Source organism: Colius striatus, chromosome 6 (genome assembly GCF_028858725.1).
Source record: "Colius striatus isolate bColStr4 chromosome 6, bColStr4.1.hap1, whole genome shotgun sequence".
Taxonomy (NCBI): domain Eukaryota; kingdom Metazoa; phylum Chordata; class Aves; order Coliiformes; family Coliidae; genus Colius; species Colius striatus.
The window spans coordinates 38,238,386-38,309,762 of record NC_084764.1 but is presented as its reverse complement, the minus strand read 5'-3'; the positions used below and the strand labels follow the sequence as shown (position 1 = coordinate 38,309,762).

The 71,377-nt window shown below is 44.0% G+C and overlaps 2 protein-coding genes across 2 annotated transcripts; one reads left to right on the top strand and one right to left on the bottom strand.

The window, feature by feature from the left end:
* Positions 1-23,725: 23,725 nt before the first annotated feature.
* SIX6 (SIX homeobox 6) lies at positions 23,726-25,544 on the bottom strand. Its single transcript, XM_061998298.1, has 2 exons — positions 24,973-25,544; positions 23,726-23,894 (listed from the first exon to the last, which is right to left on the bottom strand). Exons 1-2 carry the CDS (start codon positions 25,542-25,544, stop codon positions 23,726-23,728), a joined length of 741 nt encoding a protein of 246 aa, XP_061854282.1.
* C6H14orf39 (chromosome 6 C14orf39 homolog) lies at positions 25,543-68,503 on the top strand. The gene is made up of 21 exons (XM_061998836.1): positions 25,543-25,763; positions 32,891-32,946; positions 33,252-33,421; positions 33,509-33,602; positions 37,123-37,179; positions 37,503-37,559; positions 40,622-40,748; positions 46,875-46,964; positions 51,332-51,519; positions 52,080-52,122; positions 52,598-52,718; positions 53,871-53,965; positions 58,622-58,761; positions 59,449-59,522; positions 61,809-61,894; positions 61,978-62,042; positions 63,159-63,229; positions 64,428-64,585; positions 65,089-65,200; positions 67,039-67,096; positions 68,301-68,503. Exons 1-21 carry the CDS (start codon positions 25,543-25,545, stop codon positions 68,501-68,503), a joined length of 2,286 nt encoding a protein of 761 aa, XP_061854820.1.
* Positions 68,504-71,377: the final 2,874 nt, after the last annotated feature.

The following is a 71,377-nucleotide window of genomic DNA, read 5'->3' as shown; positions in this document are numbered from 1 at the left end:
CCATGGTTTTGGAGGTAGGGACTAGAGGGTTCATTTGGGCAGTGGTGGGTGCTAACTGTGCATTCACTCACAGGAATGAGGCTTTGCTCTCACCTGCTACCATCAGGTTTATGGTAATTCCACACATCCCACCCGTCATTTGCTCCATTTTCTGCCTAATTGACTGGAAAAATGAGGCAGCATGGAGAAGGCACAGCAGTATCTCCCATTAGAGAGCCACGGTGGCTCTGAGTATTTTGCTGTAGCCTCACACATCTCACATCCCCCACCACGGCTGCTGAATTTCAGACACATGTACATGCCTGCTTTTGCTCTGAGAATTGTCCTGGCTTTTCATGTTAAATCATTTATTCCAGTGAAAGGGCACAGATATATTTCATTATTATTTTGGCATTTTTCTGTGTTCCTCTTCCCACCCTACAGCCCTTTTGCTGGTGGGTGAGATGCCCAGAGCCACGTGGCTATGGGTGTAACACAGCCCTGTTGCTGCATCAGGGTGGAGGAGATGCTCACACCCCATGGACAGGACGAGGCCCTTCTCTGCTCCATAGGAATTGACCTGAAGAACCACTCGCTCGTGAGAGCAATGCAACAGTCTGGAGCAGCCTTCCACACTTTCAGTGTGGTTATGGTTGCATTTGAGACTTTAAAGGGCTGGCAGGGAGCTCTGTGCCAGGATATAGGGGGCTTTTATTGCTCGACTTCAAAGAGATGCAATAACGGGAGCGAGCGCTCAGGTAGGGAAAAGCTCTTTCTTGTTTCCATGTGCAAAAGCGTGCCAGAGGACACAAAGGCATCCCTGCACACACAGAGTTACAGGGCTCTGGGGAGAGTTGAACCAGAGCAGGCTGAGGATTTTGCATCAAAAATACTATTATTTTTGGATGGAAAAGTCAGCTGACACAACAGCCCAGGTTGTCAGCAGCTTTGTGGGTTTAGGTGGGGTGAAGAATCAAAGTGAAAAGCGCTTCAGTTTGCTGAAAGGAATCAAAACATTGCAACTTTTGGTCAGCCTGAGGCCAAGGTCCAGCTGCCTGCAGAGCTTCATGGGAGCTGGGGTCTGAGTGCTGTGGACATCAGCTCCTTGTAAGAGTTGGACCCAACACCAGGTCACAACTTTAGGCATGTGGCTTCTGCTCTTGGGCCATGCACAGCCCCCATCTCAGGGCTGATAAGGGCAGGGTGCTCCTTGGTGGGTCTGTCCCCAAGGGCAGAGACACCAAGATGATCAGGGGACTGGAGCATCTTCCTTATGAGGAAAGGCTGTGGGAACTGGGGCTGTTTAGTCTGGAGAAGAGGAGACTGAGGGGGGATCTCATTAATATTTATAAGGATGTAAATGGTGGGTGTCAGGAGGTTGGGACATCCCTTTTTTCTATGGTATCTAGCAACAGGACAAGGGGTGATGGGCTGAAGCTGGAACATAAAAAGTTCAATTTAAACATAAGAAAAACTATTTCACTGTTCAGGTGAGAGAGCCCTGGCACAGGCTGCCCAGGGAGGGTGTGGAGGCTCCTTCCTTGGAGGTCTTCAAAACCCATCTGGACATGTTCCTGTGTGACATGATCTAGGTGGACCTGCTTCTGCAGAGGAATTGGACTGGATGATCTTCAAAGGTCCCTTCAACCCCTCCCATTCTGTGATTCTGTGATTCTGTGATTCTGTGATCCTGAGTGCCACATTCCATTTAGAATTGGATTCATTAGAAGAAATGTAAATGTTTCACTTTGCAGCCACCAAGTCACATCCCTTCTGCTTGAACATTTGGCTATAAATCTGAGGTTTCTGTGTGCACGGATTCCCTCCCCCCCCCCCCCCCATTTGTTATTCCACAGGCAGGGCTGATATTTTGTAGCTTGCTCACTGCTTGGGATGAAAGCAAGTGTTGGAAAATCTTGGGAAAATTTCATCCATGTTTTAATGTGGAGAGATTTGGGTCATTTGTGTTCAGAAATAGAGCTCAGCCTCTTCCAGGGAACCACACACAGTGCAGGACATCTCCTGCAACGTGCTTACAGACATCCTTCCCTGTCTTTCCTCATGGCAAAAAAAGGACCATTTGTCTGATTCCCCAGTTCCTCTGTTGCCCCTTTTGACTCCCCTGAATATCTTACAGGTGCACATGCATATGAACACAGGTATACTGGGGGAAGACTTTACCCTTATGTCTGGGTAGGAAAGCATAGATTGCCCTTTGTAGCAGCTGAAGACTGAAAATATCTGTCTGTATGTTCACAGGGGCATCTCTCAGATGTCTTCTTTTGGTTTTGAGCCTAACCTTGTTCTCTGATTTTTAGCCCATAGCTGTGTGTTACAGCCCCCTAAAGAGCATCCCTGCCCCTGAGACACAGCTCACCCTGCTCCAAATGGGCTGAACCTCTCCAAGGCTCAAACACATCTGGCTTTTCTGTAGAAATCTGACGCTATCCTGAGTGGTCCATGAGCAGACATGCAAGCCACGGTGAGTTCCACCCCCAGGTATTTATATGCTCCTGGAGCTGGTGCCCACCTGTGCCCTGGTGCCTCTGTGCACCCACAGACACAGCAGCACCCCTGCTCCTGGACACAGGGAGGATGCTGGGCCCTCTTTGTAGCTTTTTGCTGCTTGTATTTAATTATTTTAAAGTAAAATTTCCAGGAGAGTGTGTCACTGGCTGAGGGAGGCAGCAGCCCTCCCTCTCTCTTCATGGCTTCCTCCTCCACCACAGCCCCTTCCATAGCTGTTTCCCACCCACGAGTGAGACCCACACATGTCTGCAGATGCCTCATGGTCATTTCTCATCCTGCCTGCTCCTTCCTGCACGGTGGGGAGTGAGCCAGGGCAGGGCTGAGGGTGAGATTTCCACTACTCCACAATCAGCCGTTCTCCTCCCGAGTTGTTTTGCTAAATGTAAGTAGCCCCAATCCAGCGGTTTCCAGACCGTGGGGCAACTGTGGCTGCAGAGGGTAGGAGGGCAGTGGAGCAGGAGCCATGTCATCCACAGGCACAGTGGGGATCTGCCCTGGCAGGGAGCATCAGGCAATGCCAGCCTTCAAACCCAAATGATGTCTCTCAGAGGAGCAACACTGCTGGAAGGGGCATCATAGCCCATCCCATTTGGAATAGAGGGCAGATGGAGTTACACCCAGGCTTGCTTCAGCACTTTTCATTCGGTCCCTCAAGCATAAAGAGAAAGGTGGGAGATTTATTACTTCTCATCAGCCCCTCCCTTCTCATAGCTAATGTTTTTCCCTTCACCTTTTGACATTGCCCCACTACTTCTTCCATCGGTAACTGTTTGCAGAGATACCAGAATGGTTTCCATCATCCTGTTTTCACCTGGATAACCCTCCCTGGAAATCCAGGACTGGAACTGGTTGATCTACTGCTGACAGTTTGCTATAGCTCTGCAGTAAATAGGGGCCAAACCTTGGGCTCAGGTTCTGCTCTGGGTCAAATCAGTGTTAACGTTTCTGCCACTCTGACAAGCCAACTGCCAGCACCAGCCTAAGAGTGCAAAGCCAGACAATCCTTACTGGGGAGTGTCCCTGTAGGGATGACACTGATTCTCCCAGAAGTGGATGGATGTTATTCTTTCCCTGGCCAGCTGTTTTTGGAGGGAGAGCAGCTGCCAGCCAGTTTGGGCACTTCTGTGGGTGTCTGGGCCATGTCCCTGCTATGTTTCGTGAGCAGTCCCCCAGCCCCTGGGGCTCAGCCCCATGCACGCACCCACCTCTGAGTCAGCTCCTGCCTGCCAGCCCTGGGAATCACAGGATCCTTTCCTGAGATTGAAGGTGAATGATTTTAATTATTGGGGGTTTTGAGAGCCCTGGGAGACAACAGTGGCCCAGCTGTGCTACCTCTGGGGTGGAGCATGTGCTTCAGGTATTTCCTTAGGCTAGGAGGTGTCTGAAGTGTTGCTGGGACCCATTCCCAGTGCGAGTACAAATGTGCAGGGAGGACCAGAGGCTGGAAGCTGCTTGGGGTGGGCAATGCTTTTGGGCTGAGACATCCCATGCCACAGCCTGAAACACTCCTGTTGCAGCTTTCTGGACAGGACACCCCACACCAGTGCCAAGGGCTGTGCCTTGGAGACAGGAGGAGGTCTCTGCTGACAGCACGAGGAGGGACACAGGCTGGGGGGCTGGATGTGGCCAGGCTGATGCCAGGCAAAGCCCTCAGAGCATTTGCAAACACCCAGAAGCAGTCACAGCAGCGATTGATACACAGACTTTCTACCATGTTCTCTCCTTCCTGTTGGCCTTTCAAGGCTTAGGGCAGCAGGTCTGTGTGCTGGCTTGGACTGGTGCAGACTGGTGTGGCATCACTAACCAGCCTGAGGAGTGTCACCTAAAAAGGAGCTGTGCAGCACACACTGGCAAAGGACCAGTCACCCTTTAATTCCATTGCAGGGGACAGCCACCACCTTCCAACACCTATGGAGGGAACGACTGCTCTTATTTTGCCACTGCACAAATGAGACAGAAAGGAGAATATACAAGTCCCTCTGACAAATCCTTCTTTGACAGATGAGCTCTGACCTACTTTGCAGTGGAGCCAGATGTTTAAATTTATGAATGCAGACGTGTTTCAGTCAGACCCAGGAAGGAACGTTATATTACCACCCATCTATGCCGCCTCTTGGGCAGAGGAGCTGAATTTCATGTGAAAATACCATTTGTGGTTCAATCCTCAAGGTTTTTAAAGGAAAGAAAAACATGAGAGCAAACCATGCCTTTTTGAATGTGATCCCAGTGGTACAAAACCAGAGATGTTCAAGTGATAACATTTATACCAAGCTATACTGACTGCTGCTAAAAGAGAAACCTTAGCCTGGCTTTTCAGTCACACTTCCACAGCTTTTGGCTTGGCATTGTCTTCTTTCATGGGACTTCACACTTGTTGGCATCCAACGTATTGCAGGTTCATGGTACAGGAAAGAATTTAGCAGATATTTCCTCATTCTTTCAATAAATCCCCTTTTAAACCATGCAAACAGCAGAATGGCATTGCTGGGATCATGCTGCTGCGTTTCCTGTGCTGCATCTGGAAAACAAGACTTTTCCCCTCACCACCTATGTGGGCTGTGCTCCTCCAAAGCACCCCAGGTGGCAGGACAGGTTTGCAAGAGTACCTTGAAAGAGCCAATATCCTGAAATAAAACTTGGCTGTAACTCAGACAGGTCCCACTGACTGTATTTGATGTGGGCAACCTGATTTATGGTAATTTAATTCACAGCTTTTGCTGCTCTGGTGGTTTCTAAACTGTAAGCCAGATCATGTCAGCATAAGGGGAAGATGAAGTTAAATACAGGGAAACACACAAAAAAATACATTGTCTTCCAATTTATTTTCAGATTTTTCAGACACTTTTTACTTTCCAAACTAAAAATGACATTAAAATGCTTGTACTTGGTATCAGAAGACACTGATATGAGCTGAAATACAGAGCTGCATGCCATCAGGGTATACAGGCTTCAAGCAAGACTTTCAGAAAGGTTTTTAGGCACAGACTGTGCAAACCATGTAATCTGGGGGATGTCTGATGCTGAGTGATGGCTGGGAAAAGCTTTGCCTGTCTTTCAGAGAAGTGCCACTCAGGCCCTAACTAATCTGGCAGGTTAGACAAAATCTGTGTGTACTGGAGACAGTAAAGCATGAGCCTGGTGAGCCAACAGTAGAGGAAAATTCTTGACTTTGCTTTTGTCCAGGTTCAACGGGAGGGAAGATGTCCTCCTCCTATCCTACAATAAATCTGGAATCCTTCAGCTCGTAGCCTGCTGGCAAAGGTGCTCTCCTGAGAGGAATGCCTTTGAGCTGCAGTGGGTAGGGATATGCACAGCTCCTCCTCTTTTTGGGGATCGTTTTTATGAACAGAAAGCACCTGTGATTGCATTTAATAAGGACTTTGGTCCTGTCCAGACACTAAAATGCCAAGGGCACTCCTTGTGACATGGTCCCAGGGTGAACTACCCAGTTACCCTTCTCTGTGGGAGAGGACCTGGGCAGTGGGCTGCTGCTCACCCCAGGCCAGTGCAGGTGTGCACAGCAAGGCAAGCATGGAGATTTTCTGTTCCAAGCAGAGTGGGCAAGAATTTGGACCTCATTGGCTGTTGCTCAGCTTATAAAGGTTTGCACTGCAGTTTTGGAGGCACATGCTCATTCAAGGCTTGCTCTAAGTCTCTCCACCCCTTTGAGAACAGCTGCTTTTCTTGCCTCAGCACTTGCCACAAGAGGATCGAGGAATATAAGGAGCAGAAGCCAGCACACTAACACGCCCAACAGATGATCTCATTTTTTCCTAAGTGTATAATTTGATCTGACATAAGGCTCACTATCCTCATGTCTCCTCTTGTCACCACCAAGATGACAACACAACGAATACCAATGGCTAGTGGATCATCCTGAGCTCCCCTCACATGGCTGCTCGACTGGAATGATTCTCATCCCTCCACAGCAGTTTTTCTGTGTGTGCCTGAGCCCACATGAGATCAGCTGCACTTAATCTCATCCCAAAACTTTCCCCAACCATCAGCACTCCAACCTGCTGCCCACAACCCTGTCTCCAACATGACACTGGCACTAATGGCAGGACAGTGAGGTTTCCACAAGGTGGCATCAAAAGACTTGGGCTTCCCTTTCCCCACAGGATTTAAGGCTTTTCTGGGATGGTTTCAGCATCAGCTGCAGCCAGACACATTGCTGGAGAGAGGGAAGAGGGAAGGCTGTGTGATGTGATTTTTGTCATGGATGTGGCCCGGAAGGCTCGGTCCTTGCAACGCTGATACCCACCCCTGCCTTCCCAGGGGCTGCAGAGGTGTTTGACCACCAGACCTCAGGAGGGAAGGGCAGCCACAGACAGCAAACTCCTGCAGAGATCACAAAGGAAAGAAATGTGCTACCCTCACTTTGTGGATGTAAAATCAAGTCCTACAATGCTCTGAAGCTTCTCTGGGTGAGCACTGGCCTGGCCATGAACCTGGCCAAACTTGGCACCAGGTTGAGAAGTCCATCAAAAGGATGGCATTGGACACTGAGTAATCGTATTTCAGTGAGAACAAAATATGACTTTGTGGTTTGCTGTGTTTGAACTGTTTTGGCAAGAAGTAAACCCCATCAGGACTGTTGAACGATTGCAGCCCTTGGAGAAATTGCAAGTCAAACAAAAAAAATGACAAATCTGTGACCTTGTCCTTTCAGAAGTAGCAGCAAAGGGTAATCTATGAAAGCCTGTGTCACTTGGCAAGCATTCAAACGTGGAGTAAAAACAAATAGCCAAACCCACACAGAATTACTAACAAGAAGCAATACAGTAGGCTGCAATTCTGCACAGTGTTCAGCAATGTGTTGTCCTGGCCTGCAATAATGAATACGTCCTTCTGTCCAGGTTTCATCTGGAATAGAGTTAATTTTCTTCCTAGTAGCTGGTACAGGGCTGTGTTTTGGATTTGTGCTGAAAAATGGCATGATAACAGGGACATTTTGGTTACTGCTGAGCACAGCATCAAGGCCTTTTCTGCTCCTCATCTTGCTCTGCCAGTGAGTGGACTGGATGCACAGAAGAGGCTGAGGGGGAGCATGGCCAGGACAGCTGGCCTGAACTAGCCAAAGGACTATTCCACACCACAGAACATCATGCCCAGTATATGAACTGGGAGTATTTGGTGGGAAGCAGCAGACTGCTGCTAGTGCACGGGTCAGTGGGTGGTGAGTAATTGCACTGGCCATTAGTTTTGGTTTGTTTGTTTGTTTATTTTTCCCCTGGGCTTATTTTAATTACCATTATTGTTATTATTGTGGTAGTGGTTGCCGTTAACATTCATATTACCCTCATTTGTTATTATTATGGTGGTAGTTGTTGTTAACATTTGTATTATCATTGTTACTGTTGTTGTTGTGGTGGTGTTTTGTTGTTAATAATATTATTGTTGTTGCTGTTATTGTGGTTATGTTTCATTTCGCTTTAGTTATGATAGGAAATGGTTCTTAACCCACGAGTTCTGCTTTTTGTGCCCCCGATTCTGCTCCTCACCCTGCTGTCGGAGGGAGGGACTGAGCAAGCAGCTCCCGGTGCTCAGCTGCTGACCAGGGTTGAACCCCAACACCTTCCTTGAGAGCTGGGTACCAGGATGCCCTTTGACACCGCGAGGGGTTCTTACTTTGCTTCGTAGTGATTTTAAAAAACCCCTCAAAACCCAACAACAAAATGAACTCAAACGAGAGTATTACTGCCACGGTGACCAAAGGTCTGGAGGTGCCGCTCTCCTCACGGTGGAGCTGTTGCTCCGCGCCAGGGCCGGGCCGAGGCCTCCGCGGCCTGCACCGCTGCTGCCGCCCGCTCCGCCCCGCCCGGGCCCGCACCCACACCCACGCGACTTTGCTTTTCTTTCACACACAAGGAATTTTGAGCTGCGCCGCAGCTCAAAACGCGGGTGTCCCCAAACCCCCCGCGCTGATTGAAACTTTTTTTGCTTCTGAATGGGGCCCAGGAGTCACGGGGAGCAGCTTTCATCAGGTTGATGCAGGCTGAAGCGAGAACTGGAACCCAGATTCCAATCCGGAGCTTTGCTTCAGAGATACCTGTCTGGGAGAAAAGAAAACTTGGGAAGCCCTTTGGACGGTTCCTGCCTCTCCTGCCCTGGTTCCAGCCATGGTTCCCTGCAGAGATCATAGAATTGTTGTGACTGGAAAAGACCTTTAATGAAAGATCATCACGTCCAACCACCAACCTCACACTAACCCATGTGCCTCAGCACCTCAGCTCCATGGCTTTGCAATAGCTCCGGGCCTGGGGACTCCCCCATCTCCCTGGGCAGCCTGGCACAGGGGCTGACAACCCTCTCAGGGAAACAGTTCTTCTTCATCTCCAATCTAAACCTTCCCTGGTTCAGCTTAAGCCTGTTTCCTCTTATCATTCATTGCTGGGTAGTAGACAACAACTCTCACGTCGCTGTAACCTCAGTGCCGATCCATGCAGTCAGCACTGTGTTGCTTTTCTCAGTGATGTCCAATGATAGGACAAGGGGCAATGGGTATAAGATGAAACATAAGAGGTACTGAAGGAATACAAGGAAGAATTTCTTCACTGTGAGGGAGAGGGAGCACTGACAGGCTGCCCAGATGAGATATTGAGTCTCCTTCTTTGGGGATATTCAAAACGCACCTCGACAAGTTCCTGTGTGACCTACTCTAGGTGGTCCTGCTCTGGCATGGAGGTTGGACTGGATAATCTTTCGAGGTCCCTTCCCTGGAGATTCTGTGAGTCTGTGTGATGCCTGGTGCCAACTGTGTGAGCTCTGCCGTAACACCCAGGCAGTTCTGGAGTGTCATACTGTACGTGCAGACAGCCAGACACAGATCTGCTTGTCCGCATCTCCTCTTGTGGCCAGCACCGCTATGTGTGTTCTTCAGTATTCGCTCAGATGTTCCTGCTTTCCTGAAGTCGGGGTAGCTTGGACTCTGTTCCTCCCTGTCACCCTTGGCAGGTCCAAGGTCTTAGTCCCTTTTAGCTGAGGAGTCTCAGAGACACAGATAGTAGACTGGAGATCAACAGCACGTTTAAACAGCCTGGCCCAAAGCCTCTCTTGAGCATCTGGATTCGTCAAGCAGTGATAAAACTACCTGGCTGTAAGCTTTTCTATCCAAAACTTTAACACTACCAGAGCAACTCTTCTTCCTTTCCAAGTGAAGGAGGAAGCAGAACCCATCCCATGAGGACAGCATCACTGCTATGCACCAGCACAGCAGCTTTCGTGTGAGAGGGTTGTTGCAGTCCTGACACCATGATCCTACCTGTGTTCTATGATTCTGTGATTCCTGTGCACCCTGGGCCAGCTCTGAGCATTGGTACACACTGAGATCTCCCAGGCATTGATGGAGAGGCTGGCCTGGGAAGCCAATGGAGCATAAGATTGTGCCTAAGTGCTTCCCTGGCTTGGGGCTTGTAATTATTAATAATAGTAGTTAATCTCTGCCTCATACAAGTCAGCCTGTACAGATCTTGTCTAAGCTACTACGATATGCTTAGTTTACTGCAACTGTCTCTGAGCCATAATATTATTATAAGTGGCCTATGAATTACCAGTTGCATGTTTTTAATGTTGCATGGCAGTGTTCAATGACAAGCAATGGAAATCTGCTGGTCTTCAAAGGAAAACCTCAAATAACCCCATGCCAAAGGCAAATGTTTTCAGCCTGCCACCCAGGCTATGAATATTGCAGATATTACATATCTTTGTATGGTATTTGTTAAATATTTAAGATCAGAGGAGATATCTTAGCCTAAATGGATGCTTCAAGTTTCCATGTTAAGGGACTTGCATACTTATTGCTGGAACCCACAGACAAACACAGGTCTGCTTTTGGATCCAGGCTTCTAATAGTTTGTATCAGATTAAATAACCACTTCGTAAAGATCAAGGATAGGTTACAGCTCATCCTACCTGGAGCTGTAAAGAGACAGAGGAGGGCAGAGCTGAAGTGGGCAGCAAAGAGTCCTACTGGGCCAACAAAACCCCAGGACTTTGCAAAGCATTCTTGGGCATCAAATGGATTTTTATATTGTACAGAAGGTGATTATAAGTTGGGTTTTTTTGAGATATCCTCAAGATACCCATAGTTGGTATAGAGGAAACTTCATTTATGGACCAGACTCTTTGCCCTCCTCTCCCACGCCTCTTGCTATCTCTCTGGTCAATATGGACCCTTGCTTTCTCCTGTGAAAGCCAGGCAGAAGCTACCCAGCTCCCAGAGCACCCTGGAGAAAAGCTGCAAAAGGCATGTGTATAAGAGCTTATCATAGAATCACAGAATCATTTGGCTTGGAAGGAACCTTAAAAGGCCATCTAGTCCAACTCTCCCTGCAACTAGCAGTGACATCTTCAACAAGATCAGATTGCTCAGAGCCCCGTCCAACCTGACCTTGAATGCTTCCAGGAGTAGGACATCTACTACTGCTCTGGGAAATCTGTTCCAGTGTTTCACCACCCTCATTATAAAAAATTTTGGCCTATCTAGCCTGAATCTACCTTCCTTTATGTTACAACCATGAGCCCTCATCCTATTGAAATAGACCCTACTGAGCTGTCTGTCCCCATCTGTATTTGATGTGTTACATTTGACAGGGGTTGATGCCTCATCCTCTGATGGGTTGTACAGAGACATGTCACTGAAGGGGCACGTTCACAGCCTGGCGCTGGGGTTTCAGGTGTGAGGGTTTCTGCCAACACCCAGAGGATTTTCACATGTGCTCGTGAGCAGGCAGAAAAAGGAATAAACTCTCTCTGGCAACTCCGTATGCTTTTGTCTTTCCCATCAGCTGCCTCCTGGGAATGGGCTCCATCCCCCTGTGCCTGCAGGCTGCCAGGAAGGCAAAGACGACTTTGAGTCACCCCAACTGCTGGGGCCAGGCTGAAACCCACCTTAGACTAATGCCTGCTGGTGCTGTTGCCCGTCTGAGCAGCAGGGAAGGGGAGAAGCCCCTCGGTCACAGTGACACTCCCCTCACACCATGCTGCTGCCAGCCAGGCAGGGACTGTTTTCTTCCTGCAGTCACCTTTGGGCCCTGGCAGTAATCTTGAAGCATCTGCTCCAAATCATCCAGGATTATAGGAATTAGGGAAAAAAAAAACCAATTAGAGGCCCAGGGTCCTGCAAGCACAAATCCGTTTAACCCTAATCCAGGCTGCTGCCCCTTCCCAAAAGGCAAAGGGGCAGACTCTGCAGGCTGGTTTTTGTGTGCTCCAGTACCACCTTCTCTCCTCAGCCTGAGTTTACCCTTTTTTGCCCCAGAAGTAATGTCATGGGACTCACTTGTGCTTCTGGAGGAATGGCACACTTGGCCTTGGGGATTGAAATCAGCTGCGCAGGAGTTCCTGCTCCCATGGACACTCTGAGGGACTTCCAGAGGGCTATGAATGGAAATAGCGACACAAATAAATCTGAGTGTGCTATAGTGCCCATCAGGGTCTGTACACCAGGCTGTGGCTCTGTTACTTCTTGCTTGCCATCATGTCTACCCCTCTGTCCCACCAAGACCACCTTCAGGATTTTGATAGGCTCTACACCTGGCACTGATCAGAGCACCTGGACTCCGACACTCGCTTGCCCACCACTTTGCTGTCAATTCAGTGCAGAAATACTCCTTTCAGATGCAGCACTGAAATCACATGATTTCTTTAGAGGGAGAGTAGAGACTGAAAATCCATGAGGAGAATCTCTCCTTTCTTTTGAACTCACCCCTGTTTCTTTCAGGCTCTGGCTCCAAGGAGATGAATCTTTCACTTGAAGGCCATAAAATTAAAATGCATTATCCATGGAATGTGGCCAGTGAGAGTTACAAACTCTGTGGATAATGCATTTTAATCAACACTGGATCCTTCTCATGTGTGGTGACCTTTGCCTTTGCTGGTATATTTTGAATCAAGAAAACATGAAAATAATCAGTGCTTTAATTATTAATAATAGAGGAGGGAAAATCCTGTGTGAACATTCAAGCGTTCCTGGGTTTATACGATTCTAAGAGATGGGTGATTGTTACAGCAGGAGATAAACAAAGCTTCATTTGTTTATTTTAATTCTTGCCCTTGATGCTAAAAAAAAGGGGGGATAATCACAGCAGAGCTTCCAGACAGTTGATACTGCAACAATTAACACAGCTGGAGCCATTAGGATATAATTGTTTGTGTGACTGGAGTGTCTATGAGCTAGACAAGAACTTACACATTCAACACCACACTCAGGTAAGCTGAGACAAGAGATGGTAGGATTGGTGAAAGTTTCCATCCTTCAAAGGGAGGTTTGTGGGAGACAAATATTCTCCTGGGTGGGAAAGTCCCTGGCTGAGGGGAGCATTGCAGGCACATGATGATCTACTCTTTCCTGGTATCTCCTGCTGCTGCTATCTGGTCATGATGGGCTTGCTATGGTGAGGGCAGGCAGGGCATGTAGAGAAGGTGTGTAGCGTTATCAGGGGTTGCTGTGTGTCAGCAGTATGTTGATGCCAGGTCTTTTTGTGAGCCCACATGAGAATTAGGTGAGGTCCAGAGATATGGAGAGAGGATCTCTCAGTGGGTGATGGGAGACGGCTGGAGAAGAAGGGTAGAAAGAAAGGGATCACAGGGGTTGAAATGATGCTAAAGCAAAGAGCACACAGACAAGAGAGGGTTTGTCATGAGCAATCAGGCAGTCACTGCAGAGCAGAGAAACTACCAGGAACACACTCAAGCTCTTCCCTTCAGTGCCTCAGACTTGCCCCAGTTCCTGTTGGCTTTGGGGTCTGGCACCTCTGATATCTCAGTGCCACGGGGATCCCCGTGCCATGGAATGGATGGCAGAGGCTAGTGGGATGCTGCCAGAGCCTGGGAGGCTGTGAAATGGGGCTGTGGCAGGGACACAGCCATTCCAGGAATGTGTATAATGCTGTGCCTTCTGTGTGCTTCTGTCTTGTTGGATGTGAAAGCCATGTTTACCCTGTAGTGTCTATAGAGCCCTGAATTTACAGGCTTCTGCATTTTCTGACTTTTACTAAGAGCTTTGTTAATCTGTTGTATCCCTGACTTAAGGGTCCATCAGGTTCCTTGGAACATGGAGTTTTCATCCTGGGGCATTAGGAGATAACAGTTGGATGTCTGTGGTTCCGTGATTCTCTGGTGGAACTGGTCCTGACTCGTACGAGCAGCACTCATTGAAGGACTCTCCTGATGAGCAAACATTTGCAAGATAAGGAATTAAACTCATTTCTCTAAGACCAGCTCCTGAAACTTCTCTGAGGCAGAAATGAGAGACAGAAATATGATCACACAACACCCACAGGTGCGTACTTCTGCCATCATTCAAGTCTTCCCAAACTTCTGCTTGACAACTAACTTGTACTGAGAAATCCACTTGGATTGAGAAATCTGGGTCAACGTCTTTTCTTTTTGACATGACTAAAGTCCTATCCATTTTGATATCCATCATGAGATGGTTTCCTTCTGATTCAGATGGGAAAGCTGTAGCCCATTTCATTAAGCACAGTGAGGTACTCTTTGGGTTTTCTTAATGCTTGGCAGTACAGCCTCTTCTGCAGTTTTGCTGCAGAATTGTAAGGGTGGAAAGAGACTTCTCTTAGGCTCTGTTGTGCAGCATGTTACAAAGATTTTCATGTCCAGTTAATTAAATGCCTCAAAATTGGCATTCCGTGTTCCTATAGTGAGACCTCATCTCATGGCCACTGAAGTCACCTGGAACCTGTCTGCTAATCTTAACATGTGTTTGGATTTGGCATGAATTGACAGTGAGATGCAATGTAGGGCTCAGCAGCTAATGCTGAAGGAAGAATGTTTATTTATTCAATGAATAATTCATACCATTCTATTAAAGAAATTAAAAGCATTTCATTAATTACACCTACTCTGCAGTGTAATGAAGGAGTCAGCCTGCTCCATTGCTCTTTGTGTCTTTTGATACTTTGCTGATGTTCCAAGGTGTTTCATGTCTTCTCTGAGCCTTGCCCCCATTGTTTGAAACAGTATGTGCAATAGCTGCAAAGAGGACCAGCAGTGCCAGGGCGAGTGGCTGGGCCGAGGTGCTGGGCTGAGGCACTGGGCTCTCACTTGTGTGCACTTGGAAGGTGAAACTTAAAAACCTCACAATGGCTGAGTCAGTCTACAACACAAACAAACCTGAACAGCCAGAACATATACCTGCATCCATGTATATGTACAGTGACATATAGAGGTGACATGTGAACAGCAAGTTCTAATGCCTGGAAGGCCATGAGAGCCTCAGCAAGGTGACTTACACCTAACAAAGCCCAGGAAATTGTTAAAAGCACTAAAGATGACAAATGGAAATCGTGCTGCAGCACCGCTAAGAGCAGCCTTTCTTCTGTCACCCTATCTCACACGATGTGACTGTGACCCTGCAGCCCCTCGATGCTTCTTGGCACAAACAGCCCCATCGACGTCAGCGGGACTGGGGGAGAGGCTGAGCACTGCTGCTCCTGAAGGTGATGGTGTGCAGGAGCAGGGTAGCACACAGTGACAGCTCAGTCCTGCTTCCACCAGGCAGGAGAGCAGAAAAAAAAAGGACTTTTTTGATGAAATAGTTGAAGCAATGGGGATTTACTGAACCAATGTGATGCTGTCCATGCCACTTGCTCAGTTTGCTCTTGCTAGCAGTTCAGATATTGTCCAAGCTGTCCTGCTCACCAGTGCATGAACTCTGAAAACACTTAGCCACTACCAGCTCTGTGCATTATTTCAGCTGGAAGAACCGTGGTAGGTAAAGTAACGATGATGGATCTAAATGATGATAAAGTCTCCCTGTTGAAAATTTAAAGTGCTATACAACTATTTTTAGTGACCTCTCCAGCTGAGATAAAGCAGAAAGCTAACTAGATGTGAACATCCATCTTAGGTGAATTGATTCTTACAGTTTTCAAACCAAGGTGAATTGTAGGAGGTTAATGTTCATGCTCCAATAGATATCAGCTATATAAAAAGATGTATACTGCACCTGTAAAGAAATAACCTGTTAAATGTCTAATGTGGATGCAATGGTAGTGGGGTTTTTTTCCATAATAGACATTTAGTTTAGACAGAGCACTAACAACTCCCTCTTATCCTCCTACCTCTTCTCCTTCTCTGTGTGTATATGTATGTGGCAATGAGAGATAGAGAAGAAGTCTTTGATTCAGGAAAGCAATGTTTTTCTGACTGGGCTGCTCTCATCCTGCATTGAGACAGAGTATTTAGATTTGATTTTCCAAAAGCAAGGACATTCAAAAAATGGTTAAAACCAGGTTTATTTTTTTAATTCTCCCTTCACATGTACCCCAAACCTGAGGTCTGGGAACAGCATTTTCGAAGTCAAGACTTTAAAATGAAGCAACTGTTTTTTGTGGCCTCCTAAATAAAAGATCTGAGCACTGGCAGCTCTCTCTCTGCAAGCAGATACAGAACACTGGGTGCCTTTGCAAAATGCGACACATATTCCAGGAAATGCTCTACTTCTCACAGCTCATTTATCTCAGAAGGGCTCCACATCCAGCAATGCAGCCTGCTCCCCCTCCCATACGAACCCTTAGATGGCAATTAGTGACATCAATAAGTAATAGAACAAATATTTGTCTCTGAAACGACAAGCCACAGACAGAGCAGCCCATTCACTTCACTCTGAAGCTGCATTCCAAACCTTAATTTTTAATATTTCATCTGTTTAAAGCCTCAGTCCTATAACCACTTAGTTTTGAGATGAGATGCTTGAACAGGGGATAAAGGATGGGAGAAAGGCAAGTCCTAATGCTGCAGGAGCCCAGGGTGAAGAATCCTGTCCATCAAGTCCTGCACACACCAAGGATGCCACCAGAGGGAAGATTTTTAGCTGAGTTCCTGCAGCTCAGACCTTTGGCAAAGAGCTTTTGGAACAGAGAAATGAGCCTGTTGACCTCTAAGCTCCTGGAGACGGTGAGTATGCAGCCAATGCGAACCCAAAAGGAAATGGCAGAGACCAGCCAAAATACTGTAACAGGGATGTTTATTAGCAGTGTATGATAGTAAAATGAAGTAGTACTGGGAAAAACAGCCTTTAAAAGTTGGAAATGGGTGAGTATGGTACCAAGGGGCCATGAACTGCATGTTCACAACTACCAATGTGACTCTAGTATTCCCTCCAGGAGACAACCCACTGCTGAAACCCTGAAGTACTTCCAACCCACAGGTGACCCACGAAACAAGTCTGCTGGGAAATACTCCAGTAGTTTAAGCTTAACAACCAAATTGGTTAGCGTCACTGCTTCAAGACTTGGGGATGTTGAGGGATAAAAAGGTTAACTGGGTAGGAACAGTACAGAAACTCAGCTTTGGCCTCAGGAATCTCATCTACCTCTGCAGTCCATAAGCAGAGACAAGCTTTCACAGACGGTGAACTCAATTAGAGCTGATCTTGGTTAAAACTGCCCAGATCTTCTTGCTGCTAAGGATGGAGGGGCAGGAGGGTGGGACTGTCTCTCAGGGCAACAGAGCCAGATTGACAGTGCAGGATTATTGCAGTAGCATAACCAGGAGGGGATTAGGTGCTCTGAGTCACCTACCTGAGGACTTCTGTCTCCCACTGACCCTGCTGGAAACCTGTGAAGATCAACATCCTTCATGTCAGCTTTGGGGACATCTGTCCCCATGGCAGCTCCACGGACTGGCTGCCAATTGCATGGGAGCAGGCACACACAAAAGTGATTGCAAACCAAGGTCATTTTGAAGAACAACTCACAAAGCCTTTAAATTGACCTCTGAAACAACTTGGTCTGAAGAGTGATTTCCAATAGAAGTGTCCTGAGAGAGATGTTTACGAGGAAGGGTTTTTTTTCCTGGATTACAGACACAGCAATTTGCTTCCTGAAGAATGGTTGCATGTCCTTGTGTTTCTGTGAAGTGCCTGCAAAACACTAGGCCTATGTGTCTGTGTGTGTGCCTGGCTTCACTGTACATTTAATGGGGAATTATCCTATGAGATGTTGTTGCAGAAGAAGAGCTGTCATTCTGTCCTCGGCTACCTTGGTGTTACAGCCATGTGGTATGAAAGCATTTCAAGGATTGCTTCTGAAGAAGCATTATGTGTTGCAGTAGGTGAAACTGGGAGGAATGGGGTGTCTTTGTCCTGAATGGAGCCACTAATGGCCATTGAAAGATTCAACACAGCAAAAGTCTTCCAGCTGAAAAAAAACCCCCACGTCCTGCTCTCCCATTGTAGAGCTCTCCATTGAAATCAACTGGTCTTGAAAAAGAGAAGGTAGTGATAAAATAAAGCTCCCCATTTGCCCTAGTGAAGCCCCAAATAGTGTGTAATTGTGGGTTACTATGGAGTTATTGAACAAAGGCTGAGAAGCATGTTCTGCTGATCAATAGCTCTGTGTGTGGATGCAGATGCAGATCTCAGCAGTGGCTGTGTATGTCCTGGAGGCTCCTGTCCTGAACCTTCCTTTAGCTCCTGTGAAGTTTTATAAGGGATTGAACTTCTAAGACTAGTGCACATCAGGTGTGAGTGCTCAGGATGATGCTCCTGTTCTGCTCCTGCCAATAGATTATGATAACTTCTCTTTTCATAACTTTGCCTTATATCAGACTACTAACAAATAACAACAACAAAAAAACACCAACAGAAAAATCAAGAGGAACAGCTTTAAATGGAAATAAAGAGATGTGTCTAAATCCTTTAGGCTGAGTTGTCTCAAGTGATTTAGCCTAGCTGTATCTGTACATTAAAGCATATGAAAGCACTAAGGTTGGTCACTTATCCTATTAAAACGTTAGAAGAGTCACCAGCATGGGATTGCCTCAGACAAGGCAGAGCTGTCCCACATGGTCCCTGGGGAACAGCTCAATAGATAGCACAGGGTGTGGAGCCTTTCCCTTCAGCATGGGACATGGCCACCCTATCTGGAGGATGAGAGGGCTGAAGAGCATGGAGCAGTGTCCCCATCAGCGGGCAGCAGTGCCAGGACATGCCATTTAACGGGGCAGACATGACAAGATAGCTGTCTGCTCCGTGACAGGTCTTTACTGTGACAATAAAAAACTGAAACTCTGCCAGATGTTTTCCAGTCAGGAGTCAGTGCTGGATGAAGGTCCGTTGGGAGAGAGAGGCCACCTCAATGAACCTGGTCTCCATGTGGACACTCTCCCAGCAAGGCTGAGGGTGAGCTGCAAATCCATGTTTGGAGGATAGTAAACTCCCAGCCCTGTCTGACACCTTCTTTATTCAGCTCAGGAGAGGTATGATGAGGAGGGAGTCCTGGAGATCCCACCAAGTCCCTCCTCAGGCATCTCTGGAGAGGAGACACTTCCCTTAGCCATAAGTGGCGAGGACACAGATCCCATCCCATCCATGCCATGTGCGTAGGCAGTGGTGAGGAAAACCACAGGCGTGGGTTTAGGTACGTGCTATGGGGCAATCCCGAGGTGGATTTGATTTTATACAGTGTGAGAAGAGGCTGTGAGGGGAGAGCTCTGGGTCACTGGCAACGTTTTTAGGGACAGAAACGGCTGTAGCGAGGGCTGACCTCCAGGGCTGACTCCAGCAAGATGGAGTGGCCCAGCAGGATGGAGTGGTACCAGGTACTGGCTCTGCTGGGTGTAAGGAGACAACTGAAAAAGTATGTAGGGTTGTGGGACCATAGTACCTCTCTCTCAGTTCTGGAAAAAAAAAGAACCCAGAGAGGACAAATATGTGAACCCACTCTGCTTTTATACAGTTCAAAGTTGGAAACTGTCCTCCAAACTGTATTTCTCCTGGGGAATGAGCCAGGGAGGTCTACGTCACAGATCAGTAAGCAGCAGGGACTTTTTAAGGGATGTCTGCGTTTTGGGGAGGCTTAGGCTGAATGTACCAAGTGATGAAGTAAGGGAAGCCATTTCCTAGCCTTTGGTCAGGGACCTTGCAGCCTGTCCTGAAACAGAAGGGAGCAGAAACCCAAGGGCTTTATCCATCACCCCAGTGCTGAGAATAAACACCGACAGAGTGCAAAGTGCTGTGTCCCTCGAGGGATCTACAATGACATGCTCCTTCCCTTGATTCCCTACTAGGTCTCACCCTCTGGGCCCTCCTTGGGGAGGACATGCCGAGGTCAGGTTCAGGTGCTGGAGCTGCAGGGAGACAGGGGAAAGGACAGGTCAAAGTTTGGCGGCTTCTGCACCACAAAGTACCTTTTCCCTTTGGCACCCCACACCTTCCCTCCAGCAAGGAGAGGGGAAAAAAAGGAACACAAATATCAAAAGTCATTGCCTGGTGTTGCTGAGAGGCAGGTACAGACATCACTTGGGAGTATTATGCTCTCTCTCAGGGTATTACCCCTGCATTGGCCAGGGGTAACAATCTGTGATAGCATCTGATCCTCCCAAGCCTTTAATTGGATGCGTGAAAGGTCCAAAATGAAGCTCACTGTCATGCTTCCCCCAGCTACGAGATAACACGGTCGTCTCGTGTCATTCATCGAGGCACTTCCCGATGAAATCGTCAGTCCCCTTTCTAGTCTCTGATGCCAGCCAGCTCCCAGGCCAGCAAGCCAAAGCAGACCTTTTGTAAGGGAGCCCTCAAAGCCAAGCTGGGTGCTGGTAGCAGCGGAATATTCAATGTCTTTCCATTCACTCACCTTTTTCCTGTTCTGCAAAGCAAATACTGTGGTCAGATGAGGAGAAAAAGGAGGTGTCAGAACAATTAGGGGACAGTTATGTGGGACGAGGCTATGGGATGGGGCCGGGACAGACGCTCCGCAAGGCTCCTGCAAACTGGAGCGTGAAGACGGGCGTGCAGGGAGCACCCGCGTGTGCCAGGCAGCAGCTGGGGCAGCGCTCCCAGCCTGCAAAGGCCAGTGGGGCTTTTCCAAGGCTCCTGCGTCTCCCAGCCCTCCCTTCACACTGGTTTCCACTGCAAACAGCAGAAGCTCTCCTCTGCAGCGACGGGGCTGGGACAATACACCCCAGCTAAGTGGGCCTTCTGTCCCCAGCTGCACCGAGGCCAGGCTCTCCCCAACCTGCAAGCCTTTTGCTTTCTTTTTTCCTTTCGGTTTTTTTTTTCCCCTTTTTTTTCCTTGCTCTTGCAAAATCAGTTTGTGGACAGCTCACTCATTTTTCCCCCCTTTGCAAACTTATTAGCCATTCAGCCCCTGCGAGCACTCGTAAGCATCCTTTGTCCCAGGGAGGGCTGGAGACCCCTTCATTAGCAGTGATTACTCTGAGCAGTTTGACAGCCTCCCAGCCCGCTTACAAGACTTTCCCATTCAGCCCTGCCCGGGGCTGCCTCGCTTCTCAAAAGAAACGGAAATATTCAAACATTTCTTTCCCCCCCCCTCCCCGCCCTCCAGCTGAATAGAGGAAAAGCCGTTTCTTTTCTCCGCCCTCCCCATTCACTTCACTTTTGATACAATATTTTCGTTCTTTGTTAAACCGGAGAGAGAGGGGTCAAGGCAGACTTTTTAGCGACCCTTTTCTGAGTGTTTTGTTTAATGTAAATACAAGCTCTCCCCCTTTCCCGGCTTTTTCCCAATTATTATTTTTAAAACAGCCGAAGGCTCGGGAGGGCGAAAAAAAAAAAAGAAAGCAAGAAAAAAAAAAAAAGCTGTAAATGCCAGGAGGACATTCCCTTTCAATGAGGGAAGGGAAAGGGCAGAAGGGAAAGAAAAGGGGGTGAAAAAGCGGTTTTATCACTAGAGACGAAGGCGGCTGGCGCAGTCTCCCGGCCCCCGCGAAGCCCCGGCGGTGGATAAACGGTGCCGGGAGATGCTCAGCTCTCCTGGTGCTCCCACACCGAGCGAGCTCGGGAGCTGGGGCTGTTCTCGGGGTGGCTTCTCGCCGGTTGGGAAGGGGTTAGTTTGTGCCCTCGCTGTGACTGAGGGCACGGAGCACCCACGGGAGGGTCCCTCCACAGTCCACTCGGGAGATGCAACATCCTTTTTACCCCTTAAAGCCTTTGTCGAGATATATATATAACATTCATGCGGCTGTCTGGTGTCCAGATGCCAGCTTTTTGTTTGTTTGTTTGTTAGAAAGAAATCCCACGTTACCAGAGGCTGATGGTACGTGTTGACAGAATTCTCCACCTCTCTCTGTGCCTTTTCGGAAGGTTTAATTCCCCGCGGTAAGCGTTGGCTATTGGCCCCGCAAAAGCCGACGGAGAACCTGCGATCTGCTTCACCGATTCCCGGGGAAAGAAAGAAAACGGTGTGTTTCAGACGACTCTCTTTCGAGGCCGAAAGCCGGTTTTGCTCTCCTCTCCCGAAAAAAAACCTCGCGAGTAGGAAACGCTTTCCGCCAGAGACCCCACAAATCCCCAAATCGAGTCACCTCCACCCCACTTCGTTTGGACAGCAAAGCTGAACTCTTACTGCTCGGCTTTGTCGGGTACAAACTCGGTGGAATTGAAGAGAGTTTGGGTGCAAGGTGCCCTCCGCGGGTGGGTACCCCCAGAAACGGACCTGGAGGTCCCAGCGCTGATTCCCCTTCCCGTTCCTGCCATCCGCCGCTCCTGCACCCACAAAACCCGGCTCATGTTCCTCTCCCGCCATCCTAAATTGCACACCGCTAGGGAACTAGTTGTTTGTGAATAGACTTAAAACCCGCTTAATAAATACCCGCTACTTGCCTCCGTAAAGAAAACCAAGGTACGCGCGTTGGTGGGGGAAAATGCAGATTTAGCCAAGGTGCTAAGGCTAAACTTCGAGTGGGGGAAAAAGCCACTGCCGAGACGGGAATATACCTGCTGATAAATGGCAGCACGACTGAATTAGGGAGCTAAAATGGGCCCCGTGCCCCCTCTGTGCCTTTGCAGGGAGCCAGAGCATCGCTGGCAGCGGCGGCGGGTGAGCTCTGCCCGGCTCCCCCCCTGCTCAATAAACCGAGGCGAGCAATCAGCTTACCGAGGAGGCATCTCTGAGGACAGGGAAGTAAAAGGCGAAGAGACCGAGCAGACAAAAAAAGCACAGCTCAGGCGATTTAGAGATCAATGTCAAATTGTATAATATAAAATCCTTCTGCTGGGGGAAAAAGCTTAGCGCGCTCCTTACACCCGGCATTTGGTCTCCTCCGGCAAAACCGCCGCAAAACAAAGCGAGGGAGGCGGCTGGGGGGACACAGCCCCTGGCACCTTTGGGGATTTGGGGTTATTTCACCTTCCCGGGCAGGGAGGGCTGTTCATTCCCCATCTTCTCTTTGCATTTGCCCTGTGAAGGAGGAAGCTTGGCTTCCTCGGCTGGGCTGTCCTTCCCCAACCATTTCTCTCTATTTTTTGTTTGGGTTTTTTGTGTTATCTTTTTCTTCCCCCCATTTTTTTCCCCCCTCATCCCCATCCGAAAATTCTCCGCCGATAAACCCTAAAAATCTCATCCCTTGAGAGAGGAGAAACTGTGCCGATGCTTTCTCTCTCCTTTCCCTGTCCCACGCATCCTCCGCCGGCCCCGGTCCCTCTCCACCCCCAGTTCCTCCCGGCTCTGCCAGGCTCCCTGCCTTGCAAAAAACATCATTCCCGGGCCCGGGGAGCCGCTTAGCTCGGTTCCTGCCGAGCTGATGCTGAAATCCCCGTGGCCTCGGAGATCTGCTCTGCATAAACTGGCGGGCTTGAGACCGACACTGGCATTTCAAAGCAGATGCGAGGGTCGCTCACCAAATATTTTATTATGGTTTTAGGCTGCTTCATACAGTTTCGTCCTGCACATGCTCTACAAGTCACCTGTGCACATAGAGAACAAGCCAAAAATAATAATTAATAATAATAATAATAGAAAAAATCTACCATAGCAATCCCTTAAATAAGTAAATAAACATTATATATATATAAAAAAACCCTTTTAAAGTAAAGCAAAACCCAACCAAAAGAACAGCGTCTTTTCGACATGAAACACCCCACGGGGTAAGGGCAGGCGCTCAGATATTTTGCAGCTTGGCATTCGGGTTTTCTGTTGGTTGGCTGTTTTCCTTTTTTTCTTGACGTTTCGTGGGCTTGCTTGCTTTCTTTCTTTTAGGCATCAATTCTGAAAATCCTTAGAAATAAAGGCGACAACGATTTGTATCAGGTTTTTTAATGCAGTCTGCTGGGGAGCTGGGAGGGAGGCGCGGCGGGCGGTGTGCGGCCGGGGAGCGGCCCGTAGCCCGGGTTTGGCGAGGGCTGCCGGGCGATCGCAAGCCCCGCTGCTCCGGCCGTGTCGGCAGGCAGTCGGGCAGGCAGGCACCGGTTAGCTGGACCTCCCGCTCCCTCCGGTTTGTCATGGCAGTGATGTCAGATGTCACATTCACTGTCGCTGGATGTGATGGAGATGGCGGAGGTGGCCGCTTTGCTGGAAAGGCTGGCTGCGGGGCTGGAGGCGGCCCCCCCGGCCTCCCCGCCGCTCTCCTCCTCTGCTTGCAGCGAGCGCACCGAGCCCTGCGTTAGGACCTGCTGCTGTAGCCTGCAAGGAACCGGCACACATAGCATCACCGCCCGGCTCTCCGCGCCTCGGAGACCCGCTGCAGCCTCCTTCTTCCCCCCCGCAGCAACTCTCCCGACCCGCATTCCCACGCCGCCGTCCCCACCTCCAGCTCACACCAGTTATCCCAGTGTGGCTGCTTTGATTGAGAAACTGGGTTTCCCACTCCAAGGTTAGCTCCGTTTCTAGGCCGACCACACCGCAGCCTGTCCCCAAACCGGGACTCAGCTCAGAGGGCTGTAATTCTCTGCAGCACCTCCTGGGCGGCAGTTGCTCCCCCGCAGCAGGCCTTACATCTTCCCTCCCAGCCGACGGAAAGGGGCAGCGGGTGACAGCACCCGTAGCCACGACGTGCGGCTGCCGGGCTGCGTGGGGAGATGAGTGGACAACAACCTCCCGGACCCCTGGAGAGGAGACACCGGAGGAAGACTCTATTCCCTTCCCCGCTCCCCGGGGAAATGGCTGGTCCTGCTAGTGTCCGGGTGACACCTCGCATTTAGAGCTGCAATTTTGTTCTTTAAGATTAAAAACAAACAAACAGACAGGAGTAGAGAAATAAGAAAATTACCCCAAGAAACGCCCCGGATGGGGTGGTTAGGGCCAGGCATCTCTCTATGCAAGGGCATTGCCAGCCGTGCTTCAGGTGGACGTACATGAAATAGGGATCTATAGGTCCGGGCAAAAGTTTGGAGGGGGACTTAACAGCTGAATACAGCCCTTCCGCCGCCAGCTCCTGCCAGGGTTACAGCAGCTTCGCCAGCCGGGATCCGGGCAGTCTCACTCTCCCCTCTCCCCGAAGAGTGGGCAAGGGGTAGTCCGGCGGGCGACATCCCCCCCTCCCCCCCACTGTCCCCGCTTAAAAGTAAGTAAATAAATAAAAAGCTATGGGGTTTCGCTCTGTTTCTACATTATCGCGATACATTTATCGGGGAGAAACTTCCCGGGCTCATTTCCCCGTCCCCGGGTCCGCGCTGCCTCTTGCCGCCAGCCTCGCACCGGCCCTCGCAGCCCCTCGGCCCCCTAAGTGAGGGGGTTGTACACAGGACGGGCAGCACCTTACCTGTTCTTAGCGGCTGCTGCCCTGTCTCTTTGCCTGCGGTTTTTGAACCAGTTGCCCACTTGCGTGGGTGTTAGTCCCGTGGCCTGAGCCAGTTCCCGCTTTTTGCTGGGGTTGGGGTAAGGGTCCTGCAGGTACCACTCCCGCAGCAAATGCCTCGTCCGCTCCTTGAAGCAATGTGTCTTCTGCTCGCCGTCCCAGATGGTGCGGGGCAGCGGGAACTTCTTCCTCACCCGGTACTTGTCCACCGGCCCCAGGGGTCGGCCCCGCAGCTTCTCCGCCTCCTGGTAGTGTGCTTCCAGCCAGAGGGCTTGCAGTTTGGCGTGGGACTCCTTGGTGAACTTGTGATTCTCCAGGATGTGGTAGAGCTCTCGGTAGTTCCCCGTATGGAAGGCCACGATGGCCCTGGCTCTCAGCACCGACTCGTTCTTGTTGAGCGCCTCGCAGGCCGCAGGGGCCACGGGCAGGGACCAGAGGAAGCGCCCCAGGCGCTCGATGTCCCCGCTTTCCTCCAGGGTCTCGCATACCCCGGCCACCTGCTGCGGGCTGAAATTGAGGATGGGCAGCTGGAACATGGAGGCGGCGCCGGGCTCCGCTCCGCGCTCCGCGCACCCGCGGCGATGCCCGCCGCCGCCGCGCACCCCTCCCGCGGCGGGGAAGCGGGCACAGCGGCCCCGGCGGCCGCCCCTCACCCCGCTGCTGCCCGCTCCGCTGCCGGCGGAGCTGCGGCGGGAGGGACGCTGGAGGGCGGAGAGGCGATGGGCAGCGGTCGGTGGCTCCGGCGACTGGGGGAGGTGGGCAAGGGCGAGGCGGAGAAGGATGGAGCGGGGGCGGGGGGGGGAGGTGGGCGTGGGGGGAGGGAGGAAAGAGGAGAAAAAAAAAGAAGAAAAAGGAAAAAAAAATAAAGGAAAAAAAAGAAAAGACACAAGCTTAGCTCCGCGCCGACGCCGCGCTGCTGCGGGAGCGGCTGATTTGCTGCCGGGTGCGGCAGATTGGCTCCCGGGTTTCCATGGCGGAGCTGCCACTCACTGTCAGCTGCTGCCAATCACGGCGGAAGGCCCCGCGCCGCCGGACAGCCCCCGCCCCCCGCCCGCTCCCGCGCCCGCCCCGGCCCGCTCCCGGCGCCCGCCCCGTCGCCCCCGCCGCTCCGCTGCGGGCATGGGCAAAGCGGCTCGTCTGCCCCTGGAACGGAGGGTTGCCAGGCGGGGAAGGGGGGCACCTGCTGCGAGTTTGCTGCATGAAAGTTGAAGGGAGAGGCCCCCGCCGTGGGATGGTCGGGACACCCCCCTGCACCCGCCCCGTAAAGCCGTGGAGTCCGGACCGGTGCGACACGCACCGAGCCGGGCGCACCTGGGGTCGGAACGGGGGATAAGGTAGGGCTGAGAAATCAGATGAAAAACCTGCTGCGTAAGGGTGACAGTGGTGCGGGAAGTGTCGGTGACAATGGATGCGGCGGGAAGACCGCAAGAGTCTAGATTTAGGAAAAAACTCTCCCTCTTCCCACTATAGGTCACTTCCCGTCTCTGTTAAGACGAGGATTTATCTTGATTTTTATTTGAGTTGTTTTCTGTACAACTAAAGCTTTATACATTTTTTCCCCCCTTTACATTTAAACCCTTTTTGTTTTCGGCTGAATGGCCCCGAATAGACGCCGAGAATAGTCGTGGGGAGTGAGAAGTCATTTGTAGGTCAGGACAGCGACTTGAAGCAGATTTCAGCAATCTTTTGAAATATTGATCATCCAGTGGTAATCATTCACCGCGCGTTTCTCCCTCCGCCCCATCCCGAGCCCCAAGCGAGCGATGATGTGGCCGGGGGCGAGGTGAACGCCGACCGTCCCCTCGGAGGAGCGAGACGACCCCCGGCCCCGTCAGGGCAGGGATGACACCGCTTTCTGAGCTGTCACGATACGAATTGGTTTTTACAGGGGGCAGGGAGCAGGAGAAATAAATCAAGAAGTAACTCTTTATTCTACACATGGCTGCTCAGTGGCAATTTCTGCCTGGGAACATTAAGGATCATGCTCAGAAAGGCAGCATATATTTTGAATTAAGCTCTATATGTTCTCTCTGCAATCCCTTCCCCCACTCGTTTTTTCTTCTAGAACGCTTGTCAAATAAATCCTTTCCTAATTTGATATCTTGTTATTGTCTCTTTCCCCCTTCCCTTTTATTCCTTTTCTTTTCTTGTTGTTTTTTGTTTTCATTTCTTCTTTAAGAAAGCTCCTTCTCTAGTTGCCCGTAGACTGAAATTAAACAGATTTACATTTTCTCCAATCATTTTCCGGCAGAAATGGAGCTGGACTGGGGCTCGCTGTCTTTTCTTTAGTATCAAGTACAATTTGTCTTTTGCTTGTGAAGATTTGGTAAATCAGAAGGCAGATAGATAGCGCAGATGGTCGGAGGTGTCGGGTCAGATTATTGTACGCCTCAGTACAGTGCTAAGCTCATTCTGACGGAAAACCCTGATATTATTTTCACAGATCTACACAGTTCACTTGAAAAAAACCCTTCGAGCCATTTACATCATTTATGTGAAGCTCACAGCTAGCGGGATGGAAAAGCTTTCAATACTGCTCATTTTCATAAAACCCGACAGAGCTGGGAAGACATAAAAGCACAGACAAAACTCACGAGTTCAGAGACACTCCACAGAAACTTCAAAAATGAAAGGTTTACAGACCCAGGTTTGATTTGCCGATCAGCTGGGGATGAAAAAAAGGCTAGCGTAAAGAAGTCAGAGAGGAGGAAAACCTAATCTGTAAATACTGCGGAAGGAGAGTCACCTTCCACCCATCCCTGTCCTCTCCGCCAAGATAAAACAGCAATTTGAGCTGCTCAGCGAAAGATTCCGAACCACCAGGGAATAAAAGACCCCCAAACCCCCTCGGTACTAGCTAGCGGGTGAGAAAGCGGTGACCCCGGCGGCGGCGGGTGCGTCCCCGGGCAGGGGCTGCCGTCCCCGGCCCTACCCCCCGGCAGAGACCCGCAGCCCCCCGAGCATCCCGGGCCAGTGAAGAAAAACCTTTGCTCGGAGAGAGGTGGAAGGGTAGTAAGCCTGTGTAAATGGGTAGCTAATTTACATCGGCCATGTGAAGATGATGATGACTGCTAATATTAGTGAGGGTCTTTCTTTTTCTCTCTGTCTTTCTTTTCAAGGCACGCACTTGATCTGGTGCTGGAGTTACGGGGCTGCAACCTAATGACCATGAAGAGAGCGAGACAGGCTCCATAATGAAAGCCGGGACCGTAGGCTAAAGAAATGAATCCTCATTAAGGGCAGCGAGAACAGCTCGCAGGGGCGAGGGGCTGTCCCCCAGCTCCCCAGTCTTTGTTCCCCGGAAACCAGCCTGGCCGGGGGGATACTGACAGTTGTGCTGGGAGACAGAGGGAGGAGAAAGACGCCAAAATGTACCCACGAACCCTGAGTAAACCATTTAAAGAGTGACCGGAGGGGAGAAATCATCCCAGTCCCAGAAGCGCTGCGCCTTCTCCATCTGTGAACGCTGGGCTCTGTATTCGGGACAATCCGGGGGGACCCCCTCTTGTCCCTGGCTGAGGAAGAACCTGGGGGCTCCTTCCTCTGTGCTACCAGCGCCGAGAGAGAGAGGTCAGCTCCACGGGGATTCCTGCGTCCCTTCCTCATCCCCTCGGGAGTTTTATTCGTGGCCGGCACCCTGACAGGTTTTCCCCCCGCTCCGAAGGAGCTTCACGTCGGGTCGGGCCGTGCTTTATCTCTGCAGGGCACCTGGAGCCCACAGGATCGACCCCCAGCCCGGGGGGACCCAGTACCGCGTCCAGGAGACGCTCCTCGGGAAAGCACGGGGTCTTGGGGTGCCTCGGCTTCTGCTCAGCCCTCATGCCTCGTTAGGGCTGCCTGGCTGTGCGCTCGGGCATGTCCGCTTCGATGCTGCTTTTTTACCCCCTTTTCTTCTTTTTTTCTCCTCTCCCCGTGTAACGGGACGCTACCCGTGACACCAATAGTGACAACTACCTTAATTTAGGTCAGTGCTTGCTACAGATAGGGTGCGAAATTATCCCTGCTGAGACGAAACCACTGAAGAACGAGGAATGAGGCAGCAGAGTTTAAAAAAAAAGCGTTATCAAAAATACTACCAGTGATCGGTAGCGGCCCGACGGCCGGCACGGACACGACGTGTCCTCTGGCCCGCGGACAGGGCATGAAAGCAAAAACATGCTGACTCACATGCCTATACACCTTCGGATCGGCAGTTATCAGCCCTCCTGGGTCCCAGAACCACAGTCCCTGGAGATTATTTCTCCAGGCGGAGTTCCCAAGCGCAGCAGAGGTGTGAATGCATTTTAAAGATCTTTGATTGGCATTAAGTATTGCATTAAGAAAACATACCCTGGGGAACGAGAAGCCCCACTGTAAAGAGACTGAGGAGATGTGAGAGTTGATTCCGTGATGCTAACCGAGTCTGCAGCGCTGGCTGAGAGCCGAAGGACAGGCAGTCCCTCGGGCGGATACCTGCAACATCATCCAGGAGTTCTTGGCATTGGATCCGTCTCGGTAGGACCCATCCCGGTGCCGACGAGCGCTCCGTGTAGGGCAAGGCTGGAGCGGGCCCCGGGGAGCGGCGCGGCTGCCCGCCCTCACCTCCGATGGCTTTGGCCTCTATCCCCCGGAGGCGGAGGAGGGATGCTCGGGCGGAGGAAAGTGCCCGCTATAGCTGATAGAAAAGGTTACAGAAAATGTCAGCCCCTCTGGGGACCGGGGCCGGGGTTTTCGGGAGCGTTTCCCACAGAGCAGCTTGTGAGCTTTGGTGGAGGGAGGACCTCAAGCTCAGGATGATGCTGTGGGGGATGCTCGAGTAGGAAAATGACCCGTGTTTCGATGTGCTTGCCTTTTTCTTTCCATAACTGTGGGAATATCAGCTATCAATCTCTACATTTCTTCCTAAAGAGATAGCCGTTTGGAGCTGCAATCTGCCTAATATTAAGGAGAGCGAGCAGGTTGGATCCTCATTTTTATTGTTATTTAGGTTACCTGTAATATGAAGTGTCAGACACATTGATGTTAAGATAAGGAAGCAGAGACTCCCCCCTAAAACATGAATTATTTGGAGACCGCTGAAGAGGGACTTTCCTTGCACAGAGCCCTGGTCAAGGACAAGGATGAGGGCAGAAAGGATCTACCGCCTAAGATTTATTTTAAATTTTCTTTAGGGTGTAGCTATGGGCCTGGTTTTAAAGGCCCTGATTTAATAGATTTTATTCCTTTTTTGGCTCTTGCCTTTATCTGCAGGTGAACACACACACATCCCGCACTAAAGCTCCCTTTAAATTGAGGTGCGATCACAGAAAATCTTCATTCTGCCTAAAACCCCCAGTTTCCATCAGGGTCTTCACTCAAAAGCAATTATTCCCCCCCCTCCCCCAAGTATTCAGACAAATCTCGAAGTTTTGGACCATAGATATGGGGGGGTTTCACTTATTAAATTCTCCTTTTATTTTTTTCTTACTTTTTTTTCTATTTTAAAAACTTTTAATTCTTCTTCCCTCCACGGGAAGCGGTCCTTTTGGAAAATAGGGAGTTTTTGCATCTCTCTTCCCGCAGGAGGCAGGGAATTGAGAGCAGGAGTCATATGGGATACTATTTTGTGACTGTGGAAATGTCCTCCGCAAAAGTCCTTCAACTTTTACATCTTCTCCCCGGCTGAGGACAAGGGCTGTCGGGAGTACACTTTACTTAGCAGAAAGGTGGAATGGCAACAACTGGCGTGTTTGGGGAAGGTGAGGAACCAGGATTAGATACCCTGAGATAGCGCTGTGTCTAAACGCTTCTAGGGGCGAAGGTATGGGTCTGAGTGCGGGACAAACGCTGCGTCACGGCGGGTCTGGGCGTTGATGCTGAGCTGGGCTCCAGCCCTCACCAGTGGTTTCTCGCTGAGGATGAAGGCTGCTCGGTCACTGAGCAGGGGCTCCCCGGCAGCTTTGGGTGCTCTGTGGGAGTCAGTAGCATCACGGCCAGGCCAGGCCGGCTCGTGGTCCAGCTCCCTGGCACGACTCCGCTCTTGGAAACAGGATCAGGGCCACGGCTGAAGGTGGGCATCGATCTGCCTGGGCTCCAGCATTCACAGCGCTACTCCAAGGAGCAAGTTTATCCGCGAGCAGCTGAATGAGGATGAGAATCGTGCATCCCTCGCCTTTTTTTTTCTCCCTCCACAAGGTAACAGGTAGGAGGTCCCTAAACCTTGCCCAGTTTTGAGGGCCGGTACATCAGCCTCTCCGTGTTACCTGCCCATTGCCTTTCTCAGCAAGTTATGCAGGTTGAGAAGAAAGGCAATTGTCTGGAACACGTTTTCCTTGACCCTGTAGCTCTCCAACTGTGATCACCTCCGCCTCGTGTCTCCAAAACATGTCAGGGACCCCATTTCCCGCAGGTCGTTACATCCCTCTGGGAGCTGAAGCAGCTCCTGCGGGAGAACACCCGAGGGAGGTCCCAGGAGCACAAGGCAAAGACGCTTCCCTGCACTCTCGGGGTGAGTTTGGTGGGAAGCATCCCTGGATATCTTCCCAAATTCGAGCATAGGTGCTACTGGGGGCATAGCGTCCTCTCTCAGGTGATCCTGGGTTTCTTCACCCTTTCCATCAGCTAGAGGAGGCAGCGAGTGGAGGGCTGAGAGAAGCAGAGAGAGGCAGAGAGAGGCAGCCCGGGTCTCTCCTCTAAGGAAGCGACGGGCCAGGGGGCTCTCAGAGTGGAAGGAGAGGGTTTGGAAGCCCTTTCTGAGCCCTGAATTGAGCATATGTCTTTTAAGAGGAATGCAGCCCATTTATCCTTGATTACAGGTGATATTATGAAGAGTCCCTCCTGCTTGCCGGCCGGCTATGAAAGAAGGTAGTTGTTGCTTTGAGATGTTTTATTTTTATTTATTTTTCCAGAGGGATGCTATTGGAAAACAAGGCAAAACAAACAAGGCAGGACACAAAACCCTCCGTTTGCAGCTCCACAGACCATTTCTTGGTGTGTGCCATGGCAATAAGCTCGGCTCGGGAGTCCTTGTGATAAATAGACGGGCTAAAGGAGCTCCCTGGCCCTGAAAAGCCCCAGTGGGGACCAGCTCTTGACAGCCCATAGAGGAAATTAAGCAGGAAGTCCCCGCTGGCTTTATCCAAAGCCTGTTGAAATGACTGACAACCTTCCGGGTGAGCTCAGGGCCCTGGATCTGTGGGAACCTCAGCCTCCCTTCACACTGCTGCTTAAATCACCAGGACACCATCAGGTGTTAATAAGCATCCTTGAAGTTACCTGCTACTCTGCTATTAAATTCCCGATTCCAGAAGCTGGGGAGGGGTGGGTGGAGTGGGGGTGATGTGACTTTAAGAGATGCTTAAGGCAGGACAAAGTTTTGAAGCTATTTCTCCGTGGGTTTTATTTAATATTTTGGGAAGACAGCTTGCAAAGGAGCAGCTGTGGAGACCACAGAGGCATCTAGGAATGAAAGTGTCCCCGGGGAGCCCTCCGGGACAGTCAGGGAGATAAGGTGAGAGGTAGGAGCAGCACAGAGGTGCTGTAGGAAAGGACAGAGCCTCCCCGTCAGCAGGATGCAGACAGCAGAGGCCGCAGACATCTGGCTTCCAAATGAACATACCATTTTCCACTTGTCTCTCTCTCTTTTCCTTCCCCTCCTTCATCTCTGACCCGAAGGCAGGTAGGTCAGCTATTCCTTTTTGAAGCTGCATTTCTTGTTGGTTGAATTGACTCTTCTGAAAGCAGCGTCACATCTGACCCACACCCGTGCCGCGGGTGGCAGAAATAGTTTTCTGTTCACCTCTTCTATCTTATTTGTATTTTCCCTGTCATTTCTTCTTCCATCAGCCATGCCAATGTCTCTTTTTTTGTCTCACTCTACTCCATGCCCTCCCCAACTCTTTTATTTCCCGTTGCTTATCGATAGTCTTAAATCCGTCTCCTGCTTCAGGAATCTCAACAGGGAGGAAAAAACCTATGGCAGTACGGAGGGAAGTTTCACGTTCTACTTTCTGCCGTGCTCGGGCCATTCATTTTTGCCCTGCAATGCTGCATATCAATAAATAAATAAACACACAAGATTTTGTTAGCGCAAGTCGTGCTGAGGTGAGCTGCGAGGCTGCCGGGGCTGGTGACATTCCCCAGCGTGTTTCAACGTAAAGCACTTTGCAGGATGCCAACTATGATACTTTATGCGGTTTTAAACTTAGGTATGGAGGGAAGGAGGCTTTAAGCAATCTCTACACTTGCCCCCCCCTCCTTTCCGCCCCCTTGCCTCCCTCCCCTAGACGGGTCAATAACACGCGTGGGACCCGGAGAGCGGATAAAGCGAATCACGAGCTGCAGCCTCTTGTGTTCGAGTTACATCCCTGGGGGTGTGTGGGGTGTTAACCCGCCCATCACCGTTCCCGCGGACGCCTCGTCTGCCCGTCCCCCGCCCGCCCGCGCGCTCTCCCCGGTAGATGGAGCATCCTCCTCGCTTTGGATCTGCCCGCAGCCCCGCAGCCCTCCGAAATGCCTTTTGATTCCCCCTCTCTCTGTTAAGGCAAACGGGTTTTCTGGGGGGCCCGTCTATGCGCCCCGCCGGACGCTGCCTGTTGACCTGCTCGCAAAATGGCCTCAGCCCCTTCTCCCGGCAGGTGAAGCTGCTGCCGCCGCCAGCTGCCACGCTCGTCCCCTGCCACTCCCGGCAAGCAGGGCGGCGGCGAGGAGGTGACACCCGCCGCCCTCTCGGCACCATTTGGCGGGGCTGAGCTGCCCGTCCCCGCAGCCTCCCGCCGGCTCCCCGCCTCACGCCCGCGGCCGCGGGGGCTGCTCCCCGGCCATTTTCCCGGCTCGCAGCGGCGCTAAGGGAAAGAGCCGAGGCGGTGCCGGGCCCCCGCCGCGCTGCGGGCTCTTCCCGGGGTAGGTTGGAGAGGGCTCTGGGCCTCCCTTGTTTCTCTCCGGGACGGCGGGGACGGACCTGAGGCAGCGGGACGGTGGCTGCGCCCTCGAACCCCTCTGCTTGACTTCCCTGGAGCAGGCCCTGCGCCGCCATCCTGACTGTCCACGCCCCTCCCCTCTGTCAGCCACCACGGCAAACATCTCCCGGTCACTTTCCCAGTGCTGCTAGCCCCCTAATATGCAGAAGGACCACCTGGCCACCTCGGCCCCGTCACCCCTCTCCATCGGGAGGGACTCGCTCCCCATTTCTTGCCCCGCCATTTTGTGACACTCCTGCACACCCCTGAAGGCATCCCGTGGGATGAGTTTTTCCCTACCTTTTTGACAAAAATCGGTTTAAATTCTAGGAAATTAAGGAATAATCTGCAACAGTAGCCTTTTGTTTGGTATGTGCCCAACTAAGTAGAATGTGTCAAACCAGGAGACGTTTGGCTTTCTGAGGGCTTGAGGGACACGTCGGTAGCCAGCAGTGAAGGCATGGTGCACAGCACACGGCATCAATGTGCCTTAAAACATAAGTGTTAGAAACAGGAGCTTCATAAATGAAGAGCCCTACAATTATGTTAGCTCAGATGTATTAGTTGGAATTATCATCAGGCAGGAAACAGCTTCGATGATGTTACAAACGGTGAAAACAACATCCTCACCTTGAATGCAGGGTTCAAGTCTTGTCACAGGGTTTCTAAAATAGTGTTGCAGAAGAGGGTCAGAGGAACATAAACAGCACATTTTTTAATTTTGGAAGGTCTAGAAATGTGAACTCTACTGTATTTTCAAGAAGAATCAAATAACTAGTCACCTAAGAGAGTCTTAAACAATGATGAATAGCAGAGGAGAAAACGCTTGCTCTCAAAAGAGCCCTACTGAAATGAAAATGATTTCTATAAAGCCAACAGAAATTAATACCATTGCAGAGCTGACAATGGGTAGAATTTGGTGTTTGATTTTTTTGGCTGAAATTTACCACATAGATTAGGGGCATTTTTAACCTTTTGATGAAGAACCTAGTGATGGCCATTGTCTGATGGGATACGTAGCTACTGCTGTAACTCTGATATGAGAAGTGGTATTAATGTTGGTGTTATGATAATGGATAGAGACCCCATCAAGTTTGTCCGTGGCTTTTGCACTCTGTGCAATCTTGTAATATGTGAAACTTCATTGCCACAACTGAATTCTAGATAATTGCATTAATGTGGCACAAAAATGCAAGATGCATAATACTACTTTTCTTTTGGCAGCATTATGAAGAGCACCTTTAGAAATAATATATGCAGTTTGAAGCTGTTTTACCCATTACCATCTATTACATATTTCTCTTTAACAAAAGCAACATCCCTCTATGAGAATATGCTATGAATTTGTCATCCAGAGATGGCTGATGGTTCTATACTACTTTTCTCCAGTAGAATCAGTCATTACCGAAGTCATTACTGAAGTAATCAATTGTCCCAAATCTAGATGTCTTTTGTTTCAGACCGGTGTTAGCTGTTGTTTTTAAAATCTGCAAACATCTAATAGGTTACCAGTGCAACTGCATCTCTCAGCCCTTGCTACTACTGACACATATATCCTCTGAACTCACAACACAGAATAGCATTTGCCATTTGCAGTTGGGTTACTTCATTTTAACTGGATCCAGAAGAGCAGGTATTTTACATACACAAGCTTTCAGAAGCACCATCATTTTCTGCAACTTTACTCTTTACTTTTATTGAAAAAATGGAAATACTTTGGTTTTGTTTCTTCTCCAGAAGCACACAAAGAGAAAACGAGTCGTAACTGTCTTAGTGACTAGCTGATAGACTAGTATGTGTCTTAATCATATGCAGTCATACAGCCTGCTCTGTACTGCCTGTGTTGTGATTTATAAACCCATGAATATAAATTCTTCATGGTTTAAAGCAATGTTTATCATCTCTGTACCTTCTGTGTATGCCCCAATATCTTGAGTATTTTTGTGGGAACTATCAGGGAAAACAACTATCAAACATCACTAAACTGTTTGTAGAAAACTGTTTTTTAGTATATACTCCAAATTAATTTTTGCATCCGAAGGAATCACTTGGGATTTTCTTTCACATGATGTAAAGGTGAGAATACTCTGCATTCACCAGTGGTGTGAGGCAGTATTTATTAGTATTTTTCTTAGTATTTTAATAAAGCATTTTGTTTCCAATCTAAAGTGTTTCCAAGCACTTGGAACCGGGGTTCCAAGCTTTTAACTACATTTAGTAAAGCTATTATCTCTTTTCTCAGAGTTTTTATTGTAGCCTATACTAATCCAGTCACTTGGATTAGTGTTCTGATCCTCACTCAACTGTCAGGCAAATTAATTTCTGTCAAACATCCAGAGTTTTAAATGCTCTCTCCACCCCCTCCCGTTTCCACAGTCTCAGTGCTACAATACGTAGCCTTAATGCCACTTTAGTTAAATTCTACAGTTGTTTTCTATTCCACTTTATCCTGGATTAGGGTCTTATCCTCATCACCAATTGTGGCTTTACTTCTCATACAGTACTATGGATATGGGGATACCACTGTGGGACAGTTAAGCCTCAGATAATTTTGCTTTATGTGAAGTATATCTGAGGTAAACTGAATTCAGCACAGTCTGATTAAAATGATGACTGCACCCTTTATGGAAGAGTAGACGACTCCCAAACTGTCAAAAATCCATACCTGAATTTCTGAACATAGCAGCACCATACAAACAGAAGTATGAAGCTGCAATAATCTGCTTTCCACTGTGTACAAGTTCTGGTTTTAATCACACTTATGCATATATCTCCTGATGCAAATGTACGTTGTGATTACTACAGGAGCAAGGTACAGAATAGGTAAGTAGCTTTTCCATTACCAGCTTAGTAAAACCAGCTGGACTAGAGACTACATCTTTTCCTGCCTCCTTCACGCCTTCTGAGGACATAAAGCCTCTCAGAGACAGAACTGCTGCAGGAGCAAGGCTTTACCTTAATGATATGCCTCCTTTTTTTTCCTAACTGTGGTTTAGACTATCAATGAGTCCATTTCTACTATTAGTGAGAAATTTGATTCCACTCAAATGGTTTACATACTAATTCAAATGCAGATAAAACTTTTCCCCTTTCCCTTTTACCTTAAAATGCATGGTATTATCATGCAATTTTGACTTGTTTATTGTAGCAATAAAGCTTTTAGCTGTGTAAATCCTTGAATTGCCTTTCTCTTTTGTAGTTTACAGGATGAGTGACAGGCTTTTGGGCAACTTAGACAAACTTCTGCTCGAGCTTGGTAAGTCATTCATACATTTTTAAATTAATAATTACTAATGCAGTACTTATAGTGATGTTTACTGCTTTAAACAGTTATATTAACTTCAAATAAATTTGTAATATTAAAGTTCTGGTGTTTGCCTACCCAATATTTTGTTTGCTGTGAGGTTATGGGGAGAGGTACTAACGACTATTGAACAGTAAAAATGCATTTAGCTATTGTGCTAAAATGTTGGTTAATCTTGTGTTTGTGCAACTAATGCTGCACAACATACAGTTGTTTCACAGTCAACTCATACATATATGTAAATATATATGAAAAAGTGCTTATTTTCTTCTTAGTTTTCCAGCTAGAACAAACCTCCTATGCTAAGGAACATGTGAATCAACAGATAAACTGTGAGTAGTGATAAATTATCATTTTATTAGACATTGAACATTCTGCTTTTGTTTCATTAGTCCTGGTACAAGTTCCGTGCTTCAGGGGCGGAAGCAAGACTAATGAGATGAGCTGTCCTGTGTCCTGATCTCACCCTACCTCATCTTTTGCCCTCAATACTTGCTCATTCTCCCTAGCAGACTTTGCTTTAGCTTGTGACTTTCAGCTAACGCTGTTCAGCTGTCTCATGGACAGCCCGTTTCGTGCTGCGCCATTTCCTGCTCTTACTCTGCAGCTCCTCACAGTCACTGGCAGTTCTTTGATTCAGCTGTGCTTGCTCAATACATCTGCCACTTGCCTCCCTTTCTTTCTTCGTGTTTTTTGTTCTTTCCAGATTTGGACCTCTGCCTCACTGCTTCTTCTCTCTTTCTATTTTCTTAAAATAATGAAAGTTCTCTCAGCTGCTACTATCTAGTCAAGCCTGGTTCTTCTGAGGTTTTTGTCTTGCAATCAAGCAGCTGGTTATTTTATTTGAAATTCAAACCAGTAAACCCAATGAGAAAGTCTTGCTCCACATTTTCCCCCCAGGATTTACAGACAGCCTAATATTATGGCCTTAGCTCTGCACTGGGTTGTTTGGGTTTTTTTTTAACCATGCTACTCTGTGGAATCACTCATGGGGATGGTTATGGTAGAGATACTCTTTAGAGAACCTGATGACATCTGTGCTCATCACTGGTACTTCATAGGTACATATTGAAGCTCATAGCTTTTCTTTGAAGGAAAAAAAAAAAGAACAAGAGAGAATTCTGGTCTCATTGGTGTTCCTCTTGATGGGAACATTTCTAGCAGTCTCGACTGTTAGAAAGAACTTACTCATTAAGAAGATTTTCAATATTAAATTGAAGCATCTTACACACCAAAACATTGGTAACACCAAATCTGCTCCAGCTAGAATTCTGTTTTAACTCTTCAGTCATATAATTGAACCTTAGAGTTGAGGTTTATGCAAGTGTACAGGGTGAGCACGTTTTCAGGGAAAATCCCAAGGCTGTGCAGTAACATGGCATTGCTGTTGTGTGTTCAGTTCAGGTATTGACATATGTGTGAACTCACATTCAGACTTCTAAAAGTTTGAGTTAAATCTTTCAAAAACTTACTCAGGAATAGTTCCAATGGTTTACTCTTGTCTCCATGCAAGTATTACTTGGCAGAGGAACAGTTACAGCTTTCAGCCTCAGACTTTTAGTGTAAGATTCATCAGGCTTTTTGGCTAGAGTCCCTTCATAACCAGTGCAGGGAAATAAGCACTTTTAGGATGTGATTTGTCTTATCCTGAAGAAAGAGTTTAAAGTAGGGTTTGAAAAATGTTCTCTTGTCTCTGCTGAGTATGGCTGGAGCTGTGGGTGCCCAGTTCTGAAGTAGGTGCTGGCGTTGTAAAGTTGTGTGAGATGGATCTAACCCACAAGGTTCTTGCCAAAGCAAAGGTCAAGGAGAACAACTCACACCTCACAGAGCTGCTCATCTATAGAAACTACTAAATGAAATGTTAATTGCATAGCTTTTTTAATGCAATAGACACTTTGTTAATACAGTTATATCTTGGTAGATCTCAAAATGTCATCTGCAGCATACTTCCCAATACACCTGCTTTTGTACAAAAATGAAGCATATGTCAGTTGCCCAATAGTTATGCCCCATGCTAAGTAAAGGCAAGTTACTGACTTAAGATATTGAAAAGATTAAGATAATGAAGATATTCAGGGTAACTCAAGATATTAAATTACAACATGGCTGTTTTGCTTTTCACTGATTGGTTATTCTTTCTGAGAAGTGTTTCTTTCTGGTATAAATGCAGCTACTGTTGAAAGTGAATATAGAGTACTGCAAAACCAGACCTGACTTCAGCATGACCTGAAGTTGTAGAGCAGTAATTCAACCAGCTCAAGACACATCTTACACAAGTAAGATGACCTTAATTGGTCACTAGCTAAGTTGATAGGTCAACTAATTAAGTTGACCTGCTCGGCTTGGTAGGTGAGAAGGGCAGGATGTCTGACATTGACTTCTGTTGAGGGCCAGCAACTTTGGTACGCAGTATATCAGGGCCACAGTGATGGCAGGGGATGATTTGGCACTAACAAATCTGCAAAAAAGAGAAATAAATAACACAGAGAAAGAGAAAATGTGTGCCTAGCTGTGCTCATTGTATTGCAATGTGAGCATGCATGACAGCTCTCACAGCTTTTACTTGTGAAACTGATCATGTTCAACAACATGAGCCAACCACTCACTCTGAACATTTTGTCAGTTGTCTGCTGTTAGAAAAGGCAGAGGTAAGAATCTACTCTCAGAATTGCCACAAATATAATAGTGCTCGAGGATTTGTCACTAGAATGTGTGTTTTTGATAATTAACCTGTGTGTCCTGTAGTAGTTTATCATTCATTACACATTCCCACCCTGAGTAAATTCCCTTTTCCTTTCAATTTCTCTGTTTCTAGTGTTTTTAATTTTTTTTATGCTTTTAGTGATGTTTTTATTCTTCCTTTCTTCTAGTCAGCTTTCTCTCATAAAACATTTGTGTTTCTGGACTTCTGTAAAAGAAAACAAATGTTTGAAAGAGACCTTTATCTCACAGAGCCTTTGTACTCCAATCAGTCTCCCTGTTTGCAAACGTTATCGAGGGCAAAGTGGCTTACGCTCTGTTTTCCCTGCATACTGCTCCTACACTCTGGATTGCAAAAAAGCTCTGTTAAGAGTGCTTTACTTTCTACCATTGATAGTTACTTGAATTTTATATACACTGTGATGCACGAACAGCACAGATAATTATTTTTCCTTCCAAAGTCAATCTCATAATATTAGATGACAATTAAGGTTCTTGCCACACAGCTGAAACTCCTTCAATTTATGACTCACATTCTTGTTGCTTTGCTTAATTGCAGGCTGTCCACTTCTCTGGTACTATGGAGGTTAAGGATTTTGGAAGAACTTTTTAATCAGTCTGAATGCAGACTCTTTATTTTATGGATATGTTGGAAGTATCCTATGCTTATTTTTAAATCTCTTTTTAATTTCAGTGTACACCACAAAAATCGCCGAGAAAAAGAACGAAATCGCAAGGTTGGAGGAAAGCATAAATCTCAGCAATGATGCCATTGCTGACTTGCACAAGCAAAATGAGAGCAGCAGGGAGAACTACAATGTGTGAGTATATTGTTGCCTGAACTTTGAGTTAAGGACAGCATGAGGAATATCAGTGAGGAAGTGGTGTGAAAGTACGTGTGTGTTCTGACAGGAACAATGTTAAAGTAAACTTCAGTGTTCTGTTGTTTTTTTTGTCTCAAGCTGCAAATCATCAAGCACAAAAATTGCAATATTACCCATCCTCTGGGAAAGTAAATTACAGAAAATCAAACTACATTTAAGTTCATTTGAGGGTTTCTTATTACAATTAACAGTTTTCAGAGATCACAGCTCATGCTGAAATAAGTGGTCAGGTAATAGGAAGATGATTTTGCTATATTTGGTTGCATTTGAGTTCTGTCAAGTATTAAGAATGCTGTTCAAAAGAAGTTAATTTTTTAAAAACTAGTGACAATAAGGCTCTCTTATGTTCTTTTGTTTAATCCTGAATATGGCTTCCTGAAACTGAAGCATCTTTATGTTCACAACCTGTTTCACGTTACTTTTTGTTCTATCCATGTTTGCTCTTCAGATGTGTCATAACTGCCTCCACATACAGATGTGTGTGTGCTTCTACTAGAAGATTTCTACTGGAATATTACTAGGGTGTAATTTTTACTGCAGACTGCTAAATTCTTCTTCTAGGCACACTGTTTTGGTGAATGCAACGGGCTGCAGGTCACAGTTTTCGTTATAGAAATTTTTCTACCAGATTATTGGGGCATTGTTTTAAAATGCACTGATTAGAAGTAGCTCAAGCAAGAATTAGGCTCCAAGGAGCTTTTTCTTACTGTCGTGGAATGCCTAATTTTTAAAAATGAAAATCTCAGGTGTTTGCAAGGGTAGCTAAAAAAGCAAAGCTGTATTTGACAATACAGAGAATTTGACCCTGATAATAGAATCCTGTCTTTTCTTGCAGCATTCATCTCTCCACAATCTGTCTAGTTCCTTGTTAGTTGAAGTGATGATTTATTAGCAAATCCTGTTTTGTTTTCTTGCTATTCTAAGCCTAAGATACTTGAATAAAACTGCCTGTAACATATATTTTAAACTATTTTTTAGGCCATGAGTGGATAATGTGGGCATTTCTAAGAATAAAAAGAGATGTAAAGATAGCATCAGGGCCCTTTTTAGGTTTCCTTTGAGCTATCTTGAAACAGAAGGAAGAATGGAATGACCAGTGAATGGAGAGGGTATAGTGGCTAGCTGTTTGATTCAATTGCCATACTGTACTGATTTGTAGCTTTATCTTAAAAGAGTAAGGAAAAAGATTTGACCTTAACAGGAGAATTCCTTTTTTCTTTTACCTTAAATCCTTGTCTCTGATGCAGTAAAAAATGAGTGCTCTTTTAAGTTTCTGAAGCCCTCTACACTACTTCCTCGGTCAGCTTTTGAAGTTGCAAATCTGTTTGCAAATCAGAAACTGTTGAGTGATGCAAATAAATAAAAAATTAGGGTAGAGCTAAGGATCTGATCTAAATTTTAAGCGTTGGATTCAATGGGTTTTGGCTCAGGTCCTACAAAGAATAATTAATGGCATTAGTGTAAAGAGACTGAAAATGAGAAGTGACTCATTAATGAATACATGTATTCACAGAAGGACAATGCTTGCAGAAGAGTAGAGACTTTGTGTCTTAAATTATTGAAAATGTCATTTAACGACATAGTGAGAGCCAGGATAAACAAGTCCTGGCTATAAGATCAGACAATCAGAGCACTTACCTAGTAGAATCATGGTAAACTTCTAGAATTTACTCTAGTTTTTATCTCCAGATATGCTGGATCTGATTCTAATGCCCATCTTGTAAATTCTGAAATAGTTTTGGAGTCATAATCACCCTCCTCGCTGACTAATTGCTAGCAATGCTCAATAGAGATCTCAAAGAAACAACTTTTTGTTTGGATTGATGACATCAAACTGTGAGGACTGGCTGATTCCCCAGAAGGCTGTGCTGACATTCAACGGGATCTTGACTGACTTGAGAGTTTGGCAGAGAGGAACCTCATGAGGTTCAACAAGGGCAAGTGCAGAGTCCTGCATCTGGGAAGGAACAACCCCATGCAACAGTACAGGCTGGGGGTTGAACTGCTGGGGTGCAGCTCTGCAGAGAGAGACCTGGGAGTCCTGGTTGGTAATAAACTAGGCATGAGCCAGCAATGTGCCCTCGTGGCCAAGAAGGCCAATGGCATCCTGGGATGCATCAAGTAGAGTGTGGGCAGCAGGTCAAGGGAGGTTCTTCTCCCTCTCTACTCTGCCCTGGTGAGGCCTCATCTGGAGTCCTGTGTCCAGTTCTGGGCTCCTCAGCTCAAGAGGGACAGGGAACTGCTGGAGAGAGTCCAGAGCTGGGCCATCAAGATGATCAGGGGACTGGAACATCTTTCATATGAGGAAAGGCTGCAGGAACTGGGGCTGTTTAGTCTGGAGAAGAGGAGATTGAGGGGGAATCTTATTAACATTTACAAATATCTAAAGGGTAGGTGTCAGGAGGTTGGGACATCCCTTTTTTCTATAGTAGCTAGTAAGAGGACAAGGGGTAATGGGATGAAGCTGGAACACAAAAAGTTCTACTTAAACATAAGAAAAAACTATTTCACTGTTGAGGTGAGGGAGCCCTGGCACAGGCTGCCCAGAGGGGTTGTGGAGTCTCCTTCCTTGGCGGTCTTCAAGACCCACCTGGACATGTTCCTATGTGACCTGATCCAGGTGGACCTGCTCTGGCAGGGGAGTTGGACTAGATGATCTCTAAAGGTCCCTTCCAACCCCTACTGTTCTATGATTCTATGATTGTCAGATGCTGCAAGTATATTGAAGCATGTCTGAAGACTTTGAACAAAATATGGTATTCTTATATTCAACGAGTCAACAGAAAATATGACATATAAGGACTGCTTTAGTACTGTGTTTGTAAAAGAAATACATACTGGTCTTCATAAAAAAAGAATTGAAGGCATCAAGTGGCCCAAAAGAAATAGAGTTTTTTTGACAAATGATGACATTTAAAAGAACATTTTATATCTTGAATAATTCTAACTAGAAATGTTTATCCCAGAACAATAAGAAGCAGTGAAATACTGCTGATGGGACTGATTCCAGTTTTATTGCCTCTCTTTTATTTGTTATATTTAGGGTCAAGGATGGTGAGATTTCATGGAGACTAATAAAAAAGAAGAGCCATATGAACACAGAATGTTGCTAGTTTGGAAAAGAAATTATCTTATCCCGTTAAGCTGAACTACAGGATATTGCTATTGCTTTCAGATTAGTGTGGATAAAGGTTTTTTTTATACCCTGGCTGGTGAAAGAAAGGACAGATAAATGTGATACCTACTAAGAACCTCTGTGAGAAAGCAATGCATTTAGCAAAGAGTAGATGAGCTACTTGAATCCTCTATAACTTGTGGTTGAGAAACTTTACTGCTACTATAAATGTCGAATATGTGTTGTGTTGTCTCACCACCTGGAGTGCATTATTTTTTGTTCAAGGTTATTGGAGTCCAGCATATTAATTGTTAAGTCTTTGTTCTTTATTTATATCCTTGATGGAAATTGCATTGTTAGCTGTTACTGAAGCCTCTGTTTCATTCCATGTTTGGAGTGATTGTCCAAAGGCACATTCATACTTTGTGTGATTGCATGTTACCAGCCCTCCAATTTTGAACCATAGGACATGCTTACATACAAAACTGCCCTTTACTCACCCTACATATTAATATGCAAAGTGAACTTTGTGTTCTCAGTTACTCAGACCTGTCCAGTAATGAATTACTTGCTTTATTCAAATGCAGCTTTGCTCTGTGTCATCATTTCTCCCTTCCTCCTTGTCGATATAATTCTTTAAATGTGACTGTATCTCTGTTGTCCAGATTCAGAGTTTTCCTTCTTCTATTTCTTCAGTGTTTACCTTTGATAGTGTCCATATATGTGTTCCTAAAGCTAGGTTTTGTGTATATATCTGCTAGGACAGATAGTTCCACTCACACACACTTTGTTGTATATATTTGTATTGGCTTAAGGTAGCTTGTATTTTGGACAAAAGCTGAGTTAGGTAGCTTATATTTTGGGCAAAAGCTGAGTTGATAGATCACTTTAAGCCCTGGCTTAAGGGTGGGCTATTTTTTTTTTTTCTGTCGAAAGTTCCACTGGAGGGAGCATGTGATTTTGTTTCATCTGCAATAGGATCTCTGTCCTACTCTAGCCCAGTCTGTGCAGATAGTTTGGCCATCTTCTGAATGTCAGCTCCCAGCTGATGTTCCCCAGCAGGAGTTGCCTGTTGACAACATATTGTTATTGAGGTTATTGTCCCTGAATGAGCAGAGTGTTTGTCAGTAGCTGTTTAGCTCAGTAGACTTAAAATAATTTTTGTCTTCTTTCCCTAACCTCACAACGCTTTGGTGTCTGTTAAGCCCTGTGAAGGTGTTACTTGCTGTTTGGAAGCTCGGTGCACCAATTTTCTGAATTTGTTTCCTATCGTTTTTAACTGAGCAGCTTATGTGAAAATGTCTTGGTAGCTCTTGCCTAAGCTCGGAGGGTAAGAGACATCCATGCCTGGGTGGCTCATAGTCCTTACACCATCTTTTTTCACCAGAATGCTTTCCTTTTAAAGACCCATTTTATGCCTCTCCTAAAGATCACAACTGGATTTCTGTTGAATCAGTCTTCCCTTCAGTATTCCCTGAAGTCCTTTCAGTACAATCTACAATATCCTACTGTAAGAAAACCACTTTGATGGGCTGCATCATATTATAGAAAGCTCCTGAAATGAGAAGAAGAGCAAAGAAGGGATTAGTTGTGTTCCAGGGACAGAGCGAAGCCACAGGAGAGGAGATCCAGCCTGAACATTACAGAACAAGGACCCATCAGTCTGCTCTAGAGGGATGACAGAGTCATGAGCTGGGTATGAGCTACTCAGGGCATCTTGTCTGGCAACAGGTTTCTGGAGTGAGTGCATTTTACTGCAGACATACTATATAGCCACATACCAGCTGCATGAAATACGAAAATAGATGTGGATGATGACTTAGAGGTGGAAAAGCCAGCACCTGAAGTTCAGTTCTCATCTGCCACGAATTTATTAATTATTAGCTGGGATTTTTTTTCCTGTAGGGGCAGAATTTGAGTTCAAGTCTAGTTAGCAAGGGGTGGTGTTTGGACCTGTGACTGCAAGTGGACAGGTCAGTGAACCCGGTGTCTGAAAGACAACATCTCTTTCTGGCTGTTTTCTGAGCAGGGCTTCCCTAGCAAATGAAGGAAATTCTGAGTTTGTGACTGCTGCTTGCAGGTAGGAGATTAGGTGCTGTTGATGATGAGAATGAAGCTGTGTGCATCTCAAGCAAGAATCACAGAAACATAGAATGGTAGGAGTTGGGAGAGACCTGCACAGGTCATCCAGTCCAACTCCTTGCTAAAGCAGATCCACCTAGATCAGGTCACACAGGAACACATCCAGATGGGTTTGGAAACCTCCAGAGAAGGACACTCCACGCTCTCCCTGGGCAACCTATGCCAGGGCTGCCTCACCTGAACACCGAAGCTTTTCCTTATGTCCAAGTGGAACTTCTTGTGTTTCAGCTTGTGCCTGTCACCCCTTATCCTGTCACTGCGTGGTGGTACATATCTCAAGGATTTACCGATGGTGCAGTTCTCAGTACATAATCTGTGAATTTAGATGCCTAATTGCTTAGGCATAAAAGAATTTGTGAAGCTCGCCCTATTTATTTGTTAAAAAGTGCTTTAGAATCTTTGTTTTATATATATCTTCTTGACTCTGCAGCCTTAATATCTTAAGAAGATAAATATATGTGTGTAAAAACCTTCTGACCTAACTGTTTATGTTTCATAGAATCATAGAATGGTAGGGGTTGGAAGGGACCTTTAGAGATCATCCAGTCCAACCCCCCTGCAGAAGCAGGGTCTCCTAGATCAGGTCGCATAGGAACGTGTCCAAGCGGGTCTTGAAGACCTCCATGGAAGGAGAGTCCACAACCCCTCTGGGCAGCAGTGTTTATTTACGTTTGACTTTCAAAATGCAAAGTAAATTATTTGCTCTAGTACTCTAGCTAACTAACTTCATGTCTTAGTTTCTGAGTGGCTTTTCATTAGGAAAGACTATTTACATACTTTCTCCTTTTTTCCCCCTTTTTTCACAGCTGGAAGCCCACTTATGTCATTCTTAGCAAGCACGAAGAATATTTGAAAAATGAAATAGAAGCTTTACAAGAAGCTACAGAAAATGAGAGGTATCTGTGATCATGGGAGATGAGGTTTCTAGAAGTAGCATTTATTAATCTTTCTAAATTGATCTGCAAAGATAGTGTAGTCTACATCAAAAAGTTGTACATTTTTCAGGATGATATAAGTGACTGAGTAATTAAAAGAATTTCCAGTTTACATTACTCTGAGGTCATATGGGATTTTGTAATTACCAATGGAATAGAATAAAATACAGCTGCTTCAGATTCCATTGCTTCCCAGATACCTGTTATAATTTCTCAGACCATTGTTTAATTGCCTACAATTTCCAAAAAAGCCCAAGAAATAAAGGCAACGAATGTTTCAGCTTTGGCAGAAATATGGAACATCAGGGCATATTTACAAGACCATACAGTGTTATCTATGAATGATTATTTTTTGTTGTTATTTTGACATGTCTTCACGATTTCAGTAGCTTCAGATAGTCAGGTTTGGGAAGACTGTTTTCAAAATACACAGGTTTTATGTCTTTTTTGGAAACATCATTTAATCCAACCTAAGCCTTTACATTCATATTTGAGGAAGTAAGATAACAATTAGAAGCATTCAGATAATTTTATACTTTTCTTTTTTTTTGTGAATATGAATCACACACGATTATTAGAATGTACAAATCAAGTTTTTGTATACTGCTGTGTATTCTCCAAAATAATCACAAAGCATGACAATTCAATATTAGATCTTGAAAAATAGGATGAGTGGCTAAGAAAAGCCTGGTCTACAACCATTTTAAGGCCAGCTGTAGATAAGATTTTAGTCAGTATTAATTGCAAATTCATTTCTGTTCAGTAAGTGCCATTCCAGTTACTTCATCTTCATTAATTAGATTCTGCATTTTAAACAAATGATTAGTTGTGCAGTCTAGCTACCTACATTCAGTGGAATAGAGAAGATTTTCACTGACATGCTGAAAATGCAAAGTGCCAAGTTAACCCTCTGAAGTTCTATTTAACCCTCAGGTAAAACCCATCATTTTAGACAGGTTGCTCACCTTTACTGATCTGCTTGTGAAGGGGAAGATGTTGGTTAGCCCTGTGGTGAAAAAAGTCCTGGCAGACACATCTAGGTAGCTAAATCCCAATTTCAAAGTGTAACTTTAGGTAATTTAAAATGTTGACTTGGATTCTTTTGTAAGTGCTCTTGTTGCCAGTTATTTGAGACAGCAGAAATAGCATGCCTGATAGCCTTTAATTAACTCAGTAGCTTATCTGTCTTCTTCCTGTTCAGAGCTCTATATTTGGTGAAAAATAAGGCTAAATTGGCTTTCTATGAGTATATGATTAAGCTATTTTGGCTCTCACTAATTTGAGCTGACAAGCCAAAGAAGCATTACTTTTAAATTGCTTCTTCAGATAACTAGTCTCAATTCCAACATGGAAGTGTTTGATCTGTTTTCCTGAGCTTAATTATAAGGCATCATGACTAGAACTCATAAAATAAATGTAATTCATGTAATTTGCAATACTGAAGCATTTGATGATACATTCAAATCAGCCAGATGTGCATTCAGCAAAGTATAAATATTTAAATTAGAAGAAAAGTGCAGTTAGAACTTTATGTGCTGAATGTGCTTTTCAGCCTGGCATTTGGGGGCACTGAGGACGTACTTATTTAGATTGGAAGGCATTTTCAAGAAGATAGGCAGATCAGTTTGCATTTAATTAAGCACTCATTATGGAGGCTTTAAAAAGTTCCACGTTTTTTTTGCTTATTGTTGGTTTCAAGAACATAGAAGAATGCTTTTATGAACTGGAAGTTGATCCTAAACATAAGAAATATGAAGAAGGAAAAGAGGACTAAATAACTGTCAGTCCAGGGGTTTTGTGGGTTCTGACCTCTTTCCATTTTCATTAGATTAACATTGTTTTCTAATTACTTCAATGTGAATAGTGCTGCATTCTAAATAGCCTTTGCTTACCCACACAAACTGGAGGATATGAATTGTTTAGGAAAAATGTTAAAACCAGTGACAATTTCTCAAGACTACTGTGCTATGTAATGGCCATAAATACTAACCTGGGGAAAATACACTTTGGGAAAAGAAAATAAAGCTTGAGGATTATTTTCAGAAGCTCAAAATGTATCTGCTACAACAAATTATTTATATATGAAAAAAAAAATTACTTGCAATGCAGTCTTATTTGTACATCAGCAAATTTCTTTGTTGCTCAGTTATTCTTCATACCATCCATTTGATTAAATAGAAGTGAATGTTTTCCATCTTTTGTACCTGGGGAATTTTCTGCAGTATACACAAATATTTACTAAATCAAGCAAAATCAATTCCTGAGACCACCTGTGTAGAAAAACAAATAGATTAATTAATTGATTAATTTTCTAAGGGCAGTTTGGGAAGTGTCAATTCCTTGGTTTCACAGTGCTGGTCTACACATCTTCACCCTAAACAAATGACTTGAACTTCAGTCAGTTTAACAGGAACTAGTGTCTGCAGTGTAGCTTTATTTGAAAATGAAGACCTTGATTTTTTTCATTGCCTGGGCTAGCCAGCAGGCAGCTAGGGGAGTCTGCCTTTCAGTTATGCTGCATTTACAGGTTTAATAGCAGTTTGAGATAAAATGTGATCTTCAGAGAATAGTGTATAGTTTGCAAGCAATGAGAGCTATTCCTTAATGTAGGCTTCACATATGGTGCAGGTAAACAGGTGGGTCTCTGGATTTAGTTGCTATTCTGCACTACAATTTGTTTCATAGAGGAATTTCTACATGTGTTCTAAGAACTTTTTGAAACTTTGCCTCCCTCTATTGTTCACATAACCTTTTCCTAGAGGATGACATTTCCTTCGCCTTCTGTCTTTGGCATGTTCTAATATCAAGCAATTTGGCGCAGGGTTTCTTTCTCATTTAAGAGACTAGTCTGCACTGATGATACATGCTGGATGCTTGTAGCTGTAATATCTCTTTAAAAACTTGTGCCATCTGAATAAGCCCTTACCACCAAACTCTTATGATGTATTTTGTATATACCTATATTTACCTTTTCTTCAGTATGAAGTGACATAAAATATCAACACTCATTTAAAAAAATCATCTTCTTACTGCATTTTGAGCAGTTATTCAGCTTTGGCTTTCAAATACAGAGAAAAATACAGTTACTGGGCACTGGTTCTTATTATTCATGGTTTTAAAAACTGTTATCAGTTAATTTTTGCCTATGTGGGAAATACAGACTTCCTGCAGGTCTGTACTCTGATTACCTGTGTGTGACATTAAGGACCAGAATCAGTCCCTTGATTTCACGGGTGATTTTTTAGCTTTCCCAAAAGGTACTGCTTTTGTACTGGAAGTTATCTGTAAGAAAAGTGATGCCCATCAGCATTATTGGTGTAATAAAAGACTCATCCCAATGAGACAGTTGAATATTTTGATCTGTCACTAGCAATGTGCCCTGTGAATTCCTCGCCTGAGTGAAAAACTCTGGAAAAAAAAAGAGTAATTTCCAACATCATCACTGTCATTGATTCAAGACAGGAGGGTGACTCTTTCATGCAACAGCATTTTCCTTTCTCTTATCTTCACTCCAAAGATAATGTTCATCAATATTCAGCTTTATGTGATAAGTTACATCCTATTACCTGTTATGGGATTTGCTTGTTTTTTGCAATGCAATTTTGCAAAATTAATTACTGCTACTTCCTTTCATAATTTGTAGCTATGTCCTCACATAATGTCAGTGAAATGATGTTAGTGTAACATTAATTTAGAGGGTGGTCCTAGGAGAGGCTGAGCATCCTGGCTCTCTGCCAGTTACACATTGAAGTGTTTGCTTAACCTTAAGCATGAATAGTCCTGTTGTTTTAGTGTGACTAATGTGTGTGTTTAAGGCTTCCCTGTCAGAAGCAGATTACTCAGCATCTCCTTGGAGGCAGCTCTTAGCCCCGTGATGCATCAGACTGCTCTAAATGTGGGATGCTAGGCCAAATTCTCTTTTACTGCAAGTTTAATACAGCTGCTCTGAAACCAGTGGAGTTGTGCCAATATACACGAACAGAGAATTTGGCCTGCTGTGTTTCATGATAATTACACAAAGAAAAGACATTTGTCGTCTGCCAGGCTGCCTTTGAATATGGTAAGATCTACATTCCTTTTAGAACAATGAGGTTTGGCTGCTTTTTTACACCATAACTGTAATCTGTTACATACAAGTAGAATCTTCCTTAAAAATAGCTGGAAGATTAAAAAGTAGAACCGAATGATGGCTCTATAATAGGATCTGACTTTTTTTCCAGGATAGCTACAAGTCTAATTGAGGTGACACCATACATTAAGAGGGGTTTTTTTTCCTCATAAATGATGGCTTCATGTGAATAAAACCTAATTTATGTGTATTTTTATAGGAAAATGTATCAGGATACTATAACCCAATATAAAGAGATTTTGAAGGAACATCGTGACAAATACGCAGAAACTCCTCTTGCACAGGAGTATTACAAAAAAAAGAAAGAAGTTGAAGAAATCCAGAACAGAGTTTTGAAGCTGTCTGAAAAATATAAATGGAAAGAAGATTCTTGCTTGGATACTATGGGTACTGCTCTTATTGATGCTTTTACAGTAGAGCCTATTGGCTTTGTACAAGAATCTACAGAATCACAGAATCATAGAGTGGTAGGGGCTGGAAGAGACCTTTAGAGATCATCCAATCCAACCCACCTGCAGAAACAGATCCTCCTAGATCAGGTCACACAGGAACGGGTGCAGGTGGGTTTGGAAAACCTCCAGAGAAGAAGCCTCCACACCCTCCCCGGGCAGCCTGTATTTCAGAGTATGTACATACATGATATGTACATACATAATTTATGTATAAAATGTACATTCCTAATGTAGAGTATGTAATGGGGAGAGGTTTGCCATTGGGCTTCTTGGGGTAAAAAAAGTCTTGAAATTACTTTAGAACTCGCCCCTCAAATGTAAAATTACATTTTCATATATTTTTAGTGCTGTTTTTTTGCATTAGTCTCTGTTATGCTGCTGTTTGTTTTATGTATACTAAGAAAGGATAAGTGCTTCCAGTCAATTAATTTATCTGGTATTTGTAAATAACATTAGGCTTGTAAATTAAGGTCCTGTAATTTTTTATTTCTGCAGAATCTGTTCCTTTTAAATGCCTGAATGACTGGGCTATACGGATGTATCCTTCGTTTGTAACATTTATAGAGCTGACAAAAAACTTTATACTTACCATTCACATCTTTTTATTAGACAGTGTAAGAGTTATTTATAGATTTATGGTTAGAGTTGCAGCATTAGTACTCCTCTTCAAGAAAAGCTCAGATAACACTCTTCAGTTTAAAGTTATGGGAGCATTTTGAGGAAGGAAAACTAAATTTCACTTAATGACAAATTTGACTTAATCTGTCAAAATGCTTCATTAAGGCAGAGAAGCTTAATTGAAGTAAGATTTGAAGATTTGCCTGGGAAATGCAGATTTGTCAGAGCTTTCACAGAATCATAGAATGGTAGAGATTGGAAAGGACCTTTAGAGATCATCTAGGTTCTTTCTGCACCTCTAATAGTTGTGCTTGTGGCATAGAGGTGTCAGGGATCTGATAGTATCCCTTGCTTGAAAAAAGTAATGCCACAATCTATACTCCATGACTTGAAAGTGCTTCTCTGAGGCAAAAAACACAGGAGATGTTAAAGCTTGCTGCAGTTGCCACACAAGAATCCATCGAACTACAAAAAGAAGCAGAGGAATTAGAGAAGAAAATCAATTATTTTAAAAAGGTGAGTGTATTTTAATTTTATTTATATAAATATATTTTACAGATGCAGTTACATACAGCACTGTTATATATTTTGAAACATAAAAGCAGTAATTTATTGTCAAGCACACAGACCAACAGTATGATTCCAGTATTAGTAATTATGTTTCTACAGCATCACATATATTTTCCTTGACAGGAGGAGTCCATGAATGTAAGACTCTTAAAGCTTGCTTCCTGTTAACATCAGTTTACACAGTAATTTCCACCCAGACACTGTGTCATGATGACTTTCATTCTAGCTCAAGAAGGCCAGGGAATACACTTCAAAGTATAGCAGGGCCCTTCCTTAGTGAGTCCCAGTCCTACTGGTTTCTAAGGTTTTAGTAGTATTAATGTGTTTAATTTATGCTTTACCATAAGAATCATGTAAACTCTGTGGCCCACTTCCAGCCCAGTGGATGTGTGGGTAAATAGTACTTGGGGATAAAGCTGGCTGATTCCAGCCAGGAGATGAGTACAGTTCCACCAACAGAAGAAGCACTGATTCCAAAAGGATGGTCTTCCAAAAAAAAGGACTTTGTCGGGACAGCATTTTGACTCATTCTTCTGTTAGGAGGTAAAAGGTCTCTCCTAAGCCTGAGTAGCCCAGTAGGCCAATCTTGTGAAGAGTTTGGGAAGTTTTTATACTGTTGAATCTAGGCATTTTCACCTCTCTGGACCAGATGATCAAGGACTCCATTACTACTGTGTCAGCTGTATCTGCTTCAGCCAGCCTTATGCTCCTAGAAGCACATTGGGCACAGGTGGTATTTTCTGTTTATATTTTGTGGTAGTTTGACACTCATAGTTACAGACTTAAGTTCCTCATGTGGCATGTACTGTATAAACATACAGTGAAAAGGGATGTAGTGGAGTTGTAACTACGAAGGAGTATGTTTAAAGAGCTCCTTGTTCTGAACGGATATACAGAGTTTGTACTCAGAACCTTCTGGTTTTATTCCAATTTTACAGTTGGTACAACGAAAAATATTCCCTGTCTTTAACCTCATTCTGCTTCTTTCTTGAGACCACCTTGGCTACCAAAATTGTGCAGTGATTCATCAGGTTTAGAAAACATTTGCAGCATGTACTGTAATTTTTGAAGCTGTATTTTTATTCTTTATCTTTTAAGACATTTGAAGAAACTACAGAGGATGAAAATAATTCCAAAATGATGGAAGGAAAAAATCAGAAAAGTCTCGAGAAGCCAAAGGAGTTTAAAGAAAGGTACACTTAAAAACAATTTATTTCTTTTGCTTCCATTGAGAGCTCTTTCTCAGCATTTACTCAGAGACTGCCGTAAACCCCAGATTAGTGCTAGATAATGAGTGCCAAGCTTCTATAACCCAGGTTGCACAATTTAACTACATAACTCTTAAAGTTTTGTGTTTCTTGGGATTAAGATGGTGGCAAATTTTGATTCTTGGAAGCACTGTATCTGGAAACATACTAATCAAAAGCATTTTCTGGTAAACTTTGTTCCTCACAGCTACTGCTGATAGATCTGTGTGAATAGTTTTATGACTTTTTAGTACAACCACAGTGACTGTCCAATCAGAGATAAAAAATGTTAACTCTACTGAATGCATATTTGGGGAAGAAAAGTCAGAGTTCCACATGTCATAGGCCTTCGGCTCTGAGCTACTTAAGAAACTTAACTCTTAATTTAGTTCTTAAACCCAAACATGAGCGAAAGGTTTTGTAGACAGGATTAATGGCTTAGGAAATTAGTCAGTGGTCATTTACAACTGGGACTCATTTTAATTTGAGCTCAATTACAGTGACTGAAAATCACCATCAGGACTACCTTGCACTCATCTAGAGTCTTCATGGATGCTGAAACATCAATATTAGAGCTGACACTTTTAGACTGAAATCCATTCAAAACTGAAAATATGTCCTGAAGACTGTCCAAGTGTTTTTACATTGTGGTATGCTTGAAAAAGCAGCTTTTTAGGGTTTGAAATAAGGATTTAATGGACTATATCTACAGAAATGTGTCGTTTTAATAATCCCTAAGATCCTTTACACTGGGGCATTTTAAGTCTTTGATATCTTTTTACAGACCCATGAATTCTTCAGACTTTTTTGGTGGGTATGTGGTTTAAGCCTTTACATTCATTCTACTTTCTCATGTAAGCTTCTTGTAATTGGCAAGACCTCAGAAGCACAGGGAAGCAAGAAACCCACTTACTTTTAAGGCTAGGTATAAAAAACCAAGGCAAACATTCCCCTTCAATTTTCAAAGAAACACAGTCTATAGACAGAAAGCAAAATACCAACCAAAGACCTGTTGCAAAATCAGAGATCTGCATGTCAGGGTGTCGGAAGTGCTTGGTCAGGCTCCTCATGAAAAGGAATTCATAGGGTGCTTTTATAGACCTGCTGGTTATAAGTTTACCTCTGTGTTATGGAATCTTCAGGTGCTCATACCCTCAGCAGAAGTTATGCATCAATTGCATATGAGTGGGTAAGTCTTCTTGGTGCTTTCACTGAAGCAATTTACATGTTATGGTATCAGACCACAACCTGCTTATTAATGAATATATTTTTCCTAGGCTGAATTTTAAAGCTTATTTATGCCAAAGATATCCAAAGCATAAAGGCTGGTAGAAAACAGTATATTTTTCTTTTAAAGTCTCTATTTGACATTTATGTGTAATAAACAGTCTTCACACATAGAAGTGTCTGGTTGAGTAACTACTGATGTTAAAAATAGGTGAATTGTGAATCTGTGATTCTAAACACTGTGGAAAGAAACAACAAACAGAAAATGTGTCAAGATAATGAGTCATATGAATGAAAACCTCTGCAGACTCAAGGCAATGTAGAAAAATATGACAGATACCAGCAGAATATGGCTACCAAAGAATACAAAGAGTCTCCTTGTGAGCCCTTCTGCAGTCACTGCAAGGTTACGACTGATTAAAGGGCTTTGTGAAGAAAAGGAAATATCTTCATCTTCTGCCACAAAAGAAGAAGGAAAAAGAGTTGTACCGTGAATGTCCGTGAACTGATGCAGACCAGCATGAAGAGAAACCAGCAGCGTGAAGGGAAAGAACTACACAGAGCACTGAAAACACTGAGCAGGACAATGTACAAATTAATACCCATGAAATGCTTTAGAGGGCTACAAGACAAGAAAACAACTTGCAAGTTAATGAATAGGTGCTGATAGATCTGTTTTCCTTTGGGCAGGAAGAAGGCAGTGGTAACTTCTTTTAAAGGGCTTGGAACATTGTGGTTTGAATCAGTGCTGGCCAGCTAGTCACTGATTAAGCTGACTGCAAAACTCAGGTTCCTTTTCTCATGCCAGCTGTTCTCTCTGATGAGGGGGCTTTCATAGTTCACAGCCAAAGATCGTAGTTAAACTTTCCAAATCAAGACTTCTCATCAGTCACCAAATAGGACTCAACTGTTTTGAAGCCCTGGTCTTGATTTCTCAGTTAGAGATGATATTTATTATAAAAAGGCTGACATCTTGAGCTGTGGTTTGGAATATGTCATGTTCATACTCTCTGATTTAGTAAAATGTTTGAGAGCTTGAATTCCATTATCCAGTAAATATTGATTGGTTTGTTTTTTCACTTTATGTATTCATGCTGTCTCTGAACATCTAAAATATCTCACATCCCAAGTGAGAGATCTTTGCTAAAACTTCTTGTAAAGGATATTCCATGGGGGATTATTGCCAGTCTTTCAGTGTCTGTGCATTACAAGTGATTAGCTTTTACTGAGACAAGCAAAAATAGAGTTCTTGGAAAATTAGTTATCAAGCTATTTCTGGACTTCTAAATGGAAACACGTGAAGAGTCAACCCTGTGCCGACCACAACCTCACAGGCAGTTATTAGCTACTGGTTGTAATGACAGGTAGTTGTTAAAAGTCTGTCTTCCAAAAGGACTTGGTGGCATGCACCTGACTAGAATTCTGAACATGGCTTCAGTAGAGAGTCCTGGTAAATACAGCAGGCATCATACTTCATCTGTATTATCAAACACACTTGATTTTTCTGGTGAAAATAAAGTCATATTAATCCTTGAGTTTCATTATTCTACAAAGAACATACTTCCCTTTTATTTTGACTTAAGAATATGTTTGTGGGGGGTTTTTTTGCACTTTAATTAATAAAAAAGTTACTTATTTCATAGTATGGATCAAGATAAAGATTTTTTTTAATCTACTCAGATGTCTACTAACAATGAAGCAGAGAAAGAAGACAAATGGTCTTTCGTTTTCTTACTGCAATTTGGAATATTTTGAGCTTCTCTATGCAGTTTGGTTTTTCCTTTAATGGTTACTAATTATACCAGAGAAGATGTGCATGGTTTTTTCCATAGTGTTTTTTGGGAGGTAAGGGAGCATGTGTGCTGCATATGCATAAAGCTGAACTGCAGCCTCTTTTGGAAGGTTTTGTTACTTAAAAACTTAATAACCTAAGGACTTTGAAGCCCTGTTTGTAACTCTACCATTGACACATTCTTCTGAGCAGCTAAATGTTTGTAAAGGATTGCTTGATTTCATGGAGAGGGACATTTTAGAAATGTAGAATTATCTGGTAGGGTCTACAGAAGCACATGAAAACTGGCTTCCAGGAACTGTTAAAAAATACAGTTTGGCATCCTAAGTTGTGTAAAAAACAATGGTTTATGTCAATCTGACTCGTGACCTCAGCAGCAGCAGCCTTGTGTAATTCATTTTCAAATGTAAAGTGGCCAAATGAGCCATTTTGAACAAAATGCAGCAGCTTTAGCCGGGGTTCTGTGCTTAGCACTGTTTCTATTTCTCCTTGTTCTTCACGTCTCTGCATCTGAATTTGAAGCCATATACACATCTTATTTCCTATAGTACTAATTCTTGACACAGGTAACATCTACAGTTACTGTAACTGAGAAAAATATCATAATAACAAAGATTCTTTTCTTTTTCCTGGTGTATTTTTTTGATTGATGTGTTAGGTGGCTTCTGTAGTTTGTTAGGTCTCAGTCCAGTGCAGCTTTAGGTGAACATGTAACTATACTGGTGAAGATAGTCTTTTTCATCAGAGTTATTTGACTGAAGTTCATTATGGTTTTATGTGATCAAAGCTGTGTATGTGTTTTTTACACACATTTAAAGTGATAGGTCCACTGTTTTAACCAGTGCCTCTAGTTTGTTGTTTTTTGAGTAGTGTTGCTAAATTTACTCCACACTACCTTATAAAGTGCTGCCTATATTTTATCTTATTTTTATTTATGGAAAATTTAAAGAAAAAAAAAGAAGACTGACTCAATTCTTGCTTTGTTCTGAATGGCATTGTTTAGTCAGCCATAAACCAGATGTTGTAGCTAGAAGCACAGAGGCACTAAACAGGAATGCCAGAGAGAAAATAAAATAGAACTCGTTATTTAAAAAAATGGTAAATGTTCCTGTGCCAAATAGCTACTTTACCCTTCATTGTTCTGCCAACCTTTGTCTTTCTTTACTGTAAAAGGCTATTTACCCTACACAGATAATTACCTCACAAGTGAAAACACTTGCTGCAGTTTTCTCTTTTGTGGATGTATAGTGTGAATATTCCAGACAAGCTCAGAGAAAGAAAATGCTTTTTAAATGTGAAAATGTGATTTCAGAAAAACAATAATGAAATACTTTGATTAAAGTGTAAACCCCCAGACTACTAATACTTTTCTTTGACACTGACAAAATTGAAGTCAGCAATGTTCCTGTGGTTGGCTTATTACTACTCTATGTCATCTTCTTTTGGTGATATTCTGACTGATATTATTTAAAGAAAACTTCAATTTTTATTGACTGCTGGAGTTTGAAGCAGTTATATTTTTTTATATCCTTTATTTTGCAATTGTTAATGTTTTCATTTCTTTCTTTTTCTTTTTTTTTTAGGGTATTTGAAGAGATTGAACATCCATCTTTGCTAAATGACAAACATCAGCTGTATAAACCGTTACACGTCCCATGCATTCCTCAGAAATTAGTCCAGTCTATGCAGAATGTTAGATTCTCAATGCAAGGAACAGAAACAGGTGCAGTGTGTTTAATGATCTTCCTGTGAGGATTTTGGATTAGTTTTGTGTAAATGAATGGAAACTATGATAACAAATCTAAGGAGTGGCTTCTGCTGTGTCAGCTGAAGCCAGACTTTCACAGAATCACAGAACCTTAAGGGTTGGAAGGGACCTTGAAAGATCATCTAGTCCAACCCCACTCCCAGAGCAGGACCACCTAGAGTAGGTGACACAGGAACTCATCCAGGTGGATTTTGAATGTCTCCAGAAAAGGAGACTCCACAACCCATCTGGGCAGCCTGTTCCAATGCTCCCTCACCCTCACAGTGAAGAAATTCTTCCTTGTATTTCTTTGCAACCTCTTGTGTTCCGGTTTATACCAACATTGGCTAGTTAACTGTCTTTATGTTCTAGAAATGTGTGATTCCTCTCTCATCTGTGCAATGACTAAAGTAACATGACAGGTATACATGATGCATAGTGTTGGAGAACTCTGAAATTTACCTTCAGCATTGTTTGCATAAATATAGAAATAGTACCTGAGGATGTTTTGCAGTAAATGGATTCATACTTTCATAGTTTGTGATAATTTTTGTTTAGTACTCTATTACAGGAAAACTTACAAAATTTGTCCCCAAGTTCCCAATGCCATGCATTGAATACTTAATCCTATTGATAATGTTAATTATTGTTTTGTTAATTTAGGGAGACAAGAAAAACCTCTGGAACTTTCAGTGGCCAGTAGCAGTTCTTCTAGCCTTGCAGAAAATTCATCACAGGTATGCAGCTCTCCCACTGGTAAAATCATGAGATTTTATTATCTGGTTTATATGGTTGTTTAAATTTAAACCACTTCAAATAAATCTAATGCTACTATGTCTTACAAAATACTCGTTTACACTGTAACTAGGATGTTAATCTTAGTAATCTGCTATTACTTAGTTATCATTAAAAGAAAATTGTCTTTCTTTGGTGACATTTCTAATTCAACTGAAAATGTTTATGCGTCTGGTAATTATAGTAAGCATTCAAATGCCAAACTTAAGTTGGATCATTTATCCAAATAATTTTGCATAGTAGTTTCTAAAATTTAGAATAATCTTGTTAGATTCATTTGATTGTATGTAGCAATTTTTTTTAATTCTAAAGGAGAAAAAATAATCTATTACTGATTGTCAGCCATCTATTCCAAAATGAAGGATTTCTTAAAGGACTAAACATGCAGGGTGCTATACAAGACTGCCTACAGCTAACAGCTCAGTTCTGAGGTTTAGCCAGAAACAAATATCTGAGCCGAGAGGAACCAAACCATGAGTCACATTGCTTTGCACACTCGAGGAGTCCATAACGACTTCTTCCAACTCTCACCCATAAACACACAGTTCCTATGGTACCTTTTTGAAAAGGTGAAGTGTATTGCCACTCAATATCTTTAGTATACAAACACAATAGGTCAATCCAGAAACAAAATGGAGGAACAAGTAAAACCCATGCACCAGTACAAGTTGGGTATTGACCTGCTGAAGAGCAGCTCTGCAGAGACCTGGGAGTGCTGGTTGATAATAAACTAACCATGAGCCAGCAAGGTGCCCTTGTGGCCAAGAAGGCAAATGGCATCCTGGGATCCATCAAGAAGAGTGTGGACTAGATGACCTCTAAAGGTCCCTTCCAACCCCTACCATTCTATGAGTCTATGATTCTATGATTTTATGAACAAGTTGCACAGTTACAAAAACCACTATGAAAATCTCATTAAGTGCAAGAACATTCATAGGACCAATAGATATAAAAGAAATACTTAGATAAGGTAAGTACATAGGAGAGAAATTAAATAGTTTGTGTTTGTGTTTGCTGTGCAGAGGCTCGGGGAAGTTTCTATACCAAAATCTTTCTTTATAAGTGATATGTCAATTAGAAAGGTATCTGAATCTGTTTAAAACTAAATTTTAATGAAGAACAAAAATTGCCAAGCAAAAAAAAAAAATAGAGCCAGATGTGATTTTCTTAAGAATTTCAGGGGAACTGAAGGATAAAGGGTAGTGAATCACTAAACGATTTAGAGTGAAGCTTGTGGTAAAGGAACCCTTTGTAGGATAAGACAATGTGAAAGGTAATAGCTTAGACTGAGTGGAACAAGACTAGAAGAAATTTCAAGCAATTCTGATCTGTTACTGGCTGAGGGAGCTGGACATGTTGAGGATGATGGAAAGGCTGTTGCCAGGGTAATCCAGAGATGAAGGTGGGAATCTGGGACCTAGAATTGCACTTAGAGAATAGTGGGAAGCAATAAGTCAAGGTTAAGGGAACTTTAAGAAAGGGTGATGACAAAAAGGAAAGAAGATGGAGTCTGAGGAAAATGTAGAACTATTGGAAGAAAGAAGGTTGCTCTGCTTCAGAAAAGGCATGCTGTATACAACAGATTCTGCAGAATCAGCCTTTTATCTCCCACCCCAAAATGAATTCAATTTGATACATTTTTGCAAATTAAAATCAAACCAAAACCAGCAGCTCCCTGTGAAACAATGTGTTATCTAATGCTGAGTGCCACTCTGCCCTTAAGGCACAAATACACACTACATCGAAGAGTTAAGGCTTCTGATCTGATGAAAATCTGTGAGGCGGAGTTTTTCCATGTTTTCTGCAGTTTTTCAGTCCACATAAGAAGACATTCACTCACTACATACTCACTTTGGCCTTTGGAGGTGGAGACAGGACTGGCACCAGCCCTTTCTGTGTTGTCAAACAGGAGCAACCTGTCTGCAGTAATAGAAAACTTGGATAAAGTCTGTAAATTATGTAATGTTATTTGAGTAACAGAGAAGTTAATGATTCACATCTAGTTATCAGTGCTATGAAAGAGACTTTATAAACATTTATAGAAGTGGTTTTGGCTATGATGCTGTTAAAATGTAGTTAAAGCAAAGACAGGAAAAATAGTTTTTGTGTTGCCTGACCCCCAAAGAGCAGTTACAAGAAGGGATATCTGCAATCTAAGGACAGGTCAGTGTGATATTGAAGTGACAATTTCCTGTGCTGCCTCACTGTTTATTCTTCCTGTATTTTAGATGATTGTTGACACTGAAGGTACTGAAAACCCACAGATTGCCCAGGTTCCATCAATAACAAGCTTACAAAACCAAATGCAATTCAGGTAACTTCTCTTTAATAAAGTAGCTTTCATTCTGGAGATTGAGGCTTATGGAAATAATAGACAGTAATTTTTTTGTCTTTTAGGCTGGTAATTCCTCCAAAGCAGACAAGTTCCAAGCAACAGTTTGAGAGTGACAATGCACTAACAGGTAAAGTGCCACTGTCATTTTCTATATGTTATGCTGTTGCTGTGTTCTTAATCACCTAATTATAAAAGAGAAAATTCTACATGCCAAATGTTCATTCTGGGATTAAGTGGGCCACCATTTGTATTCCTTTTCCACCTTGATTATTTAGTTTGAACTTTGAGTAGCAGACAGCAAGTGTCCTAATTTAAATAGAGACTGAACTGCTCAGTATTGTGGGATTCATTCTGCACTGACTGTTACTAATGAAAGGAACCTTCCAGCGTCTCTTGTAAATCCACACTCTAGTCTCAAATGATTTGGGTAAAATGAAATCCAGTCTGAAAATCTGCCCAGAAGGCATGAGAAAATGCAAAGAAAAGCATTATGATAAACTCAGAATTTAGGAATTTTGAAGCATCAGGTTAAGATTGTTAAAGATGAAAATGAACTTGAGAAAGCTGTACAAAGTATTTAGAGGAACAAAACAGAGTAGTTGCAAGTACACATATAGCTTCTGAAATCACAAGGCACTGAGCTTCAGTTTAAATATTTTCCTTTTCTAATGATACTGCCAATTTTGAGGCATGTCAAACATTACAGTTTCTTCATTTTGTATAAATAGTATCCTAACTATGTGTCCTGAAACATAGGATCTTAATCCCCAGTGCCTGAAACATTGTACAGCCTGCAGCTTAGAGCACAAAGTCTGACAACATTCTTCTCGTTTCTCACCCTGACTTTTGCCCATTTCTTGAGGATGCACTTCGTCAGTGTTGTATGGATGTGCTTTTTGTATTGTTTCCACCTGGTTTCTATTGACTGGTTTTAGCACTCTCAGTGGACAATAACTGGATTAGACAAACATAGTGCTCTCAGGGAACAATAACTGGGTTTGAAGAACATACCAAACCATCCGAGGCAGCCTAAGTGTCGCTTTATAGCGAGTAAGTGGCAGAACAAGAGGTAACTATTATGGACACAGCCACAAAGTGAGTTATTATGAAAACTACAATCAGAACACTACCAATAGCAAAGACAAGTTAGTAAACATTTTTCAAGGATTCTTTCTTAAAATGTAGTTTTTATTTATCTGTTTGAAATGCTATTACAAGCAGTGCTGTCTTTTTTTTTGTGTAGCAAACCAAGAGGTCAAATGTGGTGATAAAGAAGCAGAAGATGAGCCAAAGGATTCTTCGTATATACCTCAAGTAAGCAAAGCATCTCTTATGTCAAAAGTAATTGTATTATTTAGAATAGTCAAAGGATCTTGACATACTTGAATCTATTGGCAAGAGGTAAATCTCAGAAATTGGGAAAATGAGTCGTTATTAAGGCACCCAGCAGGTGAGAAACCAGTCAACACCTTCTGGTGTTGATATGATAAAGACAGTTTAAAGAGTATAGCAAAATCTGTACATCTAGTGAAACAGAACAAGGTGTTTATTCACCATGTCCCATATACAGACAATTGTTTAGGCATTTTCAGGAACACAGGGTTTCGTCACACATAATGGTTACTTAGGAAGGAGGATGCTGTAACTCCAAACATCCTTCCCTTTCTCCTTGCTTCTTTTGTTGCTGAGTAGTGTCATGTGGTGTGGAATACCCCATGGGTCAGCTGGGGTCACCTCTCCTGGCTGTATACCCTCCCAACTTGTGTGCCACCAGCGCACTCTCTGGCAGGGCAGCATGAGAAGCAGAAAAGGCCTTGATGCTGAATGAGCATTGTTCAGCAGTAACTAAAACCTCTGTGGGTTTTCGATGCTGTTTTCATCACAAATCCAAAATATAGCACCATACAAGCCATGAACTCTCAGCCAAATCCAGCATACAAGATCAAGTTTGAGATACTCCACATCTTACAGTTGACTCACTACAGACTGATGCCTGCAGGCAGCTGGTGGAGAAGGATGTCTTTAAAGCAATATTGAGTCTGGTGGAAATTGCTCCATGGAATGAAAGTGTACATTCTCATTTAAGATTTTCTGAGGAAGAGGAAATACCTCAATCAACTGAAATATATTCCTTTATTTCACTAGGGACCATCAGGAGGATTCCAGTGTGACGTTAACCCTTATGCTAAGACATCCTTTAGAGTGAAATAGTTCTTTTATTCAAAGTCAGTGTTTTCAATCAGTTCATTACTTTAATTTTTGGACTAAAATGTTCATCTATAGCTTCATTCACAAAAAGTCCATTTTAAATTATATAACCTAAGGTTACAGTTTTAAGTATGGTGAACGTGCCACTGTGAGCATTTCAATAAAATCCTTTTGTTTTTCTTGAGAATGAAAATAACCAACTAACTCTAAACCACATAATGATTATCTTTACAGGTAAATGGACTAATGATGTTTTGGGAAATGTTATATACCATAAACATTCTTGTATATTTCTCTTTAACAGGACATACATCCACATTTTAAGCCAAATGAAGATAGTCCTGACACAGAGGAAGAAAGTACGGAGCAGATTTTAAGAGCACCTAAACCACCCGAGTTTGTAGGAACGCCTGACTCAAAGGGGAAGAAAACCCAGTTCTCTAAACCACCTCTATTTGACTTGTATGATATCAGCTTTTACTTTGATTTTGAGCAAAGTTGTGTTGATGTTTATCCTGTAAGCATTTGCACTATATTTGAAAGATAATATAGGAGGACTTCTCTAGAAAGCTCTTCTGAGAATATTCCAACATTTTTTCTGCATTGTGCTAGGTAATTTATTAAATTCTCTTCTTGTGGTATCATTTCCACTTGAAAAAGTGAGAATCTGTTTGGAAATAAATGAGACACGGGTTCTCTGTAGTTCTTTTGCTGAAATTGTTGTCTTTTTCTGCAGTAATTTCTGTCTTTAAACCTTTTTTTTTTGGTAAAAGGGTAGAAAATTGCTAAGAACACCGCTTCACTTTGAGTTGTATCAACCATTCTGTATTGCAAGGAGTCATTATTGATGGAAGCTGTGGGAACTTTAAAAGTAACAAAACAGAAAAAGAAAAAATAGAACAAAAAGCCCTCTTGTGCTACATTAAAAAACTATTCATGTAGTTCCTTCCTTTCTGTCTCTACAGCATTCACAATTTAAGTTGTGAAGAAGGAACATCAAAATCTCCCGCTTTCTTCTCGCACATGAACTTCTCCCAGAAATCACCTGGCTTTAATTTATTTGATTCATCTGATGAGGTAAAATTGAGTACTTGAGAATATTAAACCTCCACATGTTAAGGAATCAGCATTGACAGCGAATGAGGTTTTCCAGACTGGTTGTCTTTGTAGCAAATATGTTTTTTTACTAACTTGCTTAATTTTACATTGGAAAACCTTTAATAATGCTTATCTCCTTTCCTGGTGATCCCCCTGTCATGACTTCTGACCAAGTATAACTCTTTCCCATATGGGGAAGACTGGATCTTGTGCTGGTGACCAGATTCACGAAAAGGCTTCTAGCTTTATGTTGCAATGCAAAACTTTAGGTTCCCTATCAGAATTCACAACTTGCATGCCTATCCTGTCTGGTTTTGTCTTGTGGATGTGGGGAATCAGATAGTTCACATTTTATTTTTTCTCCTCTGTTTTTCACAAGATGCAGAACACTGAGAAAGGGAAGAAGAGACTATCCATTAAAAACACTGAAGAGCTTGGGTTAGCTGTACTGGAGTGAAGGGAGTAGGTGGGCAATTAACTGGAACAGGGAGTGGAATACAGGTCTTCCTCTTCCTTTGCAAATTCCTTAACCACAGTGCTCTAGAGTAATTGGGTATTCAGGATGGATGTTTGTCAGTGCACAGTGCAGTGGTTAGGTAACACTTCCTAGCAGCTGGCAATGTAGATTCAAAGTTCATTATGTAAATAAGGCATTGGAATGAAATATCTCCTATTTCAGTGAGTCTGAGCAGTTTTGAGGTTACTAGATAAAAGGTGAAGGAGGGAAAAGGGAAAAAACCTTTTGTGTTTGTCAACATATATTTTGTTGATACTTCCTGACATCATCTATGTGTAGGAGAGAATACACTGGTGAGTAGTTTGTGAACTGTTTAGGAATGACATAGGTCTTAAGTCACCTGAAGCTGTCAGAACTCACATTATTTTGTGCCTTCTCAGCAGCAGAAACCATGAATTTACCAGCCTGTAGCAGCTGTGAGGTATTCTGTGATGAGAGCTTTGAAGGACTTCAATATCTTGGGAACTGGGGCTGTTTAGCCTAGAAAAGAGGAGACTGAGGGGAGATCTTATTAACATTTACAAATATCTAAATGGTGGGTTGGAATATCTAAATGGAGGTTGGGACATCCCTTTTTTCTATAGTAGCCAGCAACAGGACAGGGGGTAATGGAATGAAGCTGGAACACAAAAAGTTCCACTTAAACATAAGAAAAAACTATTTCACTGTTGAGGTGAGGGAGCCCTGGCACAGGCTGCCCAGAGGGGTTGTGGAGTCTCCTTCCTTGGAGGTCTTCACGACCTGCCTGGACACGTTCCTATGCAACCTGATCTAGGTGACCCTGCTTCTGCAGGGAGGTTGGACTAGATCTCTAAAGGTCCCTTCCAACTCTGCCATTCTATGATTCTATGATCTATTATAAATCTAGCCTATGAACTCTCCTCAGGGGTAAGAAGTTGTTATTCTGCTGCTCTTTCTGGCAATATCAGGTCCTTCTCAATAGGCAGGAATTATGTTGTTGCTTAGAAGTTTTCTAAAGTGTCACAGAAGTTTCAATCTTTCTGTTTAAAAAACATCAGGAAGTCAGGTGAGATTTTGGTCTGACCTCAGTCTGATGTCTTTTCCAGAAGAATGGAAGGGACGTGTTTGCAAATGTGAGCAAACATCATGAAACCCATAAAGTTTACCTTGCAACTTTAGAGACTGATACAAACATTTAAATGCAGATTTTTGTGAAGGCTGCCAGCGTTCACTGGGACAGTCTTCCTCACCAAAAGCAAATGAACTGATGACATATCAGCATTAGACCTTATATTTTGTATTTCTCCTTTGTCAAATAAAATGCCTTCTTACTTTTCAGACAGAGGAAAGTTACTCTGTGGGAAACATGAACCCTCTGTCCCCACACAAAGATATTGGTAAGTCTGGAACTTAGATGTGCTTGTGTACACCATCTGTCTTCCACTTGGGCTTATGTGACTGACAAGCATGTGATCCTGGTTAACAACGTACCTTTGGTTATCTAGAAGGATGTTCAGCTGTTGTATTGTACTTCAGTAGTTTATTATGTTCATTTGTGTTTTGAGTAGCTTAAATCTTTCCCTGCATGTTTGGCTTCAAATGGATGAGATGTCATGAAAAAAAGAGGTATGAGAGAGAAAGAAGTAGGGGTAGTGTTAGGTGAGTCTAAAGCAAGTTGAGAGATACTTCAAGGAAGAATTAGAATTAAAATGTCAGAGCATTGTTACTGCTAAAAAGAACAGTTCTAATGTAAAATGCCACAGTAGCTGGTACATATTACTTTTTTTTATTCAAGGCTGCCAGCTTAGTGTTGGAAAGAGTTCATCTGTAGGGGTTTTCTCCTCCTGCAACAAAAAGAATATTTCCTTTCAGTTCAAGAAATCCTGCTAGAAAGATGCCTTCCATCAGTTTCAACTGTTGGAGGTACACAATGTGAAAATGACAGAAGTGCAAGAGGAGAATCAGGCTTGAACAGCATCTTCTACTTACACTGAGCCATTTTTGCAATATTTGCACATTCTGTAAATGACTTTACTGAAACGAAAGGGCGTTTTTTCATGAGATAAATAACTTTCTCTTGATCAGGTGCTTTTCTGAAGGGAACTATAGCCTACTCTTTTTTTTATTTTGAGGTGCTGAAAGTGCAAAGCTATTTTTTTGAAGTGGATGAGTATAAGGTTGTATGCATATATAACTGTTGTACAGAAAACTCTACGAGTTCATGTTACTAAATATAAAACTCGGGTATTTTTCTGTCTGTAGCTCGATTTCTCTACATAATTCAGAGGTTGATCATCTTTTTTTCTCCAGAGGAGAAAAAAATGTATCAGTTAACAAAGACCTTTATTTAGTATTCAAAATATTTCACCTAGTATAACATGCAGAAGTGTTTTGTTGTTCTGAATCCTTCAAGTACTTTACACTTCATTCCGCATATATTCTAATAATGACCTTCTGGAAGTACCATTTCTAGTGCAGAAATACACACACACCCCTATAGGCTGATACTCAGTGTGGTGTTGAGAGTGTTATGCAATATATTTGCAGTATTGCTTCAGTAAAATTTAACCTAATTAGAAATGTAATGTGTATTCCACATAGGAAGCTTGTTTGGGAAATCAGAAAGCGAGGATGCGTTTGTCTTTCCCTTCCCCTCGGAATCAACTTCTCACTCCTTCGGAGATGGAAAAGATGACTTTAGTTTTCCATTTGCATTTGGACAGGATCAGAGATCATCAGTGTCTCCTCCTGTGAAAGGTTTTCATTCTTCTTTACAAAATACAAAGCCATTTACTTTCTTTTGAATACCTTTGACTTCCTTTTAAATTCTTTTCCTACTTAGCCTTGACAAATGTTTTCAGTTTCTGAAGTTAAAGTGCAAAACGTTTCATAGTCTTCCATTTTGTGTAAGAACACATTATTGCAAGAGCATGTCTATATTCATCAGGCACACATGCTTTGGGATGCAGCTTTTCTTAGTTATCTTCAATTGTTTTTGTAGAATGTTGTGCTCTCACTGAATTGGCACTTACAAGCAGCAGACATACCATTTCATAGTAACGTGTTGAGTTAATTTGGGATCTGTGAGAGCATCTAAACTTCTAGATGAGTACTTCAGCCTCTGATGAAAACTAGATAATTTGTGTTGCTGGCTTTTTCTTGTACCAGTAAAAGCTCAATTTGGGTTAAAAAGAATGTTCTTAATTTATCTGTTACACACAGAATATGTGCAAAATGTTGGAAATAAACAGTTATTGTTAATTTAATGTAAAGTTTTGAGAGTATTTTTTTTAATATCTCAAGTGAAATAATGTTGCAATTATAATACTTAACATTCCAACTTCTGTCTTTAACTTGAAGCACTGAAAGGAAGTTCTTTCCTCTTTATCAGAATCTTTCAAAACAAGATACCAAAGCAGACAGTTCCGAAGTCTGTCATTGGTTGGTACCAGCACCCCCACAAACAGCGTTCTTTACGGAATGGCTGCTGGGAAGACACTATCAGGGTCACTCAGCAAGGCACAGTGGCTCTTCTGAGCCAGCCTGGGAGTCCCTCAGAACTGTTTCCTCTAGAACCAGCAGTCTCATATTTATGACCTTTGAAGGAAATAACTTTTGAGGCTTTTTTTTTTCCTGTTACAGGTAAAACACGGGTTACTGATTTTGAAACCCCTTATTTTCTCAGTCACTTACTATGAAGTAAACAATCTGCCTGACAACAGGCAAGTAAAACGCTGAAACTGAAGCTAAGCAAATACAGGAGAGACCCCATCTTTCAGCAAACTTCACAGAAGACTTTGCAAACACACAGACTAGTCTGAATGATACGTGGACCGAGTGGAAAAAGTTGACAAGAAGCATCCTGCCAAGATAGTCTGCATGATTTACCAATACAATGTCAACAAAGTCCAAGAGGAGTAGAGTTCCCATCCCTCTGCTGACCTGCAAAAGCCTAAATGACCAAAAGCTCAGCTATGCCACCTCACATTTTCTGCCACATTCCTAAAAGCCCAAGGACTTTTTTTGTGCAGCCCAGCTTCTCCTTAACTACTTATGTCTAGAGATTGGTGAAAGCTGGTTAATTCTTACTGGAGAGGAAGTTTTAGTGAAGTGCTGTGAGATCCAGACAATAAATGACACACAGATTTGATGGACTCTCCAAATGTAGGTTTCCATGTTGATCTGTGTTAAATGGCTTTTCTAGTCTACTGCATACGTTGTAATCTGAAAAACATAAACTAGAGGTAAGTTTGAGAGCCTATCTCTGTTAATTGGGGTAGTATTTTAGGGTATGCTACTGACAGATCTTCTGAGATGATTGAGAAAGCTAGAAAGTACAATTTTGTTTGCTCAATTATTCCATAACTGAAGCTGGCTTTCCTGTCCCTTGATCAGTTCTGTCTTTGACATTATAGTCTGTTAGTCAAGGCTGGTGGCTGAAGTGGGAGAAACCCTGAGTCTAGGTCTTGCTGGATGTTTACTTAGACAAATTGGATAGACTGGTTAATAACAGAAGAGAAAGCTACTACAGAAAAGGCAAGCACTCAGTATTTGGGTACTTTTCAGAGATCTAGGAGCATGAGCTCCTTATAAATATGCACTGAGATTTTTTATTAGCATCTGTCAAATTCTGCCTTAAAGTGATCCCTTGTTCTTAAGCCTACAAAAGCAATGGCAGCCCATTGCTGGATTGCTGAGACTAGCATGTATCTCACTGACCAGTGCCATTTTGCTTGGTCCTTTATGTAGACACCTAATTACATCTCTGCTCTGAAAGTGCAGCCTGAGATCTTCATGTCAATGTGGTGGGGGTTGCTGGAAAGCAAAGTGCTGTTTGCTCATTACTACTTGTTATGTGCAGTCATTGCCCCTGGGGTGCAGATCCAGTAAGGGGACTGTGCTCTTGTTCCTCATTCCTCAACACAGACTCATTAAGTATCATTTGTACCACTGTTAAAAGAATGGAAAGCCAACTCAGCTGATTCTCTACTCCAGTAGATGAGGAACACATGACTACAATTTAACTGGAGACCAGTAACCTCCAGCAGTGGGACAGCAGTGACAGCTGTAATCTCTTAAAGGCCATGCAGCTGTCTGCAAAGTGGTAATATGGTTATACTGTTTGCTTCTACTGAGGATCCTTGGAGGTGGGGGTTGCCTTTTGCTTCTATTCTTGTACTGCACCTGGTAAAATAGAGTTCAGGTTCACAACTGAGACCTAAGGTAATAACAATAAAAACTCTCAAATAAGCAGACCAGGGTTTGGCTTTGAATCTTATATAAGTATCTTAACCAGAGGGCAAATGTTTATTTAGGGCCCTGGTATCTTTACTGTTCCATTTAAGTTTTTAATGACATTTTTGATAGAAAACTGTTTAATTTGAAAATTCCTTGTAAAGGCTAGTGTACCAGCCAGCATGAGGTCAGTGCTGGTTAAATACTTTGTCAGCGAAATGATAGGAAATATGATATATTGACTAAAGCAATTTTTGGCTTTGTCGAGTAAAACTTTTGAAGAGTGAAGAATGGAATTCACACTTTTACCTGCTGCTGCCAAGAGGGAGGCTGGAAAACTCTGGGAGAGTTTTTTCTCTCCCAGAGAAGTAATACCTATGTGGAGATGTCATTTTTTTCTGACCAGAAATAACACAAAGAGCATTTACCACATTTGCCTTGCT

Excerpts from the sequence above, each read along its gene's own strand:
- C6H14orf39 (XM_061998836.1), top strand. The coding sequence starts at position 25,543 with ATGGAGGCGGCGCCGGGCTCCGCTCCGCGCTCCGCGCACCCGCGGCGA. Across the intron at positions 51,520-52,079 it reads TTCTTGCTTGGATACTATGG|AATCTGTTCCTTTTAAATGC; the intron begins GTACTGCTCTTA and ends TTATTTCTGCAG. Across the intron at positions 52,123-52,597 it reads AATGACTGGGCTATACGGAT|TGCTTCTCTGAGGCAAAAAA; the intron begins GTATCCTTCGTT and ends ATGACTTGAAAG.
- SIX6 (XM_061998298.1), bottom strand. The coding sequence starts at position 25,544 with ATGTTCCAGCTGCCCATCCTCAATTTCAGCCCGCAGCAGGTGGCCGGG. Across the intron at positions 23,895-24,972 it reads GCAGCAGCCGCTAAGAACAG|GCTACAGCAGCAGGTCCTAA; the intron begins GTAAGGTGCTGC and ends GGTTCCTTGCAG.